This window comes from Tachyglossus aculeatus, chromosome 6 (genome assembly GCF_015852505.1).
Source record: "Tachyglossus aculeatus isolate mTacAcu1 chromosome 6, mTacAcu1.pri, whole genome shotgun sequence".
Classification (NCBI taxonomy): Eukaryota; Metazoa; Chordata; class Mammalia; order Monotremata; family Tachyglossidae; genus Tachyglossus; species Tachyglossus aculeatus.
This window is the reverse complement of record NC_052071.1, coordinates 49,214,313-49,275,312: the sequence shown is the minus strand read 5'-3', so window position 1 is coordinate 49,275,312 and position 61,000 is coordinate 49,214,313. Positions and strand designations below refer to the sequence as shown.

At 44.0% G+C, this 61,000-nt stretch overlaps 1 protein-coding gene and 1 non-coding gene across 2 annotated transcripts; one reads left to right on the top strand and one right to left on the bottom strand.

The window, feature by feature from the left end:
• Nucleotides 1–20,635: 20,635 nt before the first annotated feature.
• On the top strand, nt 20,636–56,953 carry TNMD (tenomodulin). Its single transcript, XM_038747816.1, has 8 exons — nt 20,636–20,882; nt 25,814–26,043; nt 26,200–26,334; nt 41,983–42,123; nt 42,645–42,746; nt 49,003–49,156; nt 53,237–53,406; nt 56,604–56,953. Exons 2-8 carry the CDS (start codon nt 25,996–25,998, stop codon nt 56,811–56,813), a joined length of 960 nt encoding a protein of 319 aa, XP_038603744.1. The 5' UTR covers nt 20,636–20,882; nt 25,814–25,995; the 3' UTR covers nt 56,814–56,953.
• Nucleotides 28,586–28,723, bottom strand: LOC119930182. Its single transcript, XR_005451670.1, has one exon. It is a non-coding gene; the product is annotated as a small nucleolar RNA SNORA7 (small nucleolar RNA).
• Nucleotides 56,954–61,000: the final 4,047 nt, after the last annotated feature.

Sequence of the window (61,000 nt, the reverse complement as noted above, 5' to 3'; positions counted from 1 at the left end):
TAAGCATTTACTATGTGCCAAGCACAGTTCTAAGCACTGGGGTGGATAGAAGGCAATTGGGTCAGACACAGTCCCCATCCCAAATGGGGCTCACAGCCTTAATCCCCATTTTACAGGTACTGAATCCTCATTTTAGAGAAGAGGTAACTGAGGCACAGAGAAGTTAAGTGATTTGCCCAAGATCATACAGCAGATAAGAGGCAAAACTGGGATTAGAATCCAGGTCCTCTAACTCCCAGTCCTCTACTCTTTCCACTAGGCCACTTTGCTTCCCACTTTTCTCTATAAGGTCATCAGTGCATTTTCCTGGGACAATGCTCGACCCACTGTTTGTCTGATTTCTCACTCAGAAAGCAGGAGAAATCAAAGCAGGCTGAGAGAGAGGCTCAGGAAGTGTGACCTAATGGAAAGAACACTGGCCTGGGAGTTAGAAGACTTAGGTTCTAATGCTGTCTTCACCACCTCTGGCCTGAAACTCCCTCTTCACATCCTTGACAGACATTTACTCTCCCCACCTTCAAAGTCTTATTTAAGGCACATCACCTCCAAGGGGCCTTCCCTGATTAAACCCTCATTTCCTGCTCTCCCACTTCCTTCTGCATTGCCCTGATTTTCTCCCTTTATTCACCCCTCCCTCCCTAAGCCCCACAGCATGTATGTACATATCCGGAATTTGTTTATTTATATTAATGCCTGTCTCCACCTCTAGACTGAGTTCCTTGTGGATAGAGAATGTATCTACCAACTCTAAGTACTCTTCCAAGTGCTTAGTACAACAGTACTCTGCACACAGCAAGTACTCAAAAAATAGCACTCAGTAAATATTATTGATTGATTGATGCCTCCTGTGTGAACCTGGACAAATCATTTAATCATGTCTCATTTTACTCATCTGTAAACCAGGGATAAGATAGAAACAGCTGTTCGCCTTCCGTTTTAGACTGTGAGTTTCATCTGGGCCGGGAACTCTGTCCAATCTGACTAGTTTGTATCTACCACAGTGCTTGCCATATAGCAAGCACTTAATAAATACCATCAGTATTATTATTATTATTATTATTACTAAGGTCTCTAGTCACCAGGAGGCTAGCAGATCTATGACTCCCTGCTAGCAACAATCTCCTAGCTCTAGGCAATTAGCAACTGGGCCAAGAGAAGATCATAAGTTTTCTAAACAGCGGGGCAGCAATCGATCATATTTATTAAATGCTTACTATTTGCAGAGCACTATACTAAACATTTGGGAGAGTACAGTACAGCAGAATTAGCAGACATGTTCTTTGCCCATAATAATAATGATGGCATTTGTCAAGCACTTACTATGTGCAAAGCACTGGAGCTAGCAGTCTAGATGGGGAGACAGACATTAATATGAACAAATAATTTATCACCTAAACTGTAAAGTCATGCACATAAGTGCTGTGGGGTTTGGGGTGAGCTAGAGACTATCATTGTTTTTCAACATGGAAACATTCCTGGGTTATAATCAGGAAGTGAGAGGGGAAAGATTTTCTAGGAAATAGATACTGATGGAGCCTGTTCCCTACTGTTTTCCGAGGGCAGATAACGAGGCATTCCCTTCCTCACCCCGTTCACCTGTCGATCACCAGTCACATCCTATGAAATCTCCATTGTTTATTGGAGAGGAGGCTCCCAATTCCCGTCCACCTCTTCCGTGCCAGTTCTGGAATTCTGGGAACACCTCCCTACCTATCTCCCTGGTAATGGACTGTCCCGGAGCTCTCCACAGTGGTGGAGGAAGCACACTGGACACGGCTACTGTCTCAAGTGGCCACAAGGACTCCGGCCACCATGGCTGTTGAGGATCCATTTGTTATTTCAGCCTGGATTGGAAAAGGAGGCTTCATTTTAAACAAGAACTCAACCTACCGGATTTTCCTAGAATAATAATAATAATAATGGCATTTATTAAGGGCTTACTATGTGCAAAGCACTATTCTAAGCACTGGGAAGGTTACTAGGTGATCAGGTTGTCCCCCTTGGGGCCCGCAGTCTTAATCCACATTTTACAGATGAGGTAACAGGCCCAGAGAAGTTAAGTTACTTGCCCAAAGTCACACAACTGACAATTGGCAGAGCCGGAATTTGAACCCATGACCTCTGACTCCAAAGCCCAGGCTCTTTCCACTGATCCACGAAGCCTTCATTTCTACACTAGACAAATGAAAAAGATTAGAAACAGCTTCACCACTTTGCCTGTTTATCCTAGCTGCATGATTGTATAACGCCCAACTTGAATAAAGTGCTCTCAAGCTTTTCAAGACAGGAAAAAAGCAGTGTGGCCTAGTGAAAGGGGACACGCCTGGGAGTCAGAAAACCTGGGTTCTGATCCCTGCTCTGCCATTTCACTGCTGTGTGATCTTGAGCAAGTCATTTAACTTCTCCGTAACTCAGTTTCCTCAACTGTACAATGCAGATTAAATCCTACTCCCTCCTACTTAGGCTGTGAGCCCCATGTGGGATACGGACTGTGTCCAACCTGATTAATTTGTAGCTACTGCCAGTGCTAAGTACAGTGTTTGGCACAAAGTAGGAGTTTAATAAGCACCATAAAAGCACTGTCTCAAAGGTCTTTCTCCTTTTTTGTTGTTCTGAGAGATCTGTTGTGCAGTATTAGTGATGCATGTCCTTCAATGGGCGAGGAACTGTAATTTCTTATGGAGGTTCTGTGTGATGGGTCATTGGTAGCATTTTGTCCTACCTTGCTGTCAGAACAATTAAGTTTTATACTTAATGAAGAGCCGAGTGTTGGAAAGTACTTCAAATTGCAGCAGACCAGAAACATTAGAGGGAGAGTCGCTTCCCGGCTAGGCAAATGTAGCGTGTGTGATTGCTGCATTCCCGTTTTCCCTTTGTTTTAATTGATCAATAAATTTAGCTGCCTTCAGTGGTGCTAGGCTGACTGGCCTGACGGTAAAAGGCCTTTGTTGGTTAGCAATCCTGATCTTGTCCTGCTTAAATTCAATGCAGGGCCAAGAGGAGACCCCAGCGGTAATGTCTGTCGGAATTTGGAGGCGTAAAAAGGCCACAGAGAACATATTGCAGTTTGATGGAACATGGCAGGGTTTATGCTTACATCCTTTTGGGTCTTCCAGCATGAGGAGGGAGACAAAACAGGAATAAGCTCATTGTGGGCAAGGAACATGTTTGTGTATTGTTGCAGTGTACTCTCCCAAGCACTTAGTATAGTGCTTTGCGCTCAGTAGGTGCTAAATAAACATGATTGAATGAATGAATGGGAGAATGCAGGCCCCTGGATGGTTGTCCTGAGGCTGCTACCCCAGCCTTCCTTCCTGCTCCCCTCGACCCCTACGGGACACCCCCACTCCTATTAATGACAAACAATTAGTAACCTACCTTTGGGCTCCAGTGCCTCACACAGGACTTTCCCTAAACTGTTTTCAGCCCCAGTTTAGAGATTGGAGCTCATCAAAATACAACTAGTTTTTTTTTTTTTATGGCATTTGTTAAGCACTTACTATGTGCCTATCACTGTACTAATCGTTGTGATAGATACAAGCTAATCAGGTTGGACACAGACCCTGTTCCACATAGTGCTCACAGACTTAATCCCCATTTGACAGATGAAGTAACTGAGGTACAGAGAAGTTAGGTGACTTGCTCAAGGTCACTCAGCAGACAAGTGAGGGAGCTGGGACTAGAACCTACATTCTCTGATTCCCAGGCCAGGGCTCTTTCCACTAAGGCACACTTCTTCTCCTTGATCAGATTGTGAAAACTCAGTGAATGTAAGAAATAAGGGTCTTGCTAATGATGTACTCTCCCCAGTTTTTAGAACAGAGCTCTGCATTCAGGAGATGTTCAGTAAGTATCACTGAATGATTCATTCATTCATTTTAACTCAAGATCCCCTCTCCTCACCTCCACTTCTGTCTTTCTGAAAAATTACCATAATCAGTGGGTATTTAGGCCTTACAGTGTATCTACTTTAGCTCTCAAGAACTTTCCATTCTTGAGAGAGAAGGTGGGATTGGAAATCAGTTGCCTCACTCTCCTCATCTGTAAAGGGGGGGGATTTAATATAATAATAATAATAATGGCATTTATTAAGTGCTTACTATGTGCAAAGGACTGTTCTAAGTGCTGGGGAGGTTACAAGGTGATCAGGTTGTCTCACGGGGGGCTCACAGTCTTAATCCCCATTTTACAGATGAGGTAACTGAGGCACAGAGAAGTTAAGTGATTTGTCCAAAGTCACACAGCTGACGATTGGCGGAGCTGGGATTTGAACCCATGACCTCTGACTCCAAAGCCTGTGTTCTTTCCACTGAGCCACACTGCTTCTACTAATATCTGTTCTACCTCCCTCTGAGACTGTGACTATTGAATTTACCTCAGTGCTCAACAGGCACGTAGTAAGCACTCAACAACACCACAATTATTATGTATTATAAACATGGAATGGCAGCACATTCTAGTCAAAAGTGGCCAGGCAGTAATCCTTACTCTGCCCCTGGCCTGGTGTGTGATCTTGGGAAAGTTACTTAACTTTCCTGAACCTCAGTTCCTCATCTGCAAAATGGACATCACAACATCTGTTTTACCTTATCTTCCAGGATTACCTTGAGGACAAAGGAGAACCACTGTGAAAGTATTTGGAGAAATTGATTTGAGGCCTTGCTAATGCTACTTCAGGGTGGAATTTGCAAGGGAGATGGACTCTTAGGAGATGGAGAGATAGAAAAGATAGAGAACCAGTTGAACAGAAGGAGCTGAGAGAAACAGCACAGGGAGTCAGGGTCAGTCAGTAGACGTTCAAGACCGGTAATATTTGAACCCTTTATCGCCACATCAGCATGTTTTTGAACATCTACTGGATGACAAGAGCATTGTATTAGGCACTTAGGAAACCTATAATAGAAAAAAAAATCAGGTCCCCACCCTCGAGAAGTTTCCAGTTTTCATGAAGAATGTAAATATCTGAACTGTAACAACGGTAACCCTCACTTCAACCAAACAGTCGCATTTATTGAGCACTTACTATGTGCAAAGTACAATAAGTACAAACATCCAAGCTTTTATGAAAAGATTCTGATGGGAATGAATATAAGCTTCACATGAGCCACTTTTTCTGAGTCTTTCCAGAACTAACCCTCACTCTTTCTCTCCCCCGCTGTGTTTCAGAGTTAAGAAAACCCATCTGAAATTGCTCAGGAGCTCAACCTTTGACCTGGACTTATCCAGCTCTCTCTAATCAGACCACAGTTGACTGGCAGTCAGGAAATTAACCCTTCTTTGAAGGTAGGGCCAGAGGGGGTTTAAGCAAGGGACTGATATCACCTAATCTTCCAGCGATTTCTACATTTTTCAATTCTAGAAGCTTCAGATAAGTCTGTTTAACTTCCTGGTTGTGCCCATGCTGCTACCCACATAATTATCCTCCGAGATTCTATCTCCTTCCCAAATATTGCAACCTTTTTCATCTCAAATGCCACTGCAATATCAATGGTCGTGCATACCCTAGTCACACGATATCTAGCCGATAGACATTTTAAAACCTAAAGCTGAAGGAAAACACACAGCTACCCTAAAGGTTTATACTGTAAACCTGGGTTCCTGTTTAATCCCTTATGGATTTTAAGGGACTTCCAGCAGATACATAATGTTCTGAATCCCATCCCGAAAGGAGCCTGGTTGCTAGAAAATACCACCTGCAACAACCTTCCTTCCAACCAGATGCAAAACGACTCCTGGACAAATGGCGAAAGGGAACACAGTACTATTTAAATGAACTATTTCTAAAAGATTCTCAGACCCATCAGGAAATGAGATTCAGGCTCACCGGCCTCTGTCAGCTCCCTCTAAATTTGGGGGGAGATTTCAGATGCAAATGCCTGACCGGGATTTGAACTTATTTTATTTACCAGGATGACGCAAGGCACCGCTCTGCTTCATTTGAGCCAGCCCCGGCGGCAGCAGCTGCGTGTCCTTATTTCTTGATTCTAATCATCCATAGGATGGGCAATAACCTGGGTTTTCACAGTGTGGGGCTTTGTTTGAAGGTTGGAAGCCGGGCTGTCTTCTGGCAGGACCCATCTTTCAGCCCAGGACCCAGAGAGTTTATGAACAACCACAAATCAGGAAACAACGTCCTCCATTTTCTCCTGACCCTGCTTGCTGGCAAGTCAATGAAGAGGACGGTCGTGAATCCAGTGGACTGATTTTGTCGTTACTTCGTTCTTCTCGGATTTGGAGTAGCTAATTTATTCAGGAGGGCTGGCCAGGTCTAGATTGTTTAATCAACTTCTGGGACCACTCTGCTCATCTCCATCATTGAGTCATTTAGAACTAGAGGTTAGGGGTAGAAGAACCTTTAAATAGAGCAGACAACATGGAAAGCCTTTATGAGCTCCATGGGCTAGAGGTCCTGAATATTTAAAGGAGGAAAGATTATGAGATGTTTCCTCCTCTTTGTCATCCGCCTAACATTATGATTCTCCCGCTGGTAGCTTTCAGGGAGAGCAGGTTGGTATGGCTTGCTGTGAAATTCATTACCAGGTATTTACGCTCTAAAAATGTAGTTGGAGCCATCTTCTCGTGCTCTGCATTTACAATAATTATACCGATAAACCTTGGTCCATAAAAATGACAAAGGACTCCAAGTGGGTAGAAAAATTGTTTTTCCTTATTGCACCATTTTTTATTGGATGGAGACAGCAATGGTTCCGAGGCCAAACAGACGGGAACAAATTCTCGTCCCTGATCCAAGTGTCACTACCATGATAACTATCAGTGGCCTAGTAGAAAGAACACAGGGCTGGGAGTCAGAAGACATAGATTCTATCTCCACTCTACCACTTGCTTGTTGGGCAAGCCACTTAATAATAATGACAATAATAATAGCATTTATTAAGTGCTTACTATGTGCAAAGCACTGTTCTAAGCACTGGGGAGGTTACAAGGTGATCAGGTTGTCCCACGGGGGGCTCACAGTCTTCATCCCCATTTTACAGATGAGGTCACTGAGGCCCAGAGAAGTTAAGTGACTTGCCCAAAGTCACACAGCTGACAAGTGGCAGAGCCGGGATTTGAACCCATGACCTCCGACTCCAAAACCCATGCTCTTTCCACTGAGCCACGTCTCTGCCTCAGTGTCCTCATCATTAGACTGTGAGCCCGCTATTGGGTAGGGACCGTCTCTATATGTTGCAAACTTGTACTTCCCAAGCTCTTAGTACAGTGCTCTGCACACAGTAAGTGCTCAAAAAATACGATTGAATGAATAAAATGGGGTTTACCTGTCCTCCCTCCCCATTAGACGTGAACCACATGTGGAGTAGAGACAGTGCCCTTCCTGATTATCTTGTAGCTACCCCAGTGCTTAGTACAGTGCTTACCACATAGTAAATGCTTAACAAAAGCCATAATTATTATTATTTGGGTGGGGGAGAGGAATAAAGCAGAGATTTTGAGGGATGAGATTTGGGAGGGGATGGATCTCAAAGAGCTAATAGGCAGCAAGGTCTAGTGGGAAGAGAATAGGAATAGGAGAAGCAAATTGGACTATTGAATAGAGCACGGTCCTAGAAGTCAGAAGGACCTGGGTTCTAATCCCAGCTCTGCCACTTGTCTACTGGGTGACCTTGGGCAATTCACTTAACTTCTCCGTGCCGCAGTTGCCTCATCTGGAAAACGGGGATTAAGACTGTAAACCCCAAAGGGATATGCAGCATGGTTCAGTGGAAACAGCACGGGCTTGGGGGTCAGAGGTCATGGGTTTGAATCCCTGCACTGCCACTTGTCAGCTGTGTGAGCTTGGGCAAGCCACTTAACTTCTCTGTGCCTCAGTTACCTCATCTGTAAAATGGGGATTAAGACTGTGAGCCCCATGTGGGACAACCTGATCACCTTGTATCCCCCATTCACTTAGAACAGTGCTTTGCACATAGTACGCACTTAACAAATACCATCATTATTATTATATGGACTGTGTCCAACCTGATTAGTTTGTATCTTCCCAGCCCTTAGTGCAGTGTCCGGCACATAACAAATACCATTAAAAATAAAGGAGCCAGGAGACCTGCATTCCAGTCCCAACTCTGCCACTTACCCACTGGGTGACCTTGGACAAGTTGCTTAACTCCTCAGTGCCTCAGTTTCCTCAGCTGGAAAATGGGGATTGAATTCCAGTTCTCCCTTAGCAGTACACATGGACATGGGGCTGTGTCTTATTGTACACAATACAATAATGGAACATAGTTAAGGGCTTAACAATTACCACAATCATCAATAATATTACTTATTCAGTAAGAAATCCACCATGTGGGATCTGCTATTGTCAACTCTGTTTCCAGTGACAGTATATGGATCGGAAAGCTGGATAGTGAAAAACCAGGATAGAAAGAACATTGATTCTTTTGAAATGTGGTGCTGGAGAAGGCTTTTGCGAATACCACGGACTGCCCGGAAAACAAATGGATTTTTGAAGCAAATTAAACCAAAGTGGTCTTTGGAAGGCCAAATGACTTGACTTAAAAATTAGCATATTTTGGACACATAATCAGGAGGACTAATTCTCCCGAGAAGACACTAATGCTAGGAAAAGTCCAGGGAAAATGTGGAAGAGACAGATCAGCAACTAGATGGATAGAGACCATAACAACGATAAAGGAAGAACCATTAGAAAGGTTGTGGATTATGGCAGAGGACAGGACGTTCTGGAGAAAGTATATCCGTGGAGTCGCATTGAATTGGAAACGACTCGACGGCTCTTAATGATAATGATAATAATAATTAATAATAATCTGACTGAAAACTCCCGAAGCTTTGGGATACGGGATAAGTAAGGCTGAAACTCCAGTTCAAACAGCTCTGGGGGAAATTACCCCCTTACAACGGGCACTGAACACAAAATGAACACATCACCCAGCATGGCCTAGTGGATATAGCGTGGGCCTGGGAATCAGAAGATCATGGGTTCTAATTCTGGCTCTTCCAGCTGTCTGCTGTCTGACCTTGGGCAAGACACTTAACCTCTCTGTGCCTCAGTTCCCTCATCTGTAAAATGGGGATTAAGAATGTGAGCCCTATGTGGGATAGGGACTGTATCCAACCTAATTATCTTTTATCTACCCCAGTGATTAGAACACTGCCTGACACATTTATTCATTCAATCATATTTATTGAGTGCTTACTGTGCGTAGAGCACTGTAGTAAATGTTTAACAAACACCGTAATACTAAAACAACCTCATTTGCTTGTTTCCACGCCGGTGCTTAATATAGTGTCTGGCACATAGTAAGCTCTTAAAAATACTATTATTATCATTATCATTATTATTATTATGAGTCTGTTCATCTTCAAAATGGCAGTGTCCAATATATAACCCAGTCAGAACGAAGGAATTTTTCAGTTTTTTCAGTGCTACGCAGAGGGTGATATGTTCGGGGACTTGAAGGACCTAGAAAGCCCAGGAACAGACCTGTGCAGAATGCAGTTATTCAAAAGGGAGGCGATTCCTTAAAGGGTGACTCCTTAAAGGAATCATCCATGCTGGCCCATCATTAATCTGGAATCAGATTAGGCCATTTTGCAAATGCTGCCAAGACTAGTGTCAAAAAGGATGCTGGATAAAGCTACTTGGGTTCCAAAAGTCTGGCCTGAAATGTGTGCCTTCTGGATGTGAAATCCAAGCTGATAGATTAATGGAAATGGTCTCAAGATTTTGCCCTGTTAGTTTGGCTTTTAACATGGGAAAGGATCAATTGGAGAGGACCATCACCTGTCACTTTTCATTAGGAAAGAATTAATGGTGAGTTGATCATGTATTTGGCAGTCTAAAGAAGATTCAGACTTTAAGGGAATGGGAGGCGTATGTCTTGCAAGGGTTTAGGAAAACTAGATGTCTGTGAGGATGCTCTGAAGGAAATGTTTGGCAACCATCTTGATTCCCTCTGAATATCCAGAGCCTTCTAGGATTATATGCACAGCTTTTGTAGGGAGTCAGTTTTTGCGGGGAGTCAACTCTTTGCCCACCTGGCCCACTCCTGTATAATCTGGGTGACAATAATAATAACAATAACAATAATGATGGTATTTGTTAAGTGTTTACTATGTGCCAAACACTGTTCTTAGCACTGTGATAAATACAAGGTAGTCAAGTTGTCCCATGTGGGGTTCACAGTCTTAATCCCTATTTTACTGATGAGGTAACTGAGGCCCAGAGAAGCTAAGTGATTTGCCCAAGGTCACACAGCAGACAAGTGGCAGAGCCAGGATTAGAACCCAGGACCTCTGACTTCCAAGCCCAGCCTCTTTCCACTAAGCCATGCTGCTTAGAGGCCAAGAAAAATGCAATGAGGACCAATTCCCTAACCAAGACTTCAAGAAACCAAGAAATTTCAGGACTTTCCCAGCTCAAGTGAGACATCTGGCCACATTAACAAAGGAAAACTTGATTAGATGCCCTGACCACAGGGTAATCTGGACCAGAATAAAGAATACTGGACTATGGGAATTTATCAGACTGAGCTTGCCACAGACACTTATTCCGCCTTGTATACTGCATCAGCCATCTTGTTGACCTCCCTGCCTCCAGTCCTTACTTTATTCACTCTGCTACCTGGAAAATGTTTTGCAAAAAGCACTCAGTCCATGTTTCGCCACTCCTCAAAAACCTCCATCGGTTGCTCATTCTCCTCAGCATCAAACAGAAACTCCTTGCCATTGTCTTTAAGGTATTCCATCTCCTTGCTCCCTCCTATCTTACCTCACTGATTTTCCAGCATCCTCACTTCAGTCTTCGAGGGCCAATCTACTCTCTGTACCTCAATTCTGTCTATCTCACCCAGATTCGGCACCTGATCTGGAACTCCCTCCACTTCATATCTGCAGACCATCACTCTCCCTACGTTCAAAGCCTTATTAAAATCACATCTCCTCAAAGAGGCCTTCCCTACCTAAGCCCTCATTTCCCCTATTCCCTCTCCCTACCTAAGCCCTCATTTCCCCTATTCCCTCTCCTTTCTGCATTTCCCTAGCACTTGGTTTTGTACCTTTTGTTCACCACATCCTCAGCACCACAAGCACTTCTGTTCAGATCTGTAATTTATTTTAATTCATTTATTCAATCATATTTATTGAGCGCTTACTGTACGCAAAGCACTGTACGAAAGCCCTTGGGAGAGACACTTTAACAACAGACAGATTCCCTGCCCACAGTGAGCTGTCTTCCCCTCTAGACTGTAAGCTCCTTGTGTGCTGATAATGTGTCTACGAACTCTGTTGTATTGTTGCTTAGTACAGTGCTCTGCAATACACAATAAATACATCAGTTGATTGACTGAGAAAGTACAGAAAGGCAAATCTTACTAAAATGATATTGGATAGTCACTTTCAACCAGTCATACAGTGTTTCAAATGATTAAAAAGGTTCATCTCTAGACTGTAAGCTCACCCGTGGATAAAGTGTCTGCCAACTTTGTTGCATTGTACTCTTCCAAGTGCATTGTACAGTGCTCTGTCCATAGAAAGTTCAACAAATACCATTGTTGACGATATACATACCTTACAAGTTATGTCATTGCTTTACATTCAAGAGCTTTAAGAAAATTACCATGAATAATATAAAAATGTAAATAAGTGAAGCAGTAGGCCTGGTGGAAAGAGCCTGGTATTCAGAGTCAGGAGAGCCGGGTTCTGTACAGGCTCTTTCACCTGCAACTCTATGAGCTTGAGCAAGTCATTTCACCTCTCTGGGCCTCGGTTTTCTCATCCACAAAACTGAGTTAAAATACCTTCAATCAATCGTATTTGTTGAGCACATACTGTGTGCAGAGCACTATATTAACCCCCCCCTTTCAAATGTGAAACTTTGTTCATTCAATCATATTTATTAAGCACTTGCTGTGTGCAGAGCATCCTACTAGGAGCTTGGAAAAGTACAACACAACAAAAAATGTCTTCCCCCTCCCCGGCCCACAATGAGCTAAGTCTTGGGTGGGAGGGGAGGGGGAAGACATCAGTTCAAATAAATAAATTACAGATATGTACATAAGTTCTGTGGGGCTGGGCGGGGGGAAGAGCAAAGGGAGCAAGTCAGGTTGATGCAGAAGGGAGCGGGAGATGAGGAAAAGTGTCGATTAGTTTCGGAAGGCCTCTTGAGATGGGTCTTCAATAAGGCTTTAAATAAGCACCTAATAAATACTGTAATTATTATTAATAAATACCAACTCTAAGGAAGATACTCCACGAAAAATTCACTTGCATTTATAAAAGAGAGGGTGGTGGACATGTTTCAAAAATACTCCCAAAAATCAAGAGGTGTTAATTCTCAATCTGACAGTGGCAGAGATAAGCCCGTAGGAAAAGGATTCTGAGTTCGTGATAAGGAACATCCTGTTACAGATTTCATGTTGAAAAGCATTTTGATATGGCTTTGCTCATTAGACTAACAGCTCTAATTTCTGACATTATCTTTGAAAGGTGAAAACACAACCATAAACATCAACGGCGCCTGGAAAGAAAACTGCTTTGTTTGGAAAAACCAAGCAGTGTTCTCATTGGAAACTTTTCCTCCTGGGAAAAAATATCAGAGAATAGTTGTCGCTGGGCTAGGCCCAGAAATGAGATCTCCAATCGGACAAAGAAATATTGTCAGCAACTGTCAAAATAGGTGTAAACTGCACAGCCCCAGTGCTCTGATGTTCTGTTGAAGAACAGGAGCTGTGAAATGTGAACACTGCGAAACTGAGTATAATTATGACGTATTAAATGCTTTCTATGTTCTAAGCGCTGAGGTATATGCAAGGTAATCAGCTCAAATACAGTCTCTGTTCTACATGAGGGTTCACAGTCTATCTAGGAGGGAAGCAGTGTGGTTTAGTGGAAAGAGCACAAGCCTAGGAATCAGAGGACCTGGGTTCTAATCCTGCCTCTACCATTTTTCTATTGCGTGAGCTTGGGAAAGTCACTTAATTTCTCACTGTCTCAGTTTCCTCACCTGTAAAATAGAGAGTAAATCCTACCCCCTCCTACGCACAGTGTGAACCCCACATGGGCCAGGGACTATGTCCAACCTGATTGTCTCGTATTCACCCCAATTCCTGGCACATAGAAAGCACTCAACAACCATTTAAAAATAAGAGGAAAGAGTACAAGACTGGAAGTCAGGAGAGCAACATTCATGTCCTACTTTCTCTGTTGGCCTGCTGTGTGACTTTGGACAAGTCTCTTAATCTCTCTAGACTTCCATCTCCTCACATGCAAAATAGGGACAAAATAGATTCTAAGCAAGTCTGATCTGATGATTTTGTATCTACCCTAGCCCTTAGCCTATAGTTAATGCTTGATAACTTCCAATATTATGAGGAAGAAGGGAAAGCAGGTAGCTTTCTTCTATTTTACAAATGAGGGAACTGAGGCAATGAAGAAATTCAATACTGGGGAAAGCTCATGAGAAGCAGCATGTCCTAGAAAGAGCATGGGGCCTGGGAATCAGAAGGACATGAGTTCTAATTCTGGCTCTGCTACTTTCATTCATTCATTCAACCATATTTATTGAGCACTTACTGTGTGCAGAGCACTGTACTAAGCGCTTGGGAAGTACAAGTTGGCAACATATAGTTGGTCCCTACCCAGCAGCGGGCTCACAGTCTGGAAGGGGGAGACAGACAACAAAACAAAACATATTAACAAAGTAAAATAAATAGAATAGTAAATATGTACAAAGAATAGTTAATATGTACTTGCCTGCTGTGTGACCTTGGGCAAGTCACTTCACTTCTCTGTGTCTCAGTTACCTCATTTGTAAAATGGGGATTAAGACTGTGAGCCCCATGTGGGGCAGGGACTGTGCCCAACCTGACCCTAACGCTTTGTACACTGCCTGACACCACTGCCTGAATCTTCAGTTCTTCTTATTATTATTAAGAATATTGATGCCATAGGGTATTTGATCAGGAATGTAAGTCTTCTGTGATATGCATAATTTGTTTGAACAGAATTTTTGGTTTATTGAAAGGGGACACCTCAGAAGGATATAATAATAAAATCTGATGCTCCGAGTACACTGTTCCTGGAGAAACATGCTGATATTATTGTGTCATATGGATCGAAGAAAGATGATTATGTATGCATCTGTTTTGTTGTCTGCCTCCCCCTTCTAGACTGTGAGCCCGTTGTTGGGTAGGGACCGTCTCTATATGCTGCCAACTTGTAATAATAATGATGGCATTTATTAAGCGCTTACTATGTGCAAAGCACTGTTCTAAGCACTGGGGAGGTTACAAAGTGATCAGCTTGTCCCATGAGAGGCTCACAGTCTTAATCCCCATTTTACAGATGAGGTAACTGAGGCCCGGAGAAGTTAAGTGACTTGCCCAAAGTCACACAGCTGACAATTGGCAGAGCCGGGATTTGAACCCATAACCTCTGACTCCAAAGCCCGTTCTCTTTCCATTGAGCCACACTGCTTTTCCTAGCTTGTACTTCCTAAGCGCTTAGTACAGTACAGCTAGTACAGCGCAGTCTTAATCCCCATTTTACAGATGAGGTAAGTTAGGCCCGGAGAAGTGAAGTGACTTACCCAAAGTCACACAGCTGACAATTGGCAGAACCGGGATTTGAACCCATGACCTCTGACTCCAAAGCCCATGCTCTTTCCATTGGGCCACACTGCACACAGTAAGCACTCAATAAATACGATTGAATGAATGGCACATAGTAAGCGCTTCAACAGCTTCATTTTCTTACCTCCTTCCCCTCCCCACAGCACCTGTATATATGTATATATGTTTGTACGTATTTATTACTCTATTTATTTATTTTATTTGTACATATTTATCCTATTTATTATATTTTGTTAATATGTTTTGTTTTGTTGTCTGTCTCCACCTTCTAAGACTGTGAGCCCGCTGTTGGGTAGGGACAGTCTCTATATGTTGCCAACTTGTACTTCCCAAGCGCTTAGTACAGTGCTCTGCACACAGTAAGCGCTCAATAAATACGATTGAATGAATGAATGAATGAATTTTCCCTCCGGAGGTGGGCGTTATTTGCTAGACACGCCACCAGGTGGCAGAGTTGTGTCAATAACCAGTACGGTCCTCAACGCTGTAAATTCAAAATTTCTTTCATCACTATAAATTCCAAGCAAACCTTAGTATATATCAATCGTATTTATTGAGCGTTTACTGTGTGCAGAGCACTGTACTAAGCACTTGTTAGATGATTAAGACCCTTTATACATTAAAGAGCCAGGATTACGGATAAGTTCAAACAACTGTATTTGTGCAACTTCCTCTGTTCATCCGAAGGTAGCCCTCGTTTTCCCTTTATTCATTCATTCAATCGTATTTATTGAGCGCTTACTCTGTGCAGAGCACTGTACTAAGCGCTTGGGAAGTACAAGTCGGCAACATACAGAGACGGTCCCTACTCAACAACGGGCTCACACTTTATAATAATTGTTGTCCACCAGCAGACTTGGCATGACTGATTCCATCTTGTGCATGCCAACAGTAACCCTTTATTTTATGCATACCGAAAGCACTCCAGTGTTTGTAAAGTAACATTAACCAAAGTGGCTCCTCTCTGTGTGGAATTTCCCCATCCTGTGTTGACCGTTATCTCCTGATAACATCTTGTAAACAGGGATTTTAACACTAACCAAACCATGCCAAGCAAACGGTTGTACTTTAACTTGGGATCTAGGAATGCCAAGGCCTCACATTGGGCACAACTCTCGGGAATCCTTTGTGTAGCTTGGATTTGAAACCCAATAAAAGAGGAAGAAGCGGCTGGGATCGGGGCTGCTTGTCACTCGTACCTCTCTGGGGAGGTGAACGGGCAGGTAGCCACTTTCCTTCTTTACTGCTCTATCTGAACTCATATCTCCGAGTCATTTTTCCTATCTGCTTCACCACCTTGGGTAGATGAACCCTGCCGCCTATTTAAACCGATTAACCTATTTTGCACCCTACTTGTCGATAACAATAATAATAATTTTGGTATTTGTTAAGCACTTACTATGTGCCAAGCACTATTCTAAGCGCTGGGGTAGATACAAGGTAAGCAGGTTGTCCCACGTGGGGCTCACAGTCTTGATCCCCATTTTATAGATGAGGTAACTGAGGCACAGAGAAGCGAAGCAAAGTGACTTGCCCAAAGTCACACAGCTAGACTGTGAGCCTGCTGTTGGGTAGGGACCGTTTCTATATGTTGCCAACTTGTACTTCCCAAGTGCTTAGTACAGTGCTCTGCACACAGTAAGTGCTCAATAAATATGATTGAATGAATGAATGAATGACAAGTGGAGGAGCCGGAACTAGAACCCATAACCTCTTACTCCCAAGCCCATGCTCTTTCCACTAAGCCACGCTGCTTCTCCTTGGGGAGGAAGATCCTGGGCCTGGCTCAGAGCCAGATTCAGCCCAGGACCCTTTCAGATCTCAAGCCACAGGCACCAGGTTAAACTAGGGCAAAGCCAAATCGTCAGGTTTTGGAGGGCTCATATAGTCCCCAGAAACATTTTGTCTTACCCCCTTTCCTAAATGCAAAAAAAAAAAATGAACAGGAATGTTTCATTCTCCCTTCTGCTTCATAGTCAACAAAGGAGTTAACCAGAGGGCTGGATTCCCTCTCCTTTTCCCCACTAGACTCCATGTGGCTCTTTCTGGGGAAGTGGTGCTGGCATAACTATGCGTTTGCACCCTTCCTGGAGATAAAGGGGCCAGAAATCTGGTCTCCCTAGGTGGGATGGGAGGTTGGGGGTGTCTCAAGGGAAGGGGACCTAAAGGTGGATAGGTGTTTGCTGAGAGAGGAGGAGGAGTGAAGGAGTATAGAGCAGAGGAGAAAAGGAGAGGAGAGCGGAGGAAAGAGAAGGTAGAGGGAGGAAACTGGAAAAGGAGGAAAGATAGGAAAAAGGAAAGTGGGCAGGGAATGTGTCAACCAACTTTGTTGAATTGTACTCTCCCAAGCATTTAGTACAGAGCTCTGCACATAGTAGGGCTCTATAAATACAACTGATTGATTGATTGAAAGGAGAGATGAGAAGTGATGGGAAAAAAGAGGGACAGATAGGGAAGAGAGGGAAACTGACATTCTCTGTCTCCTTCACTATTATTATTCCTACATCCATGGCTATGGAGTCTCGTCCTATTATCCCAACCTAAAGGGAAACCCTTAATGTGTCTGGCCTTAGACCTTTCAAATGGTGGGGCCCTTCTGCCCAAAGCAGGACATCTGGTCTCCCTATCCATGGGCCAGCCTCCCATCCATTTCCTCCCACACTCTCAGACATCCTCTTCCCTCAACAACTGCCTGCTGCCCTCTACTCTCATCCTGACTGTTTGAGTCTTGAAGGTTTTGGGTGGATTTGTCTTTCTGACCCACCTCCAAACCTGTTATGTGTTAAACTATTCGATTGTATTAACAGATGGAATAACCCACATCCCATAGAAGGAAACTGCATTTCTAAAAAACTTTCACCCTGTTCATTTCTCCCTAACAAGAGCTGGTTATATTCATGGGCACAGATAAGAGATGGTGGGGCCACTTTCTAAACTATCTTTTCTTTCCTGTGAACAGATTTCTCATCTTTCCAATTCTCCCCACAATAATATCTGCACTGACTTCAGTGCTTAAGAGAATATGCTTCAGAGAAAAATCTCACCTTTCTGGGATATAAATGAATTCTTCTTTCTATCAGTCTTCCCCCACTTTTCCCTCCCAGTTGACCTCGTTCCCAGAGTAGCTTTGGACGGGGTGGATTATTCCATTCCATTTTCCTTACCACTTCCTAACGGAGCCAGCTTCCTCTAGCCACATCTCCACTCCTATAGACCCCACTTCGAATTACAGGCAAGCAGGCCGTAAATCAGGCAATCAACAATATTGATTGAGGGCCTGCTGCTTGCAAAGCACAATACTAAATTCTTGAAAGAGAATGCAATAGACATTAGTAGGTACGATCCCCACCCTCAAGGAGCTTCTGGTCTTGGAGGGGGAGAGGGAAATGAGAATCAGCCTTTCTCTGGCACAGCCAAGTGGGTCTTGTCTGGATCTATGTGATCGCTCTCTGCATCAGCAGCATTTATTGAGCACCTCATCTACTGAGTGCTCTGCACAATATAAAGTGCATGACAAAATGTGATAGAAATGTCTACTGGAAAAAACACCGGCCTGAGAGTCAGAAGGACCTGGGTTCTAATCCCACCTCTGCTACTTGTCGGCTATGTGACCTTGGGCAAGTCACTTAACTACTCTGTGCTTCAGTTACTTCTGAAGTAAAATGGGGATTAAGGCTGTGAGTCCTACCTGGGACAGGGATTGGGTCCGAAGCAATTATCTTGTATCTACCCCAGCACTTAGAACAGTGCCTGGCAGGTAATTAACACTTAGCAAATACCATAAAAAGGTAAAGGGTATCAATGCTTCCCTCAAGGGATTTAAACTAATGGATGGAACTCCTTACACCCGTGCTAATACTTTGCCATTCAGTCCTGTTCCTTCGTCTTAATCTTAATCTCCCACCCTTTCAGTTGGAATTAATCAATCAATCAATCAATCAATCGTATTTATTGAGCGCTTACTGTGTGCAGAGCACTGTACTAAGCGCTTGGGGAGAACCAGTTGGCAACATATAGAGACGGTCCCTACCCAACAGTGGGCTCACACCACCATTACCGAGGGTGAATCTATCTGTAAACATGGTTTTGTACCCTTTATTTAACCTTCCCTCAGCCCCACAGCACTTAGGTACACATACACAATTTATTTATATTACTGCCTGTCTCTCCCTCTACTCTGTAAATTCATTGTGAGCAGGGAACATGCCTACCAACCCCATTATATTGTACTCTCCTAAGCATTTAGTACAGCTCTCTGCACACAGTAAGTGCTCAATAAATATGATTGATTGATTGATTCACTGAGACAAAAGCCCTTCACACTTTCTTGAAACACAGCTCAAATAGTCTCAACCATGTCTGCCCAGAAATCTGATCATGAGCCCACCTTCTGAATTTCACCTCTATGGTCATCCTGGGGACACAATCATTTTAGAAAATGCTACTCTCCTAAGGTTCTTGACGATTTTCTTTCAAAGCAGTGCAAATTGAAAAACAGCTAAAAAATTCCCTCCCTACTTACTCTGCTTCGGCACCAAGTGCTGCTCTTATAAATCTCTCAAATCCCTCCTCTCCAGCAGGAAAATGGAAAAAAAGAAAGTCTGATATCATATTTATTTAGCCCTTTAAGTGTCTGGAACTTCCATCAGGAATGGTCTGCTCCTATGAAATGATAGATTTATCTGCTTGAGCAATTGCAAGAGTCCAATATAACAGAATTGGTAGACATGTTCCCTGCATACAAGGAGCTTATAGTCTAGAGAGAGAGACAGGCAGCAATATAAATAAATTACAGATATGTACATAAGTGCCATGGGGCTGAGAGATGGGTGAAGAAAAGAGTTATTCCAACTGAAAGGATTGGAGAAGAAGATTAAAACTGAGACAATAGGTCTGAATGGCAAAGTATTAGCATTGCATAAGGAGTGCAAAATATTAGATTAACTCCTTGAAGGAAGCAATGATAACTTTGATTTCTACATTTTCCTATGCACCTAGTACAGTGCTCTGAATCCAGTAGGCTAAGTGCTCAACAAATAATAATAATGATGATGGCATTTGTTAAGCACTTACTATGTGTGAAGCACTGTTCTAAGCGCTGGGGGGGAGATACAAGGTGATAAGATTGTCCTGCGTGGCGCTCACAGTCTTAAGCCCCATTTTTCAGATGAGGTAACAAAGGCACGGAGAAGTTAAGTGATTTGCCCAAAGTCACACAGCTGACAAGTGGTGGAGCCAGAATTAGAACCCATGACCTTTGACTCCCAAGCCCATGCTCTTTCCAGTAAGCCACGCAGCTTCTCTGAATGCACCCAACTCACTACCCCCTGTCAATCAGTGGTATTTATTGAGTGCTCTGTGTGCAGAGCACTATACTAAGTGCTTGTGAGAAGCAGCGTGGCTCAGTGGCAAGAGCACAGGCTTGGGAGTCAGAGGTCATGGGTTCAAATCCCAGCTCTGCCACTTCTCAGCTTTGGGCAAGTCACTTCTCTGTGCCTCAGTTACCTCATCTGTAAAATGGGGATTAAGATTGTGAGCCCCACATGGGACAACCTGATCACCTTGTATCCACCCCAGCGCTTAGAACAGTGCTTTGCACATAGTAAGTGCTTAACAAATGCCAAAATTATTATTAAAGTACAACAGAGTTGGTAGGCACGATCCCTATCCTCAAGGATCTTACTGAGGGTGTGAGCTTCCACTAAGCACAGCTCTCCAGCCCAAGATTCCTTATTTAAGACAGTGCTTTGTTGGCATTAAATTGGGCTGCCTTTAGAGTTTCCTTGAGGTAGCTCTGGCACAGAGGAAGACGCTTCTTCTCCCATTCAGGTGCCATACATATGTCCACCTGAGCCTCCAGGCACAAGATAATGAGACTCCAACAATTTTCATTCACTCCCTTCAAAGTCCTACTGAGAGGTCACCTCCTCCAAGAGGCCTTCCCAAACTGAGCCGCCTGTGTACATTTTACACGTAAACTCTTAGAAGACCTGCCAACTAACTCTACTGTAACGACCCCAGATCATTCTCAAAAAGTGCTTTAAAATCTTGAGCGCTAATGGTGAAGCAAAGGTATTCAGACCAAGAGATCGTGATGATATTGTAAAAACTGTAATTGAACCTATGGCGTCAGAAGGATTAAGAACTATATGTCTTGCATACAGAGATTTCCCAGCAGGAGAACCTGAGCCAGAGTGGGATAATGAAAATGATATTGTCACTGGTCTTACGTGCATTGCTGTAGTGGGCATTGAGGATCCTGTAAGACCTGAGGTAGGAAACTCTTTTGTTCTTTCTTTCTTTCTTTCTTTCTTTATTTATTTGTTTATTTATTTTACTTGTACATATCTGTTCTATTTATTTTATTTTGTTAGTATGTTTGGTTTTGTTCTCCGTCTCCCCCTTTTAGACTGTAAGCACATTGTTGGGTAGGAACTGTCTCTATATGTTGCCGACTGTCTCTATATGTTGCCAACTTGTACTTCCCAAGCGCTTAGTACAGTGCTCTGCACACAGTAAGCGCTCAATAAATACGATTGATGATGGACCCCAGGTACTTAACGAAGTGTTCTGCATGCAGTAGCTACTCAGTAAATACTACTGATGTTGATAATGATTGATAGACACCAAGAAGCCTTCCCTGACTAAACTCTCCTCTTCTCCCACTCCCTTCTGTGTGGCTCTTACTCGATTCCCCTCCTCCCTCTCCACATATCCCCCACCTTACCTCCTTCCCCTCCCCACAGCACCTGTATATATGTATATATGTTTGTACATATTTATTACTCTATTTATTTATTTTATTTGTACATATTTATTCTATTTATTTTATTTTGTTAATATGTTTTGTTTTGTTTTCTGTCTTCCCCTTCTAGACTGTGAGCCCACTGTTGGGTAGGGGCCGTCTCTATATGTTGCCAACTTGTACTTCCCAAGCACTTAGTACAGTGCTCTGCACACAATAAGCGCTCAATAAATACGATTGAATGAATGAATGAATGAATGAATGATCCTTCATTCATCCTTCCTCCCATCCCCACAGCACATATGTATATAACTATATAACGGTAATTTATTTATTCCTTTATCTATTTATTTATTTATATTAACATCTGTCTCCTCCTTTAGACTGTGAGCTCCTTGTAGGCAGGACTATGTCTTTTTTGTTATTATATTGTACTCTCCCAAGTGCTTAGTACAGTGCTTTGCACAAAGTGAGCACTCATTAAATATGATTGAATGAATGAATGCAATCAGGGGGATGCAGGAGGGAGTGGAAGAAGAGGAAATGAGGGCTTAGTCAGGGAAAGCCTCTTGGAGAAGACTTGCCTTCAATAAGACTTGGAAGGTGGGGAGAGTCATGTGTGAATGTGAAGAGGGCGGGCTTTCCAGGTCAGAGCAAGGACGTGGGCGAAAGGTCAGCAGTGAGAGAGATGAGATGGAGGTACAGTGAGTAGGTTGCCATTAGAGAAGTGTTCAGGCTGTGATGCAGTGCAGTGCTTTGCACATAGTAAGTGCTTAATAAAGGCCCATCATTATTATTAGTAGTAGTAGGAAAGCAGCGAGGTGAAATAGGAAGAAGTGGTTATACATATGAGTTAGTGCTTAAATAATAAGGTATGCAAATCAATACATTCAGAAGCGCTATATTAGCCTGCAGCTGAAAGACCAAGTCTTTGAAGATGAAGATCAGAGATTTGAATCTGCCCAGACTGCTGCAGAGGAGAAAATGCCATGGATGTCATCCCAGCTGAGACAGGCTGATCTGTCATCCTGCTCCTTGCCAGTCCTAATATTTGTCTAACCTTTTGTCCCAACCCAAGGAAAGACGTATTCCTAATTGGATAGGAGGAGGGCTGGGATCACACTGGTTTGAACTCCTGGCCTTGGCAAGAGGCTCAAGGAGGGAGAGCTGGGGTACCCGTTGACATCCCAAACCTAGAGGGAATCCAGGTCTTCCAAACCCAGCAGGGATTTCTTGCCGGGAGTTAGAAGCCACTGTGAATTAATATTCAGATTTGATTTCCAAGCTTATTGCCCCCAGGCAGCCACTGTCATTCTGACTTTAGGAAGGTTTGCATTAGAACAAAGAGCATGGAAAGTTTTGAAACAGTTTCCCTGAAGCCCAAACACTACTCTTTCCATGGTTTAATCTGGGTCCTGTATAATGATGGTATTTAATGATGGCATTTATTAAGTGCTTATTATGTGTTAAGCTCTGGGGTAGATACACGATAATCAGATTGGACCCTGTCCCTGTTTGACATGGGGTTCACAGCCTAAGAGGGAGGCAATATAATCCATTTGGGGGAGAGAGGAGGGGGAGGTAGAGAGAGGGATATCTGTACACTGGAATGGATTGTTTTTCCTTTCATTTCTATTTACGTGAAATCCCTTCTGGGAGCTCACAAGGAATCTTTCAGGCTAAGATTTCCAGGCACAAAGATTTTTATATAATCATAAGCTCTGTTACACTAGGAAGAGGCCTAACTGAATCAGTACCTAGATAACGATTGTAATCGATTTTCCAGACTACACTGGAGTCCATCCCTTATCTCCTATTGTTCACTCTCTAAGGTATAAAATCAAAAGATCTTTGGCCAAATGTAATATTTTCCACTTGCCTTCCTTGATGCCCCTTGCTACACTGAGGGACAGATTACAGGACTTCCTCTAGACTGTAAGCTTGTTGCGGGCAGAGAAGGTGTCTGTCATATTGTTGAGTTGTACTCTTCTAAGTGCTTACTACAGTGCCCCGCACACAGTACGATCTCAATAAATGTGACCAATTGACCGATAGATTGCTTTCTCCACTATGTCTCACTGAGGCTTTTCGACGTATGTGTATGTGTGTGTTCTCCATAACATCATCAACATCATCATCTGTGGACAGGCTATTGTGCAAGGCTCTTGTACTTTAAGAATCTGCAACAAAAATAAAAGACACAGTCCCTGCCCTCAAAGAATTTACAGTCTAGAGGACATTAAGTAAATCCAAATTGTCAAACCATACAACAGGTTTTTAAAAAGGATGTATAATTATTTTTTTAACAAAGAGCAAAAGTTTAAAAAATTAATTAAAAACAGCAAATAATAATAATAATTATGGTACTTGTTAAGCACTTACTATGTGCCAAGCACTGTTCTAAACACTGGGGTAGATACAAGCTAATAATAATAATAAAAATGATGGCATTTATTAAATGCTTACTACCTACAAAGCACTGTTCTAAGTGCTGGGGAGGTTAAAAGGTGATCAGGTTGTCCCATGGGGGGCTCATAGTCTTCATCCCCATTTTACAGATGAGGAAACTGAGGCACAGAGAAGTTAAGTGACTTGCCCAAAGTCACACAGCTGACAATTGGTGGAGCCTGGATTTGAACCCATGACCTCTGACTCCAAAGCCTGTGCTCTTTCCACTGAGTCACACTGCTTCTCAGATTGGACACAGTCCCTGTCCTGCATGGGGCTCACGGTCTCAATCTCCATTTGACAGATGAGGTAACTGAGGCCCAGAGAAGTGAAGTGGCTTGCCCAAGGTCACACAGCAGACAAGTGGCAGAGCCAGAATTAGAACTCATGACCTTCCAACTCCCAGGCCTGTGCTCTATCCACTTTGCCAGACTGCTTTTCTACAGAGATACACATGTGCAAATCAATCAATCAGTGGAATTTACTGAGCAGTGACAGTGTGCAGAGCACTGTTCTAAGCCCTTGGGAGAATACAGTACAACAGGGTTGGCAGATACATTCCCTGCTAAAGTGGTGATAAACCTGTGATTATTTCTTGGAGGAGGTGACTTTTTAGGACAGGTTTGAAATTGGGAAGGGATGGGGTTGGGTGGATTTGAGAGGAGAGGAAGTTCTATGCGGGGAGAAAGATGTCCGTGAAGGGTTGGAAACAAGAAAATCATAAGTGAGGAAGAGTTAGAAGGTTACCTGGGGAGGAGCAAACATTGTAAGATGGGGAACTGTGGGAGCAGAGAATGGGTAGCTAAGATGGAAATTGCTAGTGGAGAGCCTTGAAGCCAATGCTTAGGAGTTCTCATTTTATGTAAAGAAAGACTGTTCCTTTTAAACACGCTTTGTCTCCCTCTTTCCCTCTTCCTTTTACTGCCCTCAACTGTGTTTGGAAGAAAAAAGGAAAAACAGGAAAATTCTGGTGCTGAGTTTAATACCCTATTCTATGACAACCCAAAAGTTCAGTTCAGTTCAATAGTATTTTTTGAACCCTTACAGTGTGCAAAGCACCATGCTAAGTGCTCTGGAGAGTACAATATAACACACACATTCCCTGTTCCCTGCCCACAATGAGCTCACAGACTACAGCATTGGCTGAATACTTCCAATTTTAAGGGGAACTTGATAATTACAATGGAGCTATGATCCTGAGAGTGCAATCAGCTAATCGATCAGTGTTATTGAGCACTTACTGTGTGCAAAGCACTGTACTAAGCGCTTGGGAGAGTACAAGTACAACAGGATCTGTGCAGAGGAACTGATTCTAGTACTAGTGGCTTGCGCCTCATCACCCGCACTTTCTCGTCCCTGCCTGGCAATGCAGCACATTGCAAAGTGCATGTGTGATCTTTGCCCACATTAGCCAGCTACAGACAGAAATGGAACTGAAGCCCAGGTTTCCTGATATTCAGAGCATCACTTTTTCACTGGACTAACTGCAACTGCAACCAACAATAAGGCCTGGGGAGAAATTGGAGAGGGAAGAAATCAAGGGACAACAGTTCAAAAACGCTTCAAAAGGACCCAGAAGTCTAAAGAAAGGTGTCTCTAGAGAAGACGGAAAGAAAAATATGCCATAGGGCAGGAAATAAAAGGAGGGGGGACACAAAATTTGGGGGTGGGTACGCTGGTTTTTAGATTTCCTATAGTAGTAGTAATGGTAATAGTATTTACTAAGCACTTAGTGTATGCAAGGCATTCTAGTAACAGGAAGAGTATTTATTAAGTGCTTACAGTGTGCAGTGAACTGTCCTAAGCACTGGGAAAGAATATTCAGGTGGGAATGAGACTCAGCCCCTGGCTCTCAGCGGGCTCACAACCTAAAAAATCTAGTAGAAAAAAACTTTTCAGCATTCCCCATTCTCGGTCTCTCTCCAAACCTCAGGACAACAGGCTTCACTATTACCTGCTTCTCCTATTATTTTGTGCTGAATCTGCTGCATTTGTCCTTATATATCTACAGTAATTCGTTGCCCTCCTGGAGCCCCCACAATACAGCAGGCTTTGGGATGACATATTTTAGTCATACAAATCCAGTTTCTCCCCTCTGGCATCTGGGATCCAGCTCACTTGGAGCTCCACCTCGGCAGTGGCCTCTCCGATTCCTCCCTGCGCACCAGAAAGAAAAGTTTACTTGGAGAAATCATGGGAAAGAATCCTCCAGGGAACCAGGAGGACTGTCATGTCCTAGATGTAAGTGGATGGAGATCCTCCCTAGGACATTTCGCTAATTTATTTATTCCATGGGATAAGAGTATTGGGCAGTGAAAGGGATGGTTACTTGGAATGACTTCATAATATCTGAGGAGGTTTGTCTTTTCTTTCTTCTTTTTTTTTTTTTTTGTTTAGGCAGAAGCAACTAAATCCAACAGAAAGATTTATAGGCGATATAAGATTTGGGGATTGATCTTCAGTATCCTGGCCCTTTCTCTCGTTCTTTTGTGTATGGGCAGCAGGCATTTCTGGAACCCATCACCCAAAAAAGTAAGTGAATTCATATTATGATCCAACCCTTTATATTCTCAATCTTCTGGGTACAAACTGCCTTTGTTGAAATCACTGCGTGTTTTAAAAATTACAATTGCTAAAGGTCATGTGTATTAACTTTCTGGTAACCGATGATTGGGGGAAGTTGGTGTTTTCTTTTTTACACATCTCTCATTTTGGTTTGGTATTGGCAGGTGGCACATTACGTGGGCTGCTATACCTGGACTGCTATAGCATTTGGATTTAAGGAGTTAAGGTTGCTTGCTTCTTATTGACAGAAAAGTTTTATTGAAGGAAGGAAAATACTTTCCATCTCTCTTTCAGTTATCTTGCCAGGAACTGGTGGAAAAGCAATTATACCGCCACATAAAGAGAAACAGCCATAGTAGAGCAGTAAGGGGTTTTCAGAGATTGTATTTCTGACTTTATTGCATCTACCACATGAAAAGGGGATGAGACTGATTTCCTTTCGCTGGGAGCAGCTCAGCTGACTCTAATCACATTTGTGGCTTCTTTAATTAGCAGTTTTCAGCCCTCACCAACCATGGCAACCTGACTAGTGGAAAGAGCCCAGGACTAAGCATCAGGAGATCTGGTCTCTAATCCCTCCTTGGGCAAGTCTTTTAGCTTCTCAGAGTCTCAGTTTCCTCATCTGTAAAATTGGGATTCAATACCTGTTCTCTCTCCTACTTAGATTGTGAACCTCATGTGGGAAAGGAGCTTGACTGACTTGATTATCTTGTATCGACATCAGTGTTTAGAATTGTGCTTGGCAGATAGTAAGTGCTTAACAAATACCACAATTATTATTATTGCTAATAATTATTTCTTATAATAATAATAGTAATAATAATAATATTCCAGTCTACAAAGTATAGGTCATTTAAAAATACCCCTATATTTTGGAAGTTGGCAAAACCCTCTATTTAAACATTTTTCTTCTTTCGCTACTTTTCCATCAATCCTTAGCTGGCAGAATTTATTAATTATTTTTAATTTATTAAGAATAAATAATTTATTAATAATTTTTAATAATAATTTATTAAGAATTTATTAAGAATTTATTGGGTGCCGCGCACTATGCTAAATCCTCGGGAGAATAAGATATTTTTCTCTTTCTCTGGTCTTGGATTTTTCATTCTTTTGGCAGAGGAAAACAAATAGTGAGAAAGAAAAGCAGGAAAACCAACGAGATGATGAGAGGAGACAGTAAGAGAGAAAAGGAGGTGAGGAAGAGTAGAAGTAAATTGGGGGGACAGGAGCAAATGGAAGAGTACAGTCGAAAAAAGACAAAGGAGAAGGGGGATGAGAAGGAGGGTGAGAAGGAGGAGGAAATGAAGATGGTAAAATGGGATGATTTTCCCAGTGAATAATCATAATAGTTATTATAATAATAGTAATAGTACTTGTTAAGCACTATGCGGCAAGCACTGTACTAAGCACTTGGGAAGATACAAGATGGTATTGAATCCCCATTTTGCAGAGGAGGGAACTGAAGCCCAGAGAAGTTAAGTGACTTGCCAAGGGTCACACAGCAGGTAAGTGGTGGAGCCAGATTTAGCATCCAAGTCCCTGCTCTTTCCACTAGACCATGCTGCTTCTCTAATAAGCATAAGATTGTAAGCAATGTCATTACTCGGTCAGGCTAACGATCCATTCAGCCCAGTACTATTTTTCCAACAGTGGCAACAGTCCTTCTAGACTGTGAGCCCGTTGTTGGGTAGAGGCCATCTCTACATGTTGCCGACTTGTACTTCCCAAGTGCTTAGTACAGGGCTCTGCACAAAGTAAGTGCTCAATAAATGCAACTGAATGAATGAATGAGTGAACAGCATGCTTAGAGGAGTAATGTGGTGATGCAGTCCTTGACATTCATCCTAATAGTTAAGGATGAACTCCCTAACCACTTTAACTTTTCCCATATCTCCCTAGTTTTCTAAGGACCCACTGTGAACCGCTCCTCATTATTAATCAATCAATGTATTTATTGAGTGCTTATTGTGTGCAGAGCCCTGAAATAAGCACTTGTCTTATGTCGTCAAGTCATTTCCGACCCATGGCGACACCATGGACACACATCCCCCAGAACGCCCCACTGTCCATCTGCAATCGTTCTGGTAGTGGATCCATGGAGTTTTCTTGGTAAAAATACAGAAGACATTTACCACTGACGCCTTCCGCGCAGTAAACTCGAGTCACCACCCTCGACTCTCTTCCATGCCGCTGCTGCCAGCATGGGTGACTTTTGATTTATAGCAGAATGCCTTCCACTCGCTAGCCACTGCCCAAGCTAGGAATGGAATGGTTAGGCCTCTGCTTGACTCTCCTTCCCATAGCCGAGACTGGTAGAGGACTGGAAACTCTCCAGTTGTGACGCTGAGAGGGGGAAATAAGCACTAGGAAAGTACAATATGATAGAGTTGATAGAGATGATTCCTGCCCAGAAGGAGTTTCCAGCCCAGAGTGGGAGTTGGACATTAAAAGAAATTACAGATTCAGAGTGTAAGTTTATGGATATAAGTGCTGTGAGGCTGAGGTGGGGTGAATAACAAGTTCTTAAGGGGTACAAACCCGAGTACATAAATCTCCATTGAATTTGTCCATGCCCCTTTTGAACCTATAGAAAACTTCTGCCCGTATAACTTCTTGCATTGAGAGAATACCAACCCCTGACCACCTCCTCTGTGAAGAAATGCTTTCTTTTGTTTATTTGAACCTGCCACCTTCAGCATTATGGTATTTTTTAAGCACTTACTATATGCCAGGAGCTGTACTAAGCACTAGGGTAAATACAAGATAATTGGGTTGGACACTTCACTCAATCATATTTACTGAGCACTTACTGTGTGCAGAGCACTGTACTAAGCACTCGGAAAGTACAATTCAGCAATAAAAAGAGGCAATCCCTGCCCAAACCGAGTCTAGGACACAGTTCCCCTCCCACATTGGACTCACAGTCTTAATCCCCATTTTACAGAGGAGGTAACTGAGGCACAGAGAAGTGAAATGACTTGCCCAACGTCACGCAACAGACAAGAGGCAGAGCCAGGATTGGAACCCAGGTCTTTCTGACTCTCAAGCCCATGCTCCATCCACTAGGCCGAGCTGGGGGCCTCACTGGGCTGGTCTTGCATTCCCTAATTAGAATGCTCCCTTAAGAGCATTTTCCTCCAGGGCCTGGCTCTTGGAGACTCTCTTTCCCCCTCAGGAGAATGGGACCATATCTGCAGCTTCCTCTAACCACTGGAGCATCTCCTGCTACCCTCAGTCGCCTGAAAGTCTCCGCCTTGGCTTTCTTTTTCCTCATCACTTTGACTTTGTTTATCTGTTTAAAATAAACAGGGTTTATTTAAAATCCCACATCAGAGGTCATGGGTTTAAATCCCGGCTCTGCCACATGTCTGCTGTGTGACTTTGGACAAGTCACTTCACTTCTTTGTGCCTCAGTTACCTCATCTGTAAAATAGGGATTAAGACTGTGAGCCCCATGTGGGACAACCTGATTACCTTGTATGCCCCCCAGGGCCTAGAACAGTGCTTGGTGCATAGTGAGCACTTAACAAATGCCATGATTATTGTCATTATTATTATTATCAGGGGCTGGCATTTTCATTCCAGCCTTCCTCCACCTCCCACCTCACTGCTAAAAGCTTTCAGTTTCAAGTCTCTGTCTAAGTGCATGGTTCAAACCCCATGTCACAGTGGAATTCATCCCGGCTGTTGCTTTCCAGTGTGGAAAGCCCGAGAGGTGAAAGCCAGCATGAGAGGGGATAAGCTGTGGCTTAGTGGATAGAGCACAGGCTTAGACGTCAGAAGGATGTGGGTTCGAATCGTAGCTCCTCCCCTCTCTGCTGGGTGACCTTGGGCAAGTCACTTCCCTTCTCTGGGCTTCAGTTTCCTCATCTGTAAAACAGGGACTAAGACTGTGAGCCCCATGTGGGACATGGACTGTGTCCAACCTGATTATCTTGCATCTGAGCCAGAACGTAGCACAGTGCCTGGAACATAGTGAGTATGTAGCAAATACCATTAATAAAAAACGAAAAAGGGAGAATTACACATGATCTGTAAAATGGGGATTCAATTCCTGTTGTCCCTCTGACTTAGACTGCAAACCTCGTATGGGACAGGGACTGTATCCAACCTGATTATCTTGTATCTATGCCAGTGCTTAGTACAATTCTTGGCACATAGTAAGCACTTAACAAATGCCACCATTATAATAACAGTAATAATAATAATAATAATGATGGTATTTGTTAAGCACTTACTTTATGCAAAGCACTGTTCTAAGCGCTAGGAGGGATACAAGGTGATCAGGTTGTCCCATGTGGGGCTCACAGTCTTAATCCCCATTTTACAGATGAGGTAACTGAGGCACAGAGAAGTTAAGTGACTTGCCCAAAGTCACACATCTGACAATTGATGGAGCCGGGATTTGAACCCATGACCTCTGACTCCAAAGCCTGTACTCTTTCCACTGAGCCATGCTGCTTCTCTAATTATTATGAGTGACCACTGTGGAGAGTAGAAGAATCCCAGCAAACAGATGCACTAGGGAGAGGTTTCTGGCTTTTGTTTACAAGAGTTGAAAACCAGAAAGAACCCAAATGAGTAGCTTAGAATGTCCATTTTAATAATGATAATAATAACAACAACGATAATAATAATAGTAACATTATTTGTTAATAATATGCTAAGTGCCAGGCACAGGGCTAGATACAAGATCACTGGAGCAAAGACAAACCCTTTCCCTGTCTAAGGAAAAGGAAAACCCTTTCCCACTTTACAGATGAGGAAATTGAGACAGAGAGAGAATTGCTGGAGCCAAAATTAGGATCCAGATCCCCTGACTCCCAATTCTGTGCTTTAGTTCTGTCTCCTGTTCCACCTTCCTTAGACTAAGCTGCCTCTGCCTGTACTACGCACTTAGAAGAGTACAACAGGGTTGGTGGACAAGTTCCCTGCCCATAAGGAGCCGACAGTCAAGTAATTAGCTGATATCAAAAATCCAATCATCCAAAAATCCAGTCCCCTTAACGAAATCCCAATCCCAGCCCCAGCCCAGTCCTAATGAGGCTTTTCAATAACAGAGGTTATTGATTTTAATTTTCAGAAACACAGACAATTGGAATTTGCTGATGAGTAGCCCTAAGTCATGGGTTTTAAGGGATGTCTTTCCCCAAGCTAGATCACCCCACACAGGGATTTCTATAACAGCTAAGAACCCTTGATCGTCTAAGGACTGGCTATTGTGTGTTCTAAGGGAGAGAGCACGGGACCGGGAGTCAGAAGAACTGGGTTCTAATCTCAATCTCTGTCCCTGGTCTGCTGTGTGACCTTGGGCAAATCACTTCTCTGGGCCAGTTTCCTCATCTATAAAATGAGGATTCAATTTGTACTTCCCAAGCACTTAGTACAGTGCTCTGCACACACTAAGTGCTCAATAAATACGATTGAATGAATGAATGAATACCAGTTCTTCCTCTCCCTTAGACTGTGAGACCCATATGAGACAAAGACTGTGTCTGTTCCGATTGCATTGTGCCCACTCCAGTGCTCAGCACATAGATCCACTTGAAAATAGCAAACAATTAAGGTGGCTTTTTTTTTTGGTAATGGTATTTGTTAAGTGCTTACTTATGTACCAGGCACTGTACTGAGTGCTGGGGTAGATACAAGCCAATCACTTAGACACAGTCCAAGTCCCATTGGGGGCTCACAGTCTTAATCCCCAATTTCCTGATGAGGTAACTGAGGCATATAGCAGTAAAGTGACTTTCCGAGATCACAGAGGAGATATGCCAGGTGTTTACTGTTTCAGCTTAATGCTTTATTAGGGTGCAATGTCGCAGCCTGGAAGGGCTGAAATAGGCAGGAGGAGCTGGGGAGGGGTTTGGGGAGTGGGTTTCCTTGCCCCTAGGCTCTCATTCCTCTGCCCTTCCCCTCCCCGTCTTCTCTCCTCTCCATTCATTCAATCGTTCATTCAATCTTACATATTGAGTGCTTACTGTGTGCAGAGCACTGTACTAATGCTTGGAAACTACAATACAGCAACAAATAGAGACAATCCCTCCCCACAACGGGTTCACAGTCTTCCCTGGCCCAGCTCCTTGAATTCCGAAGTCAAGTGAAGCCCACTTGACCTCTCCCTTCTCTTCCACTGGAGCCTGGGTCTCTCTATGCCAACTCCACAGGCAATTCCAGCAGCTCCACCGACTGGCTGCAGCCTCTGAGGTGGGGGGTTCTGGAGTCTCTTGGCACCTGACAGGCCTCCCAGGCATGGTACTCAGCACCACAAACACACATATACACACATACACATTTGAGGCAGTCACTGTCCTTGAACAGTACAGAAAGAAGTCCTAGGGCAGTACACTTGGAGGAAGATACAGACTGCCCGCTACTGTTCCCCAGCCAGTCTATGGAGCCTTTCTCTGGGTAGGAGAGGAGGTCATGGCTCCCTAGTGTTTGTTTCTGTGCCTTTCTCCAATGTGCTCAGTGGGTTCAGAGGTGGTGTTGACTCACGCGTTGGCCAGCAGGTCCCCTGGGGAGGCTCCTTCCGCCAGACTCTCCCTAGAAAGCCCTTAACTGATTCCCAGATGATGATCCTGGCACTGAAAACGCAGCTCTTTGAGATTCAGCCGGAGTCTTTCACACCCCCTCACACCCCCAACTTGGGCAAGTGAGTATAGTTCTTTCTTCTGTGCTCCAAACATCTGGTGCAAAGCCCAAACATATCTGCTTTGCTCTTTGGCACATGGGAAATGCAGACCTCCTCCTCCTTCTCCTCCCCAGTTTCTGCTTGGTCTCCCCCAGGCAGACATCAGGGAGGGAAGCTGGGGTTGGGGGGAATGAGAAGGGTGAGCCCCGGCAAGCATCTTCAGCAAGGGGGTAGGTGGTGCCATCCAGATTTCACTGGGCACACTCCACGCCAGATACACAGAGGAATTCCCAAAGATCACATTGTCCCTTCCTGGGAAGCCCTATTCTATTAGGATTGAACTGGGATCCATTCTCTTCTGGTTCCCAGACCATTCCTGAAAATTTCACACTCGTCCATTCCAAGACTTGAATCCGACTTTGATTGGTCCTGCCATGACACTCCATCTTGCTGCCCGTCCATGCCACCATGAACACGGAGCCCCCTGGGAATGCTGCAGACACTAAGTGGGCATTTTCCTGTCAAGTTGGATGCTTCCAGGGACAGAGTGGGAAACTAAGGATCACTGCCCAGGAGTGTCTGCCAGCAGAATGGACCAGCAGTATCTCCAGTGGTGGAGTGACCATCATTTTTTGCTATTGAGTGTACCTGTAGACTATAAGCTCCTTACAGACAGCGTTCACATCTACCAACTTTATTGCATTGTAACTCTCCCAGGCACTTAGTACAGAGTTCTGCACTCAGTAAGTACTCAATAATTACCACTGATTAATTAACTGTGCCAAGCACTCTGCTGATTTCCCATCATACTGCATTATCACAGACAACTAGAGAATAAGGCTCTGACTGCTCACTGTCCCACAGCGACCTCCTGGGAGGGCAATGTACTGGCCTGAAATAGCTTTCTGGTGGGTCTGCCTTCAGGGATGGTCAGTTTGGGTTTTTTAATGGTGTTTGCTAAGAATGTACTATGTGCCAGTACTTTGTATATAGTGCAAAGAGAAAAGCAGCATGGCTCAGTGGAAAGAGCACGGGCTTTGGAGTCAGAGGTCATGAGTTAAAATCCTGGCTCTGCCAGTTTTCAGCTGTGTGATTTTGGGCAAGTCACTTAACTTCTCTGTGCCTTAGCTACCTCATCTGTAAAATGGGGATTAAGACTGTGAGCCCCACATGGGACAACCTGATCATCTTGTAACCTCCCCAGTGCTTAGAATAGTGCTTTGCACATAGTAAGCACTTAATAAATGCCATTATTATTATTACAGTACTATGTACTAAGCACTGGGGTAGATACAAGCAAATCAGGTTGTATGCAGTCCACGTCCCTCATAGGGCTAACAATCTTAATCCCTATTTTACAGGGGAGGTACCTGAGATACAGGGAAATTAAGTGACTTGCTCATGGTTATACAGCTGACACGTGGCAATTCCCCCACATCAAATAGTGGCAGGCCCTACGAACATGGGACAGGGGATGACCTGCGTCTTGGTGGAAAACACTCTTCAGCTCTGTCAGTGGAACAACAGACTAGATCCCTCAAGGGGAAGACAAGCACTTTCTCTCACCAGTCAACAATGGTCAGACAAAAGAATCAGCAAGAGAAGCGTCATCTATTGGAAAGAGCACAGGCCTGAGAGTCAGGAGGCCTGGGTTCTAATCCTGGTTCCACCATTTGCTTGCTGTGTGATCTTGAGCAAGTCACTTGAGTTCTTCTCTCTGCCTGTTTCCTCATCTGTAAAGCAGGGATTCAATACCTGCTCTCCTGCCCCCTTAGACGGTGAGCGACATTTGGAACAAGGAGAATATCTGATCTGATTGCTTTGCATCTATCCCAGCACTTAGTACTATGCTTGGCATATAGCAAGCACTAAACAAATACCACAATTATTAAAGACAAGCCCCTTGGCATAGCTTTGGGTCTGACAGTGCAGAGAAAAAAATTCTCAGCTTTGTGCAAAAGGAGGAAAAAGTTGCACAGACCAAAATTTTTCCAGCTGCTGATGTGAGACAGGGTGGCCCCCTCAATTTTCTAAGAGGTGGGGAAGGATGGTATTTGAAATGCAAATCACAAACACACTGGCACAGTGAGCATCGTTTTAAGCTGTAGTAAACCAGGCGTGTTGGAGATGGTGATAGAAGAGGCCATTTTGACCCTACATCATATGAATCAGTAAACAGTATTTATTGAGTGCTTAAAGTATGCAGAGCACTGCACTGTACTAAACACGTGGGAAAAAATAATAGAGATGGCATTCCTGATCCTGCCCTCAAAGGAGCTTACAAACTAATGAGGGCGAGAGACAATAACAATAATAACAAACCATAGAGCACCCACTCTTGTCATCCAGGGTGTGGTTCCATTTGCAGGATTCCAGAAAGAACACAAAAGACCTGAGCTGGTACAGAGAGTGAAATGGAGAAACTTCCATTTAAGGATAGACTAGAAAACCTGGGACTCCCCTCACACAGTGAGCATTGGCTTGCCAACCACATTTTTTGGTGTGCATTTCAGCTTCTGAAAGGGTGTCTCAAAAGGAGACATTGAAGGATGACAGTGGGGAGGAGAGTCTCTAGATTAATCCCAGATTTCAAAAGAAAACTGAACCAAATGTCCTCAACTCCCTCTCAGGACAGGCAAAACCACCTCACACCTCTGCAGATCCATCACACCACATCTGAAGCTGCTTTCTCCTCCAGGAAACGTCCCTCTCAGACCTCAGGGACTACTGCATCAAAAGAGAAAAAAGTGAAAAACTATAAAAAATGGATGAGAAGACCCATTTACTGCCTGAGCAGGAAGATTAAAATAGATTGAAGAAAGAATTTCTGGACAGAAAAAGGAATGTGTGCGGTAGGGTGGGGGGAAGAAGGGGGAGGACTGGAGGAAGGGGAAGGTGGTTTTTATCCAGGATTTCTTCCAGCACCATTTTCTTATATTTTGCTTTTCCTATAGATCATAAATTTTCCAGTTCACTCTTTTCCTGAACCAGCCAAAAAAAAGTGAGAGACAGGGGTTCAGACCAGGGATCTGAGAAGGCCCAAACACCCATTCCTCCTTTGGATTTCCATTTGCCTTGGGCAAGAAAAGCCACTGCACTCCTGCCTCTCCAGGAGAAACTTTGGATTTCTGGATTGCAGGTGTAGAATCTGGTGCCCGATCTGGAATCTGAAAAAGCCAAGCAACATTACTTTGGGAGTGGGAAGGGGATCCGGTCCCGTTGGGTCTGGGTTGGAACTGATCTGGTTTCCCCAGGCTCTTCCCAAGCTCCAGTGGAAGAATCAAATCCTTTAGACCATAAGCTCATTGTAGGAAGGGAACACGTCTACAACTCTGTTATAGTGTACTCTCCTAAACGCTTAGTACAGTGCTCTGCACACAGTAAGCGCTGAATGAATATGATTGACTGATCAAAGAGGAAGCTAGTTAACTGTCCCTCTTCTGAAGATATTCCACTGGTCCCTGACCCCAAACCATCTGACCAACCTAAAGCAGCCTATCTCAGGAGAGGCTGGTGTAGAGATGCCCCAGTCTTACATTCCCCCTTTTAGCCCCTCCCTGGAACATCCCTCACACACCCTAGACTGTGAGTTCATTGAGGGCAGGCATTGTCTCTCTTTATTGCTGTATTGTACTTTCCCAAGTGCTTAGCACAGTGCATTGCACACAGTAAGCGCTCAATATGACTGACTGAATGAATGAATTTCACATTCAAGGGATCAAGCCTGTTGTTGGGTATGGACCGTCTCTCTATGTTGCCGATTTGTAATTCCCAAGCGCTTAGTACAGTTCACTGCACACAGTAAGCACTCAATAAATACGATTGAATGAATGATTGAAGCCTCAAGGACTCAGTGAGCCAGCAGGCTGAGACAGCTGGTTTGGGGACCTGATTTGGGGTTTTGGGGGTCAAGGTCAGTCTGATCTTCATTTAAGAGAGCCATGGAAATGGCTGTGATCTGCTGAGCTCTGGATAGTCCAATTTCCCAACTCTCACGTCCCCAGAACTACGGAAAAAATCATTCCCCAGCTGGAGCGTGAAATCCTAAAGAATGTTGAGTAATCCAAGCCCGGGGCTGATGACTGTGCAGTACTTTCCTTCTGTCCAGGGAGACAGCTTTCCAACACCCCACTTCCCCGCCGCCTCTAACCTCTTTTTTCCTTCCAGCGATCCATCAACAGTGTTTCTGATAAAAAAAAAATAAAATGAGATGGTTAGTGGTGTCAGAGTTTATCTAGGCAACAGCTAATATTTCTCAACAAAATCCCATCTTTCTGGGAGTCCTGGCAACAGTGGCTAGTAATGGACCTTAATGGATCTTCCTTAACTGGCTGCCTCTCTCTCCGCTGGGCTGGCCTGCGGCTCAATGTATTCACCATTGATGTTAGCTTCTCCTCCCTTAAACTGGCTTCTGAGCAGTAAATAAGAATGTAATGAGAGTCAGAAGGAAATACCTAGCCTAAGGGCACTTGCTACCTGTTGCACACTAATACAGATTTGATTAGCTAACTCTGTGGCTGCCACAGACCTCTTCCTCTTTCGGCTTCTGAGTGGCATCTAGGCCTTGTGGAAAGCCCACGGGCCTGAGAGTCAGAAGACCTGGGTTCTAATCCCAGATCAGCCTCCTCTCCAGGGTGTCCTTGGGCAGGTCACTTCACTTCTCTGTGCCTCAGTTACCTCATTTGGTAAATGGGGATTAAGACTGTGAGCCCCACATGGGTCAGGGACTGTGTCCAACCTGATTAACTTGTGCCTACCCCAGTGCTTAGAACTATGTCTGGCACGTGCAAGTGCTTAACAAATACCATTTAAAAAAATAAAAAAAAACCTGCCCCTGGCTTGAAAGCTCTCTAGAAACCCGTTTTTGACACCAGAAAAAAATAGATGATCCGTCTTTTTTTTTTTTCCAACTCAGATCCATTGTTTCAAATACCATCTATCACTTCAGACCCTTCCAGCTGGTTTCTCTTCTCGAGCTGGGAACAAACTGACCAGCTTAAGTTAATATTCAGACTCCAGCATACACACGGACAAAAAAGTTATCCAGGACCTGCCCCTCTGACTGTCCGAAAGCCACCCAAAAGCCACCCTGATTTTGTTCTCTGCCCAGGGCCTACTTTTTGCCCCCACTCTTGTTTACGAAGGAAAATCCACCCGAGGGCTCAGATTTGAGCTCAGATAGGAAGCAGCTTGGCATAGTGGATAAGAGCACAGGCCCGGAAGGTTGTGGGTTCTAATCCCGGCTCTTCCACTTGTCTGCTGTATGACCTTGGGAAAATCACTTTACTTCCCTGTGCCTCAGCTTCCTCACCTGTAAAATGGGGATTGAGACTGTGAGCCCAATGTGGGACAGGGACTTGTCCTATACAATTTGCTTTTATCCACCCCAGCGCTCAGTACAGGTGCCTGTGACCCAGTAAGCACTTAACAAATACCAGAATGATTATTATAATTATTATCTGAATGAATAGGACACAGGCTTCAGGGTAGCAGAGTCTGACTGAGCCAATGCGTTTGGGGATGGACAGACAGAATTCAGGAAGAAATAGTTGTCCACTTAAAGGTCGAGGAAATATTTTTCATATACTCGACATCCTGCCAATTAGAGAATAGAGCTGCCACCTGTTTTTTCAGGAATGATGCTAGGCAAGTTAGAACATTCAGGGACCGCTGTGCCTTGTGATAACAGTAATTGTGGTATTTGATAAATGTTTACAAGGACTCTATTAAATGCTGCAGTAGATACAATACAATCAGATCAGTCACAGTCTCTATCCCACACAGCACTCTCAGACTAAGATTTATTGTATCCATAATTTATTCATTTTAATGTCTGCTTCCCTCTCTAGACTGTAAGCTGGTTGTGGGCAAGGAAAGTGTCTACCAACTCTGTCTATTGTACTCTCCCAAGCACTTAGTACAGTGCTCTGCACAGAGTAAGTGCTCAATAAACACCACTGATTGGTAAGGGTGGGGGAAGGTATTTAATCCCCATTTTACAGATGAAGAAACTGGAAAACAACAATAGTAATTGTGCTAAGCCCTTAGTATGTGCCAAGCACTGAACTAAGCACAGGGGTAGATACAAGTTAACCAGGTCATTCATTCATTCATTCATTCAATCATATTTATTGAGTGCTTACTGTGTGCAGAGCACTGTACTAAGTGCTTGGGAAGTACAAATCAGCAACATATAGAGATGTCCCTACCCAACAATGGGCCAGTAGGAGGGTGAACAGGTATTGAAATCCAATTTTGCAAATGAGAGAACTGAGGCACAGAGAAGGTAAGTGACTTGCCCAAAGTAACACAGCAGGTATGTGATGGAGGTGGGAGTAGAACCCAGGGCCTTGGACTCCCGGCCCTATGCTCTTTCCACTAGGCCATGCTGCTTCCCCTAACAGAGAAGTCAAGTGACTTTTTCAGGGTCACACAGCAGATAAGTGGCAGTGCAGGATTAGACCCCAGGTCTGATTCAATCCTGAGGACCATCTACAAACTGCAGCTATCGCCATAACTGAGTGGTAGGTAAAGAATTTGGAGAGGGTCCACAAAAATGACAAATGATTTAGGATTGGAAAATAGAAACTACAAGTAAAAGTTAAGAATACAGAGGAGATCCAAAAGAGAGAATGAAGAGGAGGAAAAATACCTATCTTCAAAAGCAGAAAGGGAGGTTTCTCTTAAAATGCAGATCTCTCCAGTCAGAACCGATCAGGAAAAAAATTGGCTTTGACCGCAGCAGAGAGACTCTTGATTAAGACTTTCTGACAGGAAAGGTTGACAAATGTTGGAAAGAATTTCTACGAAAAATCACAGAATCTCCTTCCCAGGATATTTTTAACCGAGACCGAAATCTACCAGTGAAAACGAATTCACGGGTAAAATAGCCCTGGAGAGACGGAAATGAATGACTGGATTACAGCTGGAGGTCCTTTAAGTCTCTGATCTACTAGGAGTCTTAAACATGGCTCAGTGATGTGAATTGGGCAGTATGCCTTAGGACAATGAAGGCTTGATTTGGCTTTTGTTGTTTAAGGTGAACAAACTCTTCCCCAGAGAAATAACTCAGTAGTATCTCTTATCAGCCAAGGAAATCTCTGTTAGGAAAACCCTTATTCAGCTTCAGACCTCTCTGCAGTCTGAGTACCTTGTCCTTCCGAGCAATTTTTTTAATGGCATTTGTTAAATGCTATGTGCCAGGCACAGTACTAAGTGCCACCTTACAAACTAATAGATGCAAGCAAATCAGGTTGGACACAGTCCCTGCTCCACATGGAGCTTACAGTCTTAATCCCCATTTGGCAGATGAGGTAACTGAAGGCCCAGAGAAATTTAGTGACTTGTCCAAGATCTCGTAGCTGACAAGCAGTGGAGCTGGTAATAGAACCCAGGCCCTTGTGAGTCCCAGGCCAATGTTCTATCCACTAAGCCATGCTGCTTCTCAGCAATCCTCCTGTAACAGACCCTGCAAGCAACCCTTGATGATTATACGCAGAAATGCCTAACAAGGAACTCCAGATCAGATCTCACACTCAAATGTCTGACTTCCAACCCCTCACCGTCACAGCTCCCTGAAATTCCCTCCCTCCCCGAATCCAACAGACAGCAGCTATCCCTGCGTTCAATGCCCTCCTAAAATTCCTCCCTCCTCCAACAAATCTTCCTTGATTAATTCTCAAAACCCCATCAGATCAACTCGACAGCCACCTTTTTCATTCAATCGTATTTATTGAGCGCTTAATGTGTGCAGAGCATTGTACTAAGAGCTTGGGAAGTACAAGTTGGCAACATAAAGAGATGGTCCCTACCCAACAACGGGCTCACAGTCTAGAAGATACACTCTAGAAGAAGCCACCTCTACCACTTACGTCTGTATTTCTCCCCTTCTTCAGCACTTGCGTGTAAATGTATATTCAGCTGTAAAGTCAATAATTCCCATTTGGAAATACTTTTATGTCGCTCTCACCCATCCGAGTGTAGGCTTCCTTGAGATACAAGCTAATTAGGCCAGGTACAGTCCCTATACCACTTGGGGCACACAGTCTAAGTAAGAGGAAGACTATGTATTCAATCTCCATTTTTCAGTTGAGGAAACTGAAGCGCAGAGAAGTGAAGTGTATTGACCAAGGTCACCCCAACAGGCAAGCGGTAGAGCTGAAATTAGAGCGCAGGTCCTCTGGCTCCCGGTCACCTGCTTTATCCACTAATCCATGCTGCTTTCCACTACCAGGACCAGGCCACGACTAAACAGCAGCAGACTCAAGCTCTCCAGGCAGGTCTTACCATTAGAGATGCTTCATTCACAATGACCTCACCGTTATCACCAATCCAGCTGGAACAGCAATGGCAACTTCCTGTAGAATCTTCCCAATGGCAAGAACCACACCCAACTCAGATGCCACCATTAATCAATCAATCAATCAGTCAATATTTATTGAGCACTTGCTATGTGCAGAGCACTGTACCAACTGCTTGGGAGAGCACAAAACAACAGTATTAGCAGACACGTTTCCCATCCATAATAAACTTACATTAAGAGCTCTAGAAACATGGTCATTTCCTCTACCCTCTCTCTCCTCTGCATCACTTCCACACTGGCTGTGTATCCCTTAGACACTTTGATATTCACCCTAGACCCCAGTACTTAGATAAACATTCTTTTATTCTTTTAATGTCTGTCTCCTCCTGTAGTCTACAAGCTCCTTGGGGGCAGCTCACTGTGAGCAAGAATCCTGTCTACCAACTTTGTTGTATTACACTCTCCCAAGCACTTAGTACAGTGCTCTGCACACAGTAAGTGCTCAATAAAAACCACTAATGGATTGATTGATGCCTGGAACTTGCTACAGTCCTCATCCTTTCCCCAGATGTCCTGTTACTGTGTTATGCCTCCTGCAAATTCCATTAGGCACAAACAATCTGTGTTAGGGACCGTAACCTGATAGCATCTTGATGTTTTTCTTCTCCCCTGGGCCTAGTTTTACGACATGGAGCATACCTTCTTCAGTAATGGAGCGCAGAAAAAAATTCGGATGGAAATCGACCCTTTCACCAGGACCGAGATGTTTAGAAGTGGAAATGGCAGCAAAGAAATTCTGGAGATACACGACTTTAAAAATGTAAGGAGGGAGGTTTTTTTTTTTCTAGAGTGGGTGGCGGGGGCAAGCTTAGGTTTCTGGAGAAAGGTATCCAATTCTCAACCACAATTTAATATCGAATGCACAGTTTTCTATTTTGGTATTCCAACCATCAGGTATCTTCTCAAACTGCACGATGACCCAGATGAAAAGCAGCATGACCTAGTGGAAGGAGCACAGATCTTGGGGTTAAAGGACCTGAATTCTAATCTCAGCTCCACCACTTGTTTGCTGGGTGACCTTGGGCAAATTACTTCAATTCTCTGTGCTTCAGTTCCCTCATGGGCAGAATGAGGATTCAATACCCATTCGCCCTCCTACTAAGAATGTGAGCTTCATGTGGGGCAGGGACTGTGTTGGACTTCATTATCTTGAATCTACCCCGGTGCTTAGTACAGTCTTTAACATTGAATAAATGCTTAAGAAATGCCACAGTTATTATTATTATCATTCAGTTCTTCCTCGTGCCTCATTACCAGGAATGTGTTTTATCTGGTTTTTAGGGATTCACTGGGATCTTCTTGGTTGGACTTCAAAAGTGCTTCATCAAGACTCAGATTAAAATGATTCCTGAACCTGCTGAAGCAGAGGTGGAAGAATTGGAGGTAGGTGTAACGCTCCTCCAGCCAAGCGGACCACATGGGACTCCTTTCATTCATTCATTCAATCGTATTTATTGAGTGCAGAGCACTGAACTAAGTGCTTGGAAAGTACAAGTTGGCAACAACTTGACTCCTTTGACCTCAAAGGGAGGAGGCCATTCTTCCCACAGGACATTCTAGGTGTCCTGGGTGAATCACTAATGGCAATGGGAAGCCATGTGGTCTAGTGGAAAGAGCACAGCCCTGGGTTCGAATCTCCACTGTCACACACCTACTGTATGACCTTGGGCAAATCACTTAACTTCTCTGTGCCTTGGTTTCCTCATCTCTAGAATAGGGAGTCAATACCTGTTCTCTTTCCTACTTATTATCATCAGTTGTATTTACTGAATGCTTATTGTGTGCTAAACATGTGGGAGAGCACAATTTAACAGAGTTGTACTTAGACTGTGAGCCCTATAAGGGACAGGGCCTGTGTCCAACCAGATTATCTTGTATCTTCCCTAGATGCTTAGTACAGTGCTTGGCACATAGTAAGCATTTAGCAAGTACCATACTATTAATTAATAATGGCATTTGTTAAGCGCTTACTATGTGCCAAGCACTTTTCTAAGCACTGGTCGGGGGGCGGGGGGGGGGATAGAAGGTAATCAGGTTATACCACAAGGCGCTCATTCATTCATTCATTCAATTGTATTTATTGAGTGCTTACTGTGTGCAGAGCACTGTACTAAGCTCTTGAGAAGTACAAGTTGGCAACATATAGAGACGGTCCCTACCCAACAGCGGGCTCACAGTCTAGGCTCACAGTCTTGATTCCCATTTTACAGATGAGGTAACTGAGGCCCAGAGAAATTGACTTGCCCAAAGTCACACAGCTGACAAGTGGTGGAGAAGGGATTCGAACCCATGACCTCTGACTCTCAAGCCCGTATATTTTCCACTGAGCCACGCTGCTTCTCAACTTCTCAACTACTAATACTCAATTACTAATACCTCTACAACTAATAATAAGAAATAATGAGGCCCTCCCAATGCCCTGCCCCTCTGCCTTACCTCCTTCCCTTCCCCACAGCACCTGTATATATGTATATATGTACGTATTTATTACTCTATTTATTTATTTATTTTGTTTGTACATATCTATTCTATTTATTTTATTTTGTTAATTTGTTAATATGTTTTGTTTTGTTCTCTGTCTCCCCCTTCTAGGCTGTGAGCCCACTGTTGGGTAGGGACCGTCTCTATATGTTGCCAACTTGGACTTCCCATGCGCTTAGTACAGTGCTCTGCACACAGTACGCGCTCAATAAAAATGATTGAATGAATGAATGAATGAATGAAGCTCGACTGAGGGAGGCTTTCTCACCCCATCCCACCCCACCCCAACATACTTCCAGTTTGTGTGTTTGCATCCCTCTCCTCCTGGCATTGCCAGGGGTGTGTCAGGACAGGACCCACACAGAAGAGTAGAAGTGAAGGCAAGTGCTAGGAAAGTGGTACAGGAGAAGCAAGAGGAGAGAAAGGAGAGGAAGGAGAGGGAGTGTCAGTCTAGAGGGGGGTTCTGTTGGTCCTTCTCTCCTCCCCCATATACCATGAGCCCCAGATGGGACAGGGACTGAGAATGATCTGATTATTTTCAATCTACCCCAGCCCTCAACTCATCTCTTGTCACATAGTAAGCACTTAACCATTACCACAATTAATATCATTACATAAGGTGTTCAATGTGGCAGGCCTCACTCCATTTCAATAAAAATAAGGATTGTGGTATTTGCTGAGCACTTTAAACTTGTTTCTCCCCCAGTGCTTAAAACAGTGCTTGACACATATAGGCACTTAACAAATGCCATTAAAAAAAAAGAACAATGGAACTGAACTGTGTTGAGGTAATAATAATAATGATGGCATTTATTAAGCACTTACTATGTGCCAAGCACTGTTCTAAGCGCTGGGGAGATTACAAGGTGATCAGTTTGTCCCACATGGGGCTCACAGTCTTAATCCCCATTTTCCAGATGAGGTAACTGAGGCACAGAGAAGTGAAGTGATTTGCCCAAAGTCACAGAGCTGACAAGTGGCGGAGCCGGGATTAGAACCCATGACCTCTGACTCCTAAGCCCGGGCTCTTTCCTCTGAGCCACACTGCTTCTCAGACTGAGTTGAAGTATTAAAATTCATACAGTTATATGCAGCTATACTTAAAGTCAGCTATTATTATTAGCATTTATTAAATGCTTATCACACACAAAGCAGTGGGTAAATGCAAGGTTATCAATTAAAACATACCCCCGTCCCACTAGGGGCTCATAATCGAAGTCACACATTCAGTCATTCATTTGTATTTATTAAGTGCTTACTATGTGCACAGCACTGTACTAAGTGCTTGGGAGAGTACAATATAACAATAAACAGACACATTCCCTGCCCAAAACCCACCTAGAAAAATGCTCTTTTTTATACACATACACACACACACACACACACACACACACACACACATTATATTGATCAACCCTGTTTATTGAGTGCTTATTATGTGCACGCTGCAGAAGCAGCATGACTCAGTGGAAAGAACACAGGCTTTGAAGTCAGAGGTCATGGGTTCAAATCCCGGCTCCACCAATTGTCAGCTGTGTGACTTTGGGCAAGTCACTTCACTTCTCTGTGCCTCAGTTACCTCATCCGTCAAACGGGGATAAAGACCCATGGGACAACCTGATCACTTTGTAACCTCCCCAGCGCTTAGAACAGTGCTTTGCACCTAGTAAGTGCTTAATAAATGATATTATTATTATTATTATTATTATGTGCAGAGCATGGTACTAAGCACTTGGGAGAATACAATATAACAGAATGGCCTAGTGGATAGAGCATGGGCCTGGAAGTTGAAGAGGCCTTGGTTCTAATCCCAGCTCCACCACTTACCTGCTGTGTGACCTCGGGCAAATCATTCACCTTCTCTGTGCCCTAGCTACGTCTTCTGTAAAATGAGGTTTAAGACTTGGAGCCTCAATTGGGACAGAGACATTGTCCAACTTGATTAGCTTGTATCTACCCCTGTGCTTAGTACAGTGCGTGGCATATAGTAAGCACTTCACAAATACCATTAAAAAAAGTTAGTAGATAGGTTCTCTGTCCAAAGGAAGCTTTTACACACACACACACAAAAAAAAAATAATAATAAAATAAAATAAAATTTAAAAATGTGCACAATAGATTTAGTAGACAGGATCCCAGCTCACAAGGAGTGTGCAATCAAGCGAGGGAGACAGATACAATAATAAATTACAGAAAAGAGAGAAAAAGCGGACTTGGGGAAAAAACAGGCTTCCAGGATAAGGCAGTATTACAGGAGCTGAGCCTAATGGAAGCAACAGTCCAACTAAGCATCACCTGGAAGTAATATCATGTGTCAGTTTGGGAATAAAATTGATCCATAATCATTCTAGAAGAATCAGCCAGCAGCCGAGCAGTTTGACGGATGCATTACCAGAATTTATTTTCAGGGGCTGATGAAGACATGGGCCCATAAACTCTCATTCTGGCAAATTTTTTTCCCTGATTCATTTCCCTGTTGATTTTGCCAAATCGTATATGCAAAGTTGTTCATCTTGGACAAGAGGTACAAGAAAATTATATTTTTATATCAGTCAACCAATCGATGGTATTTTTGAGCACTTACTATGTGCAGAGCACTGTACTAAGTGCTGGGAGTAGTGCACAATACAGCAGAATTAGCAGACATGCTCCCTTCCCATAATGAGCTCACAATCTACAGACAGTCACATCTAGGGTTCGACATAAGACTATAGCATCAAAGTGACTGCTGCTTCCTTTTCTATCACATAATTCTCTGCACTTTAGTGTCAAAGCCATGTGTCTCCTCCAGTTCCAAAGTGCAAAAACAGGCACAGTTTGGCCAGCAATTTGATCCAATAACAACATTTTTTCTACCATAATATCTTCCACTGGATTCCAAGTTCCTTGCAGAGTTAAGTAATCCAAGGCCAAAGAGAGCGCTGAATGGTGAATTACAGATGATTACAGGCATTCTTACTATTGTTAATAATAATAATAATAATAACTGTAGTGTTTATTAAGCACTTATTATGTGCCAAGCACTAGGCTAAGTCCTGGAGTAGGTACAATAAAATCAGATCAGACATAGTTCTTGTTCCTTTCATTCATTCATTCATTCATTCAGTCGTATTTATTGAGCACTTACTGTGTGCAAAGCACTGTACTAAATGCTTGGGAGAGTACAGTACAACAACAGACACATACCCTGCCCACAATGAGCTCACAGTCTAGAGGAATATAACCCAAAGGGGAGGGAGAACAGATATTTAGAACAGTCTCTAGACTGTAAATTCACTGTGGGCAGGGAATATCACTGTTTATAGATGTATTGTACTCTCCCAAGTGCTTAGTACAGTGCTCTACACACAGTAAGTGCTCAACATATACAACTGACTGAATGAATGAATATTTAATCCCCATTTTGCAGATGAGTAAACTGTTCCACAGAGGACTCACAGTCTAATAGAGAAGGGGAACAGGAATTAAATCCCCATTTTAATGACGAGGAAACCGGTACAGAGAGTTTGTGCCACATGGCAGGCAAGTGGCAGAGCAGAGATTAGAACCCAGGACTCTACTCCCCATCCTGTGGTCTTTTCACTATTTCATGCTGCTTTCTTTAGAGAAGAAATTCAAGCAGAGAAAATCATAACACAGGTAACAGAGAGGGAGAAATTGAGATCTCATCATTGGTAGGGGGGGAAAAGCTTGAAAAAGAGAAAAATCAGTAGAGAGGATTAGAGGACAGCTATTCAAAACGAACGAAGTAGAAAGATTGTTTAAAGCAAGTGAGAGAACAGCCCTAGAGAAGCAGAAAGAAAGGTGAGCAGCTCTAGAAGATAAGGCCAGGGAAATCTAATGGTAAAGCAAAGAGCCAATCTTTCTTTTAATCTATATTGGTGTTCAAATGTTAGTTTTATTCTATTGTACTATTCCAAGAGCACAGTACAGTGTTTTGCATTCAGTGGATGCTCAGTAGATACTATAAATGAAAATCAAATCCTTCTAGGGAGCCAGAATTCTAAAAGAACAAAGAGTAGTTTGTGGCAGAACAATTCAGGATTGATCTGGTTAATTGTTGGTCCCAGTTTTATAGAGCATTCATTGTAAGCTCCTTGACAGGAGGCATTGTAATAATAATAATAATGATAATGGCATTTGTTAAGCGCTTACTATGTGCAGAGCACTGTTCTAAGCGCTGAGGGGGATACAATGTGATCAGGTTATCCCACATGGGGCTCACAGTCAATCCCCATTTTACAGATGAGGGAACTGAGGCTCAGAGAAATTAAGTGACTTGCCCAAGGTCACACAGCAGACATGTGGTGGAGCAGGATTCGAACCCACCACCTCTGACTCCAAAGCCCGTGCTCTTTCCACTGAGCCACTCTGCTCTCAGTTGTACCATACTGAATCTATTGTACTCTCTCAAGTGTTCACTACAGTGCTCTGCAGTCAGTAAGTGCTCATTAAGCACCATTTATTGATTGATTAGACAGGAAGCAGTGTGGCCAAGTGGAAATAGCATAGGCCTAGGAGTCGGAGAACCTGGGTTCTAACCCTGGCTCTGTCACCTTCCTGCTGTGTGACCCCAGGTATGTTACAACAATAACAATAATAATAATAATTGCAGTATTTGCTAAGTGCTTACTATATGCCAGGCACCAAACTAAGCGCTGGAGTAGAGATAAGTTAATCAAGTCCAACAAAATCCCTGTCCAACGCAGAGTTCATGGCTAAATTCACAGGTAATAAATTCTCATTATACAGAAGAACCTGAGGAATGGGGAAGTGAAATGACTTGCCCCAAGTCCCACAGCAGGCTAGAGGCAGAGCCAGAATTAGAACCCAGGTCCTCTGGCTTTCAGGTCTGTGTTCTTTCCACTAGGCCTATGCTGCTTCCCACTTAACGGAGACGCGACAATTTCTCTGTGCCTCGGTTTCCTCATCTGTGAAATAGAGATTAAATACCTGTTCTTCCATTTGGACATTTGAGTAATGGCTCATGGACCAAACCCCGGTGTTTACACTTCCATAGCCACAGCTCCAGCCTTCCCGGGCCCCGGAGTCTGAGAATTAGCCCATGCTGGGGAGGGGCAGTCGTCCCACCCTCTGCAGCTGCGCATTGAAATTTTGCCATTTCTCCTTTTTTCCCCCAACCGCATTCCTCTTTCAGGACGGTGCCATCACAACAACATACTTCGAGCAGTCTGTGGTGTGGGTTCCGGGAGAAAAGCCAATTGAAAACAAAGAGTTCTTAAAAAACTCGAAAATCTCTGAGGTCTGCAAGAACGTGAGCATACACTGGATTCATCCAACAGTGCTAGCAGGTAGGCCGTCTGCTTCTCTCCAAAGCCAGGAACAGGTTAACGGCCTGACAATCCGGAGACTGAATTCCTAGTAAAACGAATCATCGGCTTATATCTTCCTAGATGAGACCGTGTATGCTAAGTGCCAGCACGGAGGGAATTTTCCCAGCCGAGTGATAAATCAGATAAATGAATGCTGACAGGCTCTTAAATATAAAGCAAGGGTAACGTTGCACTTGTGTAGCGAGTGATAGCAAAGGGCCGATCCGTCTTTCATTACATATCTGTATTCATTCCACTCAGTCTACCAACTCATTGCTCAGACCACACCAGGTCCATCACTGCAGCAGAATTGAAGTTCAAAAACAATCCCTCACTGCCAGCAACTGGGATTTTTAACCGAGAGAGGTGGCACCCGGAAGATCTGGCCAGAGGGGCTGTGAGTTGTTTGTTCCAAAAGCATGGCTTCAAACCCTTTCGTGCAGTGCTAGAGAAACAGTGTGGCCTACTGAATAGAGCACAAGCCTGAGAGTCAGAAGGACCTGGGTTCTAATCCAGGCTTGGACAAGTCACTTCATTTCTCTGTGCCTCAGTTACCTCATCTGTAAAACAGGGATTAATCAATCAATCAATCAATCGTATTTATTGAGCGCTTACTGTGTGCAGAGCACTGTACTAAGCTCTTGGGAAGTCCAAGTTGGCAACATGTAGAGACAGTCCCTACCCAACAGTGGGCTCACAGTCTAGAAAGGGGAGACAGAGAACAAAACCAAACTTACTAACAAAATATCAATCAATCAATCAATTGTATTTATTGAGCGCTTACTATGTGCAGAGCACTGTACTAAGCGCTTGGGAAGTACAAATTGGCAACACATAGAGACAGTCCCTACCCAACAGTGGGCTCACAGTCTAAAAGGGGGAGACAGAGAACAGAACCAAACATACCAACAAAATAAAATAAATAGAATAGATATGTACAAGTAAAATAAATAAATAAATAGAGTAATAAGAGTGTGAGCCTTATGTGGGACATGGACTGTGTCCAGCCTGATTAGCTTGGATCTACCCCAGCGCTTACTACAGTGCCTGGTACATAGTAAGCGCTTAACGAAGACCATAAAAAAGTGCTCTGCCCATAGTAAAGTGAGCCCGCTGTTGGGTAGGGACTGTCTCTATATGTTGCCAACTTGTACTTCCCAAGTGCTTAGTACAGCACACAGTAAACGCTCAATAAATACGATTGATTGAACGAATGAACGAATAAAGACCACTGGTGATGATAATGATTCTTTGGATGCACTGAAGACAAACCAAAAGGCAAGGGGAGCAAACTGACACCCCATTAGCTGGCAGCCAACACAACTGCATGCTGGGCCCCCCAGAAGCCTTGAAGCTGCCCTTCCTTGGTTCAGTTCAATGATATGAAGATGAAAGGGTGGCTTGGGTCTGAACCAACAGCGGGCAAAGCCTGTGGCTTCCGCCTCCGTCTCCTTTGAGAACTTTGCGGCTTCCCTATCTGCTGTGGAAACTGGGAAGGTTGGTGGTGGCTCCAAGAGTCTGCAGGGAGGAGAGGCAGGGTCTCCCACAGATATAGGGACCCTCTTCAAAGGCGAGGATGGCTCCCGCACCATTCATTCAATCGTATTTATTGAGCACTTACTGTGTGCAGAGCACTGTACTAAGTGCTTACACCAGAGTGAGCTTGATTCCTCCCCAACAAACCCTGTGAGATTCCCAGCGGGGCTGAACACCCTTCCCCCCACCCCTGGACCCTGGTGGCTTTGGGTCCCATTATCATCATCATCATCAATCGTATTTATTGAGCGCTTACTATGTGCAGAGCACTGTACTAAGCGCTTGGGAAGTACAAATTGGCAACATATAGAGACAGTCCCTACCCAACAGTGGGCTCACAGTCTAAAAGGCCCATTATCTCTCTCTGAAGTCCGTCCCCTCCTCATCGTCCCCTTAAATCCACTCCCTCTTCTCCCCCCGACATTCAAAATGTAAAGTTGGAACCTCTAGCCTGCCCCTGGCTTTTCCCTGGTACCCTCCTCATCTGTTCACGTCCTTGTTGCCAGCCCCTCTCCAGTCCCCAGTAGGAACCCAGGTGTTCCAGTAGAGAAGCAGTGTGGCTCAGTGGAAAGAGCCCAGGCTTTGGAGTCAGAGGTCATGGGTTCGAATCACACCTCCACCACTTGTCAGCTGTGTGACTTCGGGCAAGTCACTTCACTTCTCTGGGCCTCAGTGACCTTATCTGGAAAATGGGCTTGAAGACTGTGAGCCCCCCGTGGGACAACCTGATCGCCTTGTATAGTGCTTAGAACAGTGCGTGGCACATAGTAAGCGCTTAACAAATGCCATTATCTTCTAGACTGTGAGCCAGTTGTTGGGTAGGGACCGTCTCTATATGTTGCCGACTTGTACTTCCCAAGTGCTTAATACAGTGCTCTGCACACAGTAAGTGCTCAATAAATACGACTGAATGAATGAATTGAATGAATGAACCCAGCATGATTCAACTACACGAGAACACCTTTTGAGGAGCATTTGGGAAAAAAAATCTCTCTCTTTTGGATGTGGGAGCTCCTGGAGAAAAAGAATGGCATCTTTCGGCCTGCCACGCCTTGCCTCATATTGCCATCCTCACCAGTATTTACTGAGCCCCTACTCTGGGCAGGGACCTGGTTTTAAACCAGGACATCCACTCCGCAGCTGGTTCGTATCCGTCTGATAGAGATGGGCCTTCAGGCCGGGTGATTTTTTTATTTTAAACTCTGTTGTATCATTCTCTCCCAGGAGCTTAGTGCAGTGCTCTGCACACAGTAAACACTCGTGAAATAGCACGGTCTTGGGAGTCAGAGGTCATCGGTTCAAATCCCAACTCTGCCGCTTGGCAGCTGTGTGACTTTGGGCAAGTCACTTAACTTCTCTGTGCCTCAGTGACCTCGTCTGTAAAATGGGGATTAAGATCGTGAGCCCCACATGGGACAACCTGATCACCTTGTATCCTCCCCAGTGCTTAGAACAGTGCTTTGCGCATCGTAAGTGCTTAACAAATACCAAAATTATTATTATTACATACCATTGATTAGTTGATTAATCAATTAATTAAGCATCCAGCCTCCCTCCGCCAGGTGCCCAGACTCAGAAGCAGTGCCTGTGGTCACAGGAGCCTGTTGGGGAACACAAAGGCTCTGGATATACAATAAAATTAATAATAATGACATTTATTAAGCACTTACTATGTGCAAAGCATTATTCTAAGCAAGGTGATCAGGTTGTCCCACAGGGGGCTTACAGTCTTAATCCCCATTTTACAGATGAGGTAACTGAGGCACAGAGAAGTTAAGTGGCTTGCCCAAAGTCACACAGCTGACAAGCGGCAGAGCCGGAATTTGAACCCATGACCTCTGACTCCAAAGCCCATGCTCTTTCCACTGAGCCACGCTGCTTCTCTATAATATATACTTGTATATATTATGGTACTTGTTAAGAGCTTTCTGTGTGCCAAACATTGTTCTAAATGCTGGGTTAGATGCAAGTTAATCAGGTTGGGCACAGTACTTATCCTACATTCATTCATTCATTCAATTGTATTTATTGAGCACTTACTGTGTGCAGAGCACTGTACTAAGCGCTTGGGAAGTACAAAGATGATGATGATGTGCATCTAGCTTTACTTCTACTTATTCTGATTCATTCATTCATTCGATCATATTTATTGAGTGCTTACTGTGTGCAGAGCACTGTACTAAGCACTTGGGAAGTACATATCGTAAGCACTTAACAAGTACCACAGTTATTATTACATTGCAAGTGCTTAATGCATGCCAAAATCATCAACACTTCATAGAAACAATCACCTCTACCAAATATTTTAAAAAATTTGGGGCATTAGAGATCTGTGCCCAGGAGGATCATGAGCTCTTTGCTTTGAAAATCCCCTAAAACTCAATTGACGGAGGGGAGCAAGTTGAGGGGCCAGAGCAACGTGGACAAGTCTTGGGGCCAGTCTTCGGACCCCACCACCACGTGGGTCCCCCAAAAGTGGATCTTGACAAAGCGTCAACCCGAATCGTTCCCTTTCCCTTTCAGCCCCTGTGCTCCAAGCCTCTGAGGAAGAGGGGGATGAAGAGGTCCCCCTTCTCCCAAGCCCAGAAGAGGGGGTGAAACCTGACAAACACGGGACCAATCCTGGCCTGAAGCCGGAGAAGCGGCGTCGGGCCCGCCAGCTAACGGAGCAGGACCTTCCCGTGAACGACTATGTGAGTCTGGGCCCTCGGGGGCCGCGGGGAACTCAGGATGTGCACAGCAGTGGGACCACGAGCCCCACACTGGTGCTGCTTTTAAAACGTCCATTGGAGGCCAACTTGGGGGTGCCCTTGGGAGGGGGAGGCTCCCACCATGGACCTGGGGCATGAGAGACTGGACACATTTGGATTGGAGGGGTGGGGGTGTGCTCCCACACAGGGCAAGGAAGGAATGAGAAACGTGGACACACAACGGGCTGGTTGGCGGCCCACAAAGGAACTGGTCAGGGCTTGGCATGGAGCCCGTTCAGGCTAGGGCCGGGGCTGGCCCAGGGTAACCATTTCCTGCTGAGGTCAAGGTCGGGTCAAAGCTACAGCCAGAAGTTTCATCGAAGCTAGTATTTCCAGCTGCCCTCCATTTCAGAGTGGGGGATAGGACAGACGGCCCAAAAAGCCGTGGGGGCAAAGCTAATGAGTTCACCCAGAGTCCTGACTCCATCGCTTCTCTGCCATTTGCCTGCTGTGCGTCCGTGGGCAGGTCATTTAATTTTCGGTGCCTCAGTTTCCTCATCTATAAAAATGGGGATAGGCTCCCCGGTGTCCCTCAGACTGTGAAACCCATGTGCGATGGGGATTGTGTAAGATCTGAAGCACTTTGTACGGTGTTTGGTACATTGTTAAGCACTTAAATACCACAATTATTATTATCATTATTATTATTCTCCCTTCTCCTGCTCTGGCTGAAGCTACTTTTGATGTGCTCAAAAGATTTCTTAATGAGGCCACGAAGTGAGGCCTCAACCACATGACAGTTTAGGATGATTTATTTACGGATTCACCATTCAATCACTCCTGAAGGGCAGGGATTGTTTCTACTAACTCTATCATACTGTGACAAGCACCTAGTATAGGGCTCTGTACAGAGAAAGCAATCAATAAATACCACTGATTGATTGAACTGTTCAAGAGAAAGGGGGTCCTTAGAAATAGTGGGGAAACTAATACATGCCTCATTGTTTATCTTAACACCTTACCTGTCATGGCAACCAAATAACGTTATCAACTTTGGGGTGGTGGGGAGGATAGATTGTAAGTTTGTTGTAGGCAGGGAATGCTTTGTTTTGTTTTTTAAATGGTATTTGTTAAGTGCTTACTTTGTGCCAGGTACTGTTCTAAGCACTGAGGCATACTTAAGCTAATCAGCTTGGGCACAGTCCCTGTCCCTCATGGGGCTCACAGTCTTAAAACCCATTTTACAGATGAGGTAACTGAGACACAGAGAAGTGAAATAATAATAATAATAATAATAACGGTATTTTTTAAGTGCTTACTATGTGCAAAGCACTGTTCTAAGCGCTGGGGGGATACAAGATAATCTGGTTGTCCCACATGGGGCTCACAGTCTTAATCCCCATTTTCCAGATGAGGTAACTGAGGCACAGAGAAGTGAAGTGACTTGCCCAAAGTCACACAGCTGACAAGTGACAGAGCCAGGATTAGAACCCATGATCTCTGACTCCCAAGCCTGGGCTCTTTCCACTGAGCCACGCTGAAATGACTTGCACAGGGTCACACAGCAGATAAGTGGGAAAGGCAGGATCAGAACCCAGGTCCTTCTGCCTCCAGGCCCATTCCCTTTCCACTTAGTCCATGCTGCTCCTCACCAATTCTGTTATATTGCAATCTCCCAAGTGCTTAGTTCAGTACTCTGCACACAATAAACACTAAAATACCATTGATGATGATGGTGATGATGATGATGAGACTGGGAAGACAACTACTTTGGATTTTGGTTAGAAACTACTTTCAAGAAGGATTTTGGCAAACGATAGTAATTAGCAGCACACCCTTTCTGTTGTGAAACCCTCCCATGATGAGTGGGACAAGAAGTCTCTTCCCAGAGTGAGAAATAAATATTCACAGTACCTCAATGTAATCCCTTTGGCCACCTGAGAAGCAGCGTGGCTCAGTGGAAAGAGCCCGGGCTTTGGAGTCGGAGGTCATGGGTTCAAATTCCGGCTGTGCCAATTGTCAGCTGTGTGACTTTGGGCAAGTCACTTCACATCTCTGGGCCTCAGTTACCTCATCTGTAAAAATGGGGATTAAGACTGTAAGCCCCACGTGGGACAACCTGATTACCTTGTATGTACCCCAGCACTTAGAACAGTGCTTGGCACATAGTAAGCGCTTAACAAATGCCATAATTATTATTATTATCACTACTTTGATCTGCACTCTATCTCCAGCCCCAGAGCACTTACGTACATACCCTTAAGAGAATCAACAAGGCTTAGTGGAAAGAGCCCGGGCTTGGAAGTCAGAGGTCATGGGTTCTAATCCCGGCTCTGCCACTTGTCTGCTGTATGACTGTGGGGAAAGCCACTTAACTTCTCTGGGCCTCAGTGACCTCATCTGTAAAATGAGGATTAAGACTGTGAGCACCACGTGGAACAACCTGATGACTTGTATCTATCCCAGCACTTAGAACAGTGCTTGGCACATAGTAAGCGCTTAACAAATACCACCATTATTATTATTTTTATACTCTGCTACTTCCCCTACCTGCATTATAAATTAATGTTCATTCAATCTTATTTATTGAGTACTTACTGTGTGCAGAGCAGTGTACTATGTGCTTAATGTCTGTCTATCCCACTAGACTGTAAGCCTTTTGAGGTCCAGGAACATGTCTATCTACTAGGAGAAGCAGCGTGGCTCAGTGGAAAGAGCCCGGGCTTTGGAGTCAGAGGTCATTGGTTCAAATCCCGGCTCCGCCACTTGTTAGCTGTGTGACTTTGGGCAAGTCACTTCACTTCTCTGGGCCTCAGTTACCTCATCTGGGGATTAAGACTGTGAGCCCCCTGGTAGGACAACCTGATCACCTTGTAACCTCCCCAGTGCTTTGCACATAGTAAGCGCTTAATAAATGCCATCATTATTCTTATTACTATTATCTAGTAATAGATCATTTGTATCTGTTCCAGCACGTAGTACAGTGCTTGGCTTAAAGTAAGCATTTAATAAATACCACAATTATTATCATAATTACTATTAATATTATTTAGGGCCAGAATTGTGTCTTCTAACTCTATTGTACTTTTCCAAGCACTTAGTACCATCCTCTGTTTAGTACAGTGCCCTGCACGCAAGCAGGTGTTCAATCAGTCCAACCATTGGGCTGATTTTTCCTCACCTCTTCATTTTCCTTGTAGACTGAAAACGGCATTGAATTCGACCCCAGCCTGGATGAGAGAGGCTACTGCTGCATCTCCTGTCGCCGGGCCAACAGATACTGCCGCCGGGTCTGCGAGCCTCTCCTGGGCTTCTACCCCTATCCGTACTGCTACCAAGGAGGGCGAGTCATCTGTCGGATCATCATGCCCTGCAACTGGTGGGTGGCCCGGATGCTAGGGAGGGTGTAGGGTGGCAGATAGCTAGAGCTCATGATGGCTAATGCGTTATAACCGCGTAGCAGAGAATCTATGCCCCCGAGGCCCTTGTATGCTTCCCATCAACTCTCTTCCCGCAACAGCATCTGTATCGCTATCTTAAATGTGTACCTCCTCGATGGCTTGATTACTGAGCAGTTCTCCCGCCACCATGAATGTTAAACCTCCTGCTGCCAGGTAGTACACACAGGTATGACCTGGAGGGAGATTCGCACGTGTGACATGAGCGGGGAGGTGAGGGGGGGACGCAGTCATTCATTCATTCGACTGGGTTTATTGAGCGCTTACTGTGTGCAGAACACTGTACTAAGCACTTGGGAAAGTACACTATAACCATAAACGTGACTTTCCTTGCCCACAATGAGCTCACAGTCTAGACTGGGGGGAGACAGACATCAGTACAAGTAAATAAAATGACAGATACGTACATAAGGGGTTTGGAGCTGGGAGGGGGAAGACCAAAAGGATAAATAAAATTACAGATAAGATGTGACGTGGGGAGACATTCGCAGGTGTGAACTCTGGAGCGGCGGGGTTGGAGGGAGACACATGCACACGTGGGTGCCATCTGCGGGGATGATCACAAATGTGATCTGGAGGGAATCTCACAGGTGTGATATGGAGGGACACCCATGGGTGTGATCTGGAGGGACACTCACAGGCAAAACCTGGGGGGGACACTCACAATAAATCAATCAATTGTATTTATTGAGCGCTTACTGTGTGCAAGGCACTGTACTAAGCACTTGGGAAGTACAAGTTGGCAACATATAGAGACAGTCCCTACCCAACAGTGGGCTCACAGTCTAAAAGGGGGAGACAGAGAACGAAACCAAACATACTAACAAAATAAAATAAATAGAATAGATTATGTACAAGTAAAATAGAGTAATAAATATGTACAAACATATATACATATATACAGGTATATATACACTCACAAGTGTGTTGGGGAGGAATGGAGGGGGATGGCAAACTCACTAATGCAGTAGAACAGGTTCCCAAATACAGCGGTGTGTTTAATGGCTTTGTATAGACATGAGCAACTGGCAATATATTTTTCTATATGCATAGAAATGTTTTCTCCCCTGCAGTGTCGTGATAGATTATATCCCCGCCTGATCCTGTGCAGCCACTACCTGAGTAGCTGTCATACCTGGAGGACATACAGGGAGGCCCCCAGGCCCAAAATACCCATCACACCCAGTAGAGAAAAGAGCAAAAACAGATCCACCTCCCTTGGAGAAGTTAATTTTCCCCCAGTGTTGCCTATTGGAAAGAGCACAGGACTGGAAATGACAGGACTTGAGTTCTAATCCCAGCTCTGCCACTTGTCAGCTCTGTGAACTTGGGCAAGTCACCTAACTTTTCTGCGCCTCCATAACCTCGTTTACAAAATGGGGATACAATCATTGTTCTCCCTCCTACTTAGACTGTAAGTCCCATGTGGGACCCGATCATTTTGTATCTGTTCCAGCACTTAGTACAGTGCTTGGCATAAAGTAAACATTAAATAAATACCATAATTATTATCATAATTACTATTAATATTATTGAGGGCCAGAATTGTGTCTTCTAACTCTATTGTACTTTTCCAAGCACTTAGTACCATCCTCTGCAGTGTTCAATAAATACCACTGATTGGTTAAATAGAATTATGTACAAACACAAGAGCTGGCAACAGCCAAACCAGGCACAGCCACATGTTGAGAAATCCATAAATTCCTGTCCCAATCACAGTTCAGATTTCTTCCCCACACTGTTCCCTATGCAGGCAGAGCCACTGGGGTGGTGAGCTCTCCCAATCTCATCCCAAAGTGGATTTCACATTAGGGATGGACAAACTCCCAGAGACTAAGAATAGAAAAAAGATTTGATTCTTCTCTTTCCTACTGTGGTGCTTTGACAGTTAGGCCCTGCTGCTTCCTCTTAAAGGGCACTGAAGTGTTCTAAAAGGCAGAGCGGACACCTTCTCAAACACGCCATTAAGGGTTCCTGAGATACTCATTCAAACCAGGCCAGGCCGGAGACATTAAAAGTGCATCATCTCCCTCCTTAACTCCCCATCTGAAGACCTGGGTTCTAATCCCGTCTCCGCCACTTCCCTCTTAAAATAATGGTATTTGTTAAGCACTCTGTGTCAACCACTGTTCTAAATGTTGGGTTAGATACAAACTAATCAGACTGGACACAGTCCTGTCCCACATGGAGCTCACGGTCTTAATCCCCATTTTACAAATGAGGTAACTGAGGCACAGAGAAGCGAAGTGACTTACACAAGGTCACCCACCCAGCAGACAAGTGGTGGAACTGGATTTAGAACCCAGGTTCTACTGATTCCAGGCCTGTGCTCTATCCACTAAGCTATACTATGTGGCCTTGGGCAAGTCACTTAACTTCTCTGTGTCTCCGTTACCTCATCTGTAAATGGGGATAATATACCTGTTCCTCCTGCTTAAACTGTGAGCACCATGTGGGACGGGAATTGTGACCGACCTGATTATCTTGTATCTATGTCAGGGCTTAATAGAATACTTGGCATGCTTAACAAAGTCCACAATTATCATTACTTATTATAATCCATTTCTGAAAGACTCAGCCTCTCCTCTTCTGATTCTAGCGGTCTCATTATCCTTTTCCTACACATTCAACTTCTTTAGCATTTTTCCCCTCAGTTTTCTATTATGCCAGGGTTGAGAAAGAAAAATGGTCAAAAGTATGTTCAAATATCACCAAATTTTCAGATTTACTTGGGATTTTCAGGTTAAGCTTCTAGGGTGGAAGATGCAACAGAGTTTGCACCAAACTTTGCTACCTATCGGAAGATAAAGTGGGTGATGTGCTTTCATTCATTCATTTATTCAATCGTATTTATTGAGTGCTTACTGTGTGCAGAGCACTGTACTAAGCGCTTGGGAAGTACAAGTCAGCTACATATAGAGACAGTCCCTACCCAACGACGGGCTCACAGTCTAGAAGGAGGGACATCTTACCCCTTTCCCTTCCAGACAGCTACACATCCCAAATGACTCTCTCCCATTACCAAGAGCAAAGGAAATCTATTTTGGAATATATATACATAATATGTATTATATATAATATGTAGATTATATGTATATATAATATGTATTATATATATATATGTAATCCAAAATGTAATCCATACATATGCGCAGTGTCTGGCTCAATCGAAAATTGTGTCTTTGGCTCTCGATAGCTTAGTCCAATCAATCTGGGTTTTCTCCTTCCAGGAGTCAGGAAACCCATGGGCCTATTTGATTTATAACCTAAAAATTAATTTAGTTATTCCTGAATGGGAAATCAAACCCAAATTCCATGCTGGTACATACAGCTATATACACACATACATACATACACATACAAACATGCATGCGCATTCATGCACAATGTCACCTAAGCCCAGCTGATGTGTCATCAGATGACAATGGGTACTTTCAATCAATGTTCAATTAAACCACTTACCTATCGATTGCACTGCTCATTCATTTATATGCACATTCAATTCTGGCTTTCCCAGTAGCCCTCTCAGAGCACCACCACCCTGGGGAGTGTGGTAGCCTGTCTATGCTAAGTCTGCATTTCACTTACTGTTCTTCCCATCTCTCAGCCAGGGCCCTTGTTAGGACAACTCAGAATGAGGGGTTAAACTAGCAGGACAAGGGAAACAAAGGAAACCCCCATATGTCCCCCAGTGGGGTGAATAATAGTAACAATTTTGGTGTTTGTTAAGCACTTACTATGTGCAATGCACTGCTCTAAGCACTGGGGAGGATACAAGGTGATCGTGTTGTCCCATGTGGGGCTCACAATTTTAATCCCCATTTTGCAGATGAGGTAACTGAGGCACAGAGAAGTTAAGTGACTTGCCCAAAGTCACACAGCTGACAAGCGGCGGTGCCGGGATTTGAACCCATGACCTCTGACTCCCAAGCCCGGGCTCTTTCCACTGAGCCATGCTGCTTCTAATGAATGAAAGAGCTCCATCATGTAAAGTGACCATTAACAGACAAGACTATGAACCGTACAGAGCTATTTATGTCCAGGTGTTTTGCTATGTAAATATCCTCTGTTGTGTTCTGTTCTGGACTTGCCACTGTCAGCAGGTATTTGGGTTGACGATTTGCTTACAGAGGTGAGGA

Excerpts from the sequence above, each read along its gene's own strand:
- TNMD (XM_038747816.1), top strand. The coding sequence starts at position 25,996 with ATGGGAAAGAATCCTCCAGGGAACCAGGAGGACTGTCATGTCCTAGAT. Across the intron at positions 26,335-41,982 it reads GGAACCCATCACCCAAAAAA|TTTTACGACATGGAGCATAC; the intron begins GTAAGTGAATTC and ends CCCTGGGCCTAG. Across the intron at positions 42,124-42,644 it reads AGATACACGACTTTAAAAAT|GGATTCACTGGGATCTTCTT; the intron begins GTAAGGAGGGAG and ends TCTGGTTTTTAG.